The sequence below is a fragment of the Mixophyes fleayi genome, chromosome 1 (genome assembly GCF_038048845.1).
Source record: "Mixophyes fleayi isolate aMixFle1 chromosome 1, aMixFle1.hap1, whole genome shotgun sequence".
In the NCBI taxonomy this organism is placed as follows: Eukaryota; Metazoa; Chordata; class Amphibia; order Anura; family Limnodynastidae; genus Mixophyes; species Mixophyes fleayi.
In genome coordinates, this window is record NC_134402.1 from 453,458,875 (window position 1) to 453,519,094 (window position 60,220).

The following is a 60,220-nucleotide window of genomic DNA, read 5'->3' on the forward strand; positions in this document are numbered from 1 at the left end:
TGTAAATGTTCTTTCTTCTTATGGGAAGCCCTGCATAGAATCCACGTCCTGATATTCCCGGCACATTGGCCCCTGAGTGTGTCAACATTCAGCGTATCAATTTCCTAGGAATTAGTGACATCACTGAGGCATTCTCATAAATATTGCTTCAGTGTTCAAAATGGCTGCCTCCGCTGTATATAGAGAGCAGGTGCGCTTTAAGGACCTCTTTTAAGTTGTGGGTTCCTCTAGATAGTTGAAGTTTTAGATCATTGATCAGTTATCTCACATTGATCGATTTCCTGGGTGTTTCATTGTTTTTATGCCATGTGGGTTTCCTCAGACTCAAAAGTTACTCTACACAATAACATTTATATTTCTTTTACGTTACAGACTCTAAATGGCTTCTAGGAAGTCCGCGTCCGATTTACACGGTAAATATATATTACACAAAACTTGTATAAAGGGCTAAGAGAAATGTGATTTTTTTTATTTATTTTTTTCTCTGAAAAACATTTATTAAAAAAAAAGCTTTTCATGTGTGGTTGGAATATTTCCATAGGACACGGACCAAAGGAGCTCTCTGGTAATGTAAAAGATACCTACAGGGATCTGGAAATAGAAAGTTTTGATGTTAATCGTTGTGATGTAATGTTTGGAGGAACTGTCCATCAGTGTTGCTGATCCTTCTATCCTAGGGCCTTTCAGCTACTTGGAGGACGTCCCGTTCAAGATCGGGGAGAAGTTTAGAGTGCCGGATAAAGTTGGCTTGCCCGTTGGGTTCTGTGTGCCGGATATCAGCCAGCTCATCGATGATGCTCAGGTGAGTCTCCCTAGCCAGAGTCAGACTGTATCTAATGTTTATGGAATGGCTAATCTGCAGTGTATGTTTATCTGCAGAGCTCCGTCCACCTACACGTCAGTAATGTCATACAGGTGATTAATATGGCAGCCTGGAGCGTTGCCTAAAGCACTGACATGGTACCTGGAGCCTTGTAAAGTATCAAACGCTGCCTCTGAGACTCCAGTCATTGGGATATATCTGTGCCTCAGTGATTTCTCATAACCTTTTAATCTTGGTGCTTTATGGCCCTAAAGGAGACTGTCTGTTTATCCCATAATTGTCATTTAGATTATTTGCAAATACATTTTTTTTCCTGCTTAAATAAATGTACATACATTTTCGACTATTTTTTTTCGAAATATTAAATTGAGTTCTTTGTACACTCGATAGGTACGTATTTGTGATCCAGTGTCCATCTGTCCATGTATACCTCCGGCCCTCTATGTGACCAAACCCGTAGCTGTCCCTCTGTTTTCCTGCCCTCTGTGACCAAACCCGTAGCTGTCCCTCTGCTCTCCTGCCCTCTATGTGACCAAACCCGTAGCTGTCCCTCTGCTCTCCTGCCCTCTGTGACCAAACCCGTAGCTGTCCCTCTGCTCTCCTGCCCTCTATGTGACCAAACCCATAGCTGTCCCTCTGTTCTCCTGCCCTCTGTGACCAAACCCGTAGCTGTCCCTCTGTTCTCCTGCCTTCTGAGACCAAACCCATAGCTGTCCCTCTGTTCTCCTGCCCTCTGTGACCAAACTTGTAGCTGTCCCTCTGTTCTCCTGCCCTCTGTGACCAAACCCGTAGCTGTGCCTCTGCTCTCCTGCCCTCTGTGACCAAACCTGTAGCTGTGCCTCTGCTCTCCTGCCCTCTGTGACCAAACCCGTAGCTGTCCCTCTGTTCTCCTGCCCTCTGTGACCAAACCTGTAGCTGTCCCTCTGTTCTCCTGCCCTCTGTGACCAAACCCGTAGCTGTCCCTCTGTTCTCCTGCCCTCTGTGACCAAACCCGTAGCTGTCCCTCTGTTCTCCTGCCCTCTGTGACCAAACCCGTAGCTGTCCCTCTGTTCTCCTGCCCTCTGTGACCAAACCCGTAGCTGTCCCTCTGCTCTCCTGCCCTCTATGTGACCAAACCCATAGCTGTCCCTCTGCTCTCCTGCCCTCTATGTGACCAAACCCATAGCTGTCCCTCTGCTCTCCTGCCCTCTATGTGACCAAACCCGTAGCTGTCCCTCTGTTCTGCTGCCCTCTGTGACCAAACCCGTAGCTGTCCCTCTGTTCTCCTGCCTTCTGAGACCAAACCCGTAGCTGTCCCTCTGTTCTCCTGCCCTCTGTGACCAAACCTGTAGCTGTCCCTCTGTTCTCCTGCCCTCTGTGACCAAACCCGTAGCTGTCCCTCTGTTCTCCTGCCCTCTGTGACCAAACCCGTAGCTGTCCCTCTGTTCTCCTGCCTTCTGTGACCAAACCCGTAGCTGTCCCTCTGTTCTCCTGCCCTCTGTGACCAAACCCATAGCTGTCCCTCTGCTCTCCTGCCCTCTATGTGACCAAACCCATAGCTGTCCCTCTGTTCTCCTGCCCTCTGTGACCAAACCCATAGCTGTCCCTCTGCTCTCCTGCCCTCTGTGACCAAACCCGTAGCTGTCCCTCTGTTCTCCTGCCCTCTGTGACCAAACCCGTAGCTGTCCCTCTGTTCTCCTGCCCTCTGTGACCAAACCCGTAGCTGACCCTCTGTTCTCCTGCCCTCTGTGACCAAACCCGTAGCTGACCCTCTGCTCTCCTGCCCTCTGTAACCAAACCCGTAGCTGTCCCTCTGCTCTCCTGCCCTCTGTGACCAAACCCGTAGCTGTCCCTCTGTTCTCCTGCCCTCTGTGACCAAACCCGTAGCTGTCCCTCTGTTCTCCTGCCCTCTGAGACCAAACCCATAGCTGTCCCTCTGCTCTCCTGCCCTCTATGTGACCAAACCTGTAGCTGTCCCTCTGTTCTCCTGCCCTCTATGTGACCAAACCCGTAGCTGTCCCTCTGTTCTCCTGCCCTCTGTGACCAAACCCGTAGCTGTCCTTCTGTTTTCCTGCCCTCTGTGACCAAACCCGTAGCTGTCCCTCTGTTCTCCTGCCCTCTGTACCTTCATGTAACTCCATGTGTAGCTGCCCTATGTCCAGTCTGTCAATATATTTGTCTATTCAGTTTGTCATTTTGAAGCACACCTGTCCACTTGATTAAGAAATAGACATTGGAGTTCTATGACGTCACTCCACCAAACCTGCCATTGTCTAAAATATGTGTCCCTCTCACTGTAGCCATTACTTTGTTTTGCTGAATGAGGAGAGCGAGTGTAAAAAGAATAATCTGGGTCTCTTTGTACGTTATCCCCAGTATGACTTTTCCCTGGAGAAGAAGACCATCCGGTGGGCCGAGGAGATAAAACAGATCAAAACTGCCCAGAGAGAAGCCGAGCTGAAGGCAGAAGTGTCTCGTTCCCAAGCGAACGCCAATGCCCCAGGAGAGAGCGAGGGGGATGAAACCATGGGGTTCCCACCTCCCATTAACCCCGTCCTCGCCAGTCTCCAGCACAACAACATCCTGACACCCACCCCGGCCATACAGCAGAAAGTGCTGAGCGCGCCTCACGCCATGGCAGACTTCAACCCCGCCGACTTCGAGTGCGAGGAGGACCCATTTGACAAGTTAGAACGAAAAACTATTAATGAGAAAGAAGAATTAAGGAACATTCTTTATGTCCATATTTTGCCTGATCCAAGCCCGGACTCCTGTAAATCCGACGCGGTGCAAGGATCTCCATCACTGGCGACAGACGAGGACACGCTCGCCACCATGAAACAAGAAGCCTTGGACTTTAAGCACCTCCGCAAACCAAATGGTTTGATCACTTTACCACAGTTGGAAAACTGTGAGCACGTGCCCCCGTCTTCCAAAGTGTCGCTCGCCCCCATGAACTTGGTCAGCAATATCAAATCCCTCTCTTTCCCCAAACTAGACTCTGATGATGGCGATCAGAAGATAACATTCACAAGCACTGCCTACCTGCCCAACGGCACTTTCCTGGAGTCCTTAAAATCAAGCTCTCCACCCAATGGCAGCGAACTGAACGGACACCCCGTGTGGCGCCATTCCCCGCATTTAGACAGGGGGACGTCACAGTCGTCATTACCTTCTTCTGCCCTGGCCACCGTTGTATCCGTTGCCGGTACTGAAGGAATATCAAGGACCTGTTTGAGCAGTGACACGAAGGTAAGATTCAGTCGTCTGTTACTACCTATTCTGCATTATGTGTATGACTTTTGGGGATCAAACCTTGAGCCCTTTTATAGTATATGTCACAAGTACCAGGATTTCTAACCTAAACGGTTTATACCGCAAAGAACCTGGTTAAATGGTGTCTCCCAGTAATCATCTGTCCGTCTATTGACCTGTTGTCACAACCCTTCTTCAGTGTCCTCCTTTTTAAAGGATAACTCGCACTGGTGTTTAGGCTGAACCCTCTCAATTGGATGTGTTTTTATTTAATTCAGCAGGTAATTATAACAGATGCCCATAGTCATTAATTTGTGCAACGATAATGACTGTGAACATTCTTCTGTGTGGGCTTGAATCATTCTATAGAACAGGTTGTGGGGAGAGGGGGGGGGGGGTTAAGCAATTTCTAAACCCCTTGAGTGTAGATCAACTGCAGCGCTCGTAACGTTCTACCGTGTGTCTAAAATGTGTGATAGCGTTTTGTTTTATAGACAAAGTTTGCAAACTACTAACTCCTGTGCTTTTCCAAGCCCTGTCAGGTTACTCACTGAAAATACAACAAACGTGTGGATGGATAGATATGGGCAGCACAGTGGCCTAGTGGTTAGCACTTCTGCCTCACAGCACTGGGGTCATGAGTTCAATTCCCAACCATGGCCTTATCTGTGGGGAGTTTGTATGTTCTCCCTGTGTTTGTGTGGGTTTCCTCCGGGTGCTCCAGTTTCCTCCCACACGCCAAAAACATACTGGTAGGTTAATTGGCTGCTATCAAAATTGACCCCAGTCTCTCCCGTGCTGTCTGTCTGTGTCTGTGTGAGTGTGTATCTATATTAGGGAATTTAGACTGTAAGCTCCAATGGGGGCAGGGACTGATGTGAGTGAGTTCTCTGTACAGCGCTGCGGAATTAGTGGCGCTATATAACTAAATGGTGATGATGATGAAGTATACCAGAGACCAAATAAAATAATCTAGGTTCATTATACACCGATCAGCCACAACAATAAAACCACCTGCCTAATATTGTGTAGGTCACCCTCGTGTCGCCAAGACACCTCTGACCTGTCAAGGCATGGACTCCACAAATCCCCCAGCAACACTTCTGTTCGGCAGTAAAAAAGCCGCCTTTCGACTTGTACATAAACATGCTGAATTCTCAGTTACACACATTTGCACATGCATGATAAGCCACCCGACAGCCATATATATGTGCTTTTAAATTGAGTGCTGACTTACCAAGAGGTACCCCCAAAAGTCTCCAAAGGAATATCTATCAGTAACTGATGGGGGGTGCTGGTGCTGTATTGCCATTTGAAGGCTCCTGGGGTACCACTTGGTAAGTTAGCTCTCAATTTAAAAACACATGAATGTATGGCCCAATATATAGGGACTCACTGTTTAAAGTTAGGACCACCTTATTAGCAAAAAGCGCCGTGTCCGGGCGGGTGGCTTATCATGCATGTGTGTAACTGACAATTCTGCATTTTTATGTACAAGTAGAAAGGCACCTCTTTTACTGGCTCACAGCAGTGGTGCTGGGTTTTTTCTCTATTTTTACCTTTCTGTCATAACCAGCATTAGTTTTTGAACAAATTGTGCTACAGTAGCTCTTCTGTGGGATTGGACCAGACAGGATAGCCTTCGCTCCCCTCGCTCATCAGTGAGCCTTGGGCACCCATGACCCTGTCGTTGGTTCACCAGTTGTCCTTGGACCACTTGCTGGGTATTACACACTGATCACGAGAACAATATTTTATTCATCTCTGGGTGAAACCGTATAAAGGACCACGAAACCTCATACTGCCAAATATGTAACGGCTCAGAGGGACTGACCGATAATCTCATATATGCCGTCTCATAACCCGATAATCAAGAATGTTCACTTATTTTATTGTTACATTTTATCTATTAACACTTAAATTGATGAAAGAAGTGTATGTACAGTGCTTCAGTTAAACCGAATAGGAGTCATGATTTTCATTTGTGACGGCAGGATGTGTATCTGTTATGTGTGCATGTGTACAGTGTGCATGTGTACAGTGTGCATGTGTACTGTGTGCATGTGTACTGTGTGCATGTGTACTGTGTGCATGTGTGCTGTGTGCATGTGTACTGTGTGCATGTGTGCTGTGTGCATGTGTACTGTGTGCATGTGTGCTGTGTGTACTGTGTGCATGTGTACTGTGTGCATGTGTACTGTGTGCATGTGTACTGTGTGCATGTGTGCACTGTGTACTGTGTGCACTGTGTACTGTGTGCATGTGTACTGTGTGCATGTGTACTGTGTGCATGTGTACTGTGTGCATGTGTACTGTGTGCATGTGTACTGTGTGCATGTGTACTGTGTGCATGTGTACTGTGTGCATGTGTACTGTGTGCATGTGTACTGTGTGCATGTGTACTGTGTGCATGTGTACTGTGTGCATGTGCACTGTGTACTGTGTGCACTGTGTACTGTGTGCACTGTGTACTGTGGATATGTGTACTGTGGATAATGTAGAATTTATGGGCCAGCCAGGGAAAATGTGAACCTGCTTGGTTGTTTGGCTCCTGGGATTTGTCTGTGTTTGCTGCATTGTACTCATAAAGCGATGTTCTATGAAAATCGATAATTCAGGGCAAAATACAACAAAAAAGTAAAAAAACTGGAAAATTGTACAAATATTGTATAAGAATGATATTTTTTAAAAAATGCAGTAACTTCTGTAAATTTTAGGAACTAGCCTGCCTGAGGCTCTAGTGGTTTCTTAATAACTGAAACTTTGCTCTGAGCAGATCTTAGGAGATAACTTGTAACCGAGACCTATAGAATGGACAATTCCCTATGGAACGTTCAGTCTCGGGCAATGGGGAGAGGTGATCGGCTTTTCTCTGTGTTATGTCCAGGCCTGACTACAGGAGGCGATGGATAGTTTTCTGAATAAACCAATTTCTTTTGACATGTATGGAAGGGTAAGGCTAATCCATACAATATTATCAATAGCAAATACCTATCGGCTCATTGCTCCGGGTGGTAAGTATATATTTATAAGATGAAGGGAACTCGTCATTCTCTGAGATAATTAGTCATTTGCATTTCTATTTTAAACATTATCAGCTAGAGTCTAGCTGCTAGACCAATCAGCACTCCATGTCTTTATGACATCGGTGTAGATGCCAAGTTAATTTTAAGGTATTATATAGCAGACCTATGTGTACATTCTGTAGCACAGGCTTTATGTAATACGTAACATTCTATAGCCTAAAGACTTACACTCTACATAACATAAATCGGTGGTCCACAGAGTAATGTACAATTCAGGATCCAGCAGGAGCTTGTATAGAACTAGGTAAGATTTGCAGCCAGTCACCTCTGTAGACAAGGCTCCCAGTGCTATCTAGGTGTATTAGCTGCCTGGCTCCTGGTGTCATTCCAGCCCTGTCCTAATGGTTATAGTGTCCCCGAGTTCTGCTCCTTGTGTTCTCCTTAGTGGGTGCTTTCTCCCTGCCCTCTATTCAGGTAACAAGGTCAGGAACTGCATAAATGGACGTCTTAGAACTGATAACTCGGCTTCGCACTGTTGCCTCTACTGGAGCTCACTTCATATCCGCAGTAATTGAAGTCTTCATAAGCTACGTGCTAAGTATTGGACAACAAGTATTGGTATTTAGGACAGTCGTTCACACCCCAGGAGTGATGATGTCTGGCAGCCTAATAGAAATGATTGTCATGTAGCCTGTCCCTGGGTCTTCCTGTTTCTTTATAGGGAGAATTCTCTGTACGTTTTTATTTACTAAAATTAGAGGTCGGCCAAATTGTTCCTCATAAGCGCTAGTGGCCGTTAACTCTACTACGTAGGAGCACCTAGAGGCTGAATTGTCATCACGTGATGTAAAACCAAGAATAGACAAAGTAATGTAGATTTCGGGAGCCAGTAAGACGTGTATTTATACACGTAAAGAGAAAGGACTAAATGTTAGTGCCTGGCAGTAAATCTGTCTGTGTGTGGTCTCCTGGGATTGGTCCAACTCTGGAACTCTGGGTAGAATAATTAGACTTCAAGCAAGTCCACCTTTTGAACACAGCCCTCCCCCCATCAGACATGTCCGTACCCTCATTTCCCCTTTTAATCGATTCTCTGGTTTCCGTATCCACAGACGCCGGCTCATCAGGTTGCAGTGTCCAAAGTGCCAAACAGCATCACCAGCGTGAAGCAGCTGAGCATCCCTGGCTACGAGGAGCTTTTGCAGGCTATGCCCAGCAGCGAGAGACAGTGCGCGGAGACCATCGTCAGTATGGGCTATTCCTATGAACACGTGATGAGAGCCATGCAGAAACAAGGACAGAACGTGGAGCAGGTGAGACACAATGATAAACCGTGTCGTACACCTAAGGGGAAGCAGGGTTTGGTGTGGTTGTTGATTGAGTTCCTACTTGCAGGGATCTATGTACAGTTTCACCGGTGTCCATTTGCACAAGTCGTGGCAGCTTCGCACCATGTTAGCACAGGTCTGGCGGAGAACCAGGTTATGAAACGGGCTATTGTGAACATTTATAGCTGCAATTTATCTTGGCTAACACCCAATATTGAAACAGGAACACTCTCCTGTGTGTAGGGCGATGTCTGTTCTCATACAAGCCAGCAATTTGCTGTCATTCAGATTTCCTGTTGCCATAACTGGCTCAAGTTAACCGTTTCTCTGCCGACATATGACTGGTGTGCTGATGGCAACAAAAATAGCTACTGGGTGGATGCAGCAGCAATTATATCTCGGTCCACGTGATGAGTCGGAACTGTAATTACAGCTGAACGTACCATCAATGAGTACTTGTTTTCCCAACATACTCCCCTCTCTCCAACACCTCCTTCTGTCTTTTTATAGCAAAGATGGGCGAAGCGCTGGTTAAATACGGGGTCACTTTATAGCAGTTGGTCAGATTAACATATTGCAATATCCAAAACTGCAACATCTAAATGTTCTTTAACGCGGTTACTGTGGGAGATTGCTGAGTGTGTGTGTGTGTGTTACATGTGGGTGTATCTCGGTGGTTGGGGGAGAGGGGGGGTTACACCTTTCTGGTATAGACCCTTTATAGCCATGTCCTCTCTCCCCTTGGTACAGGTGCTGGAGTACTTGTTCATCCACTCCCAGCTGTGTGAGAAGGGGTTTGATCCTCTGCTTGTGGATGAGGCCCTGGAGATGTACCAGTGTTCAGAGGAGAAGGTAGGACTACGACAGCTGGCGTCTCTGTAACGCTTTGTGTTTTCTTATTCCGGCGGTGACGCAGGACCCCAGGGTTGTTCTTTAGGCTGATAGAGTCCCTGACATCGGGGTTCTTAATTCAGAGTTAGTGGGTGAATCACGCCAGCCCTTGCAAAAAGTTTTCCTTTACCACCATTAGCCGGGGGTGGGGCCAACAATATTTATCAGGGTGCAGATGACTATATTTAAGCCGCACTCTGCTTCCCCTCCTGTACGTCGCTGCTCCTGGTTCTCTAGACCAGTAGGGAGTACTGGGAGGGAGACGCGGCTCAGCCCATCCTGAGTTGTCTCCAGCAACGCCGTCTCCTGTACGCCGACCACAGAGTCGCTCCTCCAGGTCCTCCTTCACATCAGAGAAGTTTATAGTAAAATGACTATTTTGCTACTTTGTTTTTGTCCATTGACGAGATGATTAAACAGCTTCAATATGAACAGCGCTCCACTGTTGTCTATTTTAATTGGTTTCAAAAGAGATGTTATTTGGAGACCATACTTATATTAAATCTTCTGTAAAACTGTTCTTGTTTAATTTTAAAGCCAAGACACCCATAATTTTCCCATAATATGTTGGACACTAGGCGGCCACAGTGTTGTTAGACTGGAGGCTGATATTTTAATTGTAAAATATTGTTGTATTTTCACCAGTGTATGCAGTCAATATCCATGTGAGTACAGCCCATGGGAAACCGTGGCCATCCGAGTGAGCAGTACGGACAGGCCTCCACCGATCACTTTTGCGCACGTTATTGTACAGGAGTTCCACTTTTTATGTACAAATGAAACTGTTCTCCCCAGATCCCCACACTTGCTGATTACTTCCCACAGTAAAGATCTCTTTCTGATCTTTCCAACTTTTCCTGTACACTTATCACACTTTTTTCACAAGAAGACTAGAGTCCTCGTGCACACTCTTAGTATATCCTGCCTCTAGTGATATCCCGTCTAGATCATTGTAACACTTTCTGCAAACGGACGGGTTACCTGAGATTGGGGGGAGGGAGATATAAAGGTAGAAGGACATTTATACAGACTGGGTGATGGATCCATGGAATAGTCTCCAGCAGGAGTGGACGGGATTCGCACAGTATGAGAATGGTGTTTGTTAGCGCTTACATAGAAAATATACACATCCGAACCAGCAGACTAAACGGACAGGTAGTTTCTTTCCTGCCATTCTCTGTTTCCTCCTCTGCCAGTCTCTACTGACTGCTGATCATACACATTCTGCTATATAGGGACTCATCATTTGTAATCTCCTCTATTTATAACTTAGCGGTCTGTGGTGCACCCCAGGTTTTGCCCTTGGGTCTCGTCTTTTCCATCTGCCCACCCCAGCTCCATTTCACTGTAATAATCATAGGAAAATAGAACAGTATATATCACAAGCAGGGGCAAACGCAGGATTTGCAGAGGGGGGTTTCCACACCACGCAGCCAGTGGGCGTGACCAGCATGCATGGGGGCATGGCTATAATTTTAGACAGTGCTTGGCTGCTCTTCAACTCTTCCTATCCCCATAATATACATGGGCAATGCTGCGTGCACTACTGTTATGTTCCTTCCTTTTCAAGCAGAGCCGTGTGAAGTGGGAGCAGGGTCCAACCACCTCAATTATACAGTGCCCAAGGCTTGGAGGGGGGTTTCCAGGCACTAGGAAACCCCTCTTCGGTTTGCCTATGACAAGCCATTTCAATATATACAGAGTGATTAATGTAGGGACTCCTGTCCTGGTGTATTACACACATTGTCTTGGTTCATCCTCTGTAAAATTGCTGAAATACGACGACTTCTACGTCTCCCAGTAGACTTTTATGTCCATCTTGCATATGACGTCTTAAGAGTTGTTGTATAGTCCAAAATCCAGACACTTTCCTATCTCATGCCTAGATATCTCACACTGACTCTCCCTCTGCTCTGTTACATCCCTCCTACATATCTCACTTGTCCTTGGCCTCTCTGTAGCTTTACTCACCTGTCCTCCTCTCTGTACATCCGCCAATCCCTCCTAAAACACTGCTAGCTGGGAGCAGCTGTATAACAATGCCCACCACAGGATTGCCTGTCTGCTCTGCACTTTGCCGCTAATGATCCAGAATTGCTCCTTACTGTTTGTTTTCTCCTACACCTGGTTCGGTTGTAAGCTCCTTGTGGTAGGAATCTCTACCTTAAATTTAATTTTCTGTTCTGCTACTTTGTATTCAGTTCACTGTGTAGTGCAGGCCTGTCCAACCTGCGGCCTTCCAGATGTTCTGAAACTACAAGCCCCAGCATGCTTTGCCAGTAAACAACCAGTTGATAGCTGGAAGGGCATGCTGGGACTTGTAGTTTCACAACACCTGGAGGGCCGCAGGTTGGACAGGCCTGGTGTAGTGTATTACTCCTTGTGATGTGTTCATCTTTGTAAAGCACTGCGTAGTTTGTGATACATAGGACACCAGGCGTAGATCAGCTACAGCTTATCCCAGGTCATGGAACCCCTGTCTCAGGGTCCTTAGGGCAGTAACAGAAGCTGTGGTTTCATTTAGGGCAGCACAGTGGCCTAGTGGTTAGCACTTCTGCCTCACAGCACTGGGGTCATGAGTTCCATGGCCTTATCTGTGTGGAGTTTGTATGTTCTCCCCGTGTTAGTGTGGGTTTCCTCCCACACTCCAAAAACATACTGGTAGGTTAATTGGCTGCTAACAAAATTGACCCTAGTCTCTCCCTCTCTAGCTGTCTGTCTGTCTCCCTGTCTGTGTGAATGTGTGTCTATATTATGGAATTTAGACTGTAAGCTCCAATGGGGCAGGGACTGACGTGAATGAGTTCTCTGTACAGCGCTGCGGAATTAGTGGCGCTATATAAATAAATAATGATGATTTATACAGTATGGATGGCTTGAAATCTGTTTTTCCTGTGTTAGCCAAGAATAGTTAGGGCCGGTGTTTCCGTGCAGCCTCTGATAAGTTGTCTGTTCTAGGTCCCTCTGCAGTGTATAATCCTAGCTCATTCTAGTGCACATTGCTCTGTGCTGTCCTTTACTCTCTGGATAATGATACATTTTTCTATTTCTGTATTTCCAGACAATGGTATTTCTACAGTTAATGAGCAAGTTCAAGGAGATGGGGTTTGAACAGAAAGAGATTAAGGAAGTCTTGTTGCTCCATAGCAATGACCAGGACAAGGCGCTGGAGGATCTTATGGCTCGGGCCGGGGCCAGCTGAGCCCCTGGAGGTCATTCCACCTTAGGCTCTAATGAAATTCTCCTATGAAAACAATCACAAGCTTTCCATTCAGTGGGGCGAGAGGCGCAGAGAACGAGGCACTACCGAACGAGGCACTACCGACCCGCTGCGTACATCCATGTTCTGCGTTATCTCTTTATTTTTCCCTTACACAGAAATGCCAGCTATTCACATATTATGTAAGAAGTGCCCTTTAACTCAAAACACTTTTGAGGAGGTTTCGCTGAACTTTATATGCACGAGAGCAGCGGAGTTTTGCTTTTTTTTTTTTTCAGTGTTTACGGGAAAATCTAACAGAACGGAGAAGATTATTTTTGTGTGAAGCTGCTCTTACTTATTCTGGAATACAAACTGACGTACTCTGATGAGGCAAACTTTAGTGCAATTATTATTATTATTATTTTTTCTTTTTTGAATAGTGCTACACTGGTCAATAAACTACTCTCAAAAGCGTAGAGTATAATGCAGGATAATTAGTTCACCCCTTGTTCCTTTCTCCTCCATCATTCGATACGGATATATTGGGGTGGCTGCAGTTTAGCGCTGGAAAAGCTGTGACTGCTATTCAGATTGTTTAAATATATGCTAAGTTATTTGTTTTAAAAGCTTTATCTGTGCATCCAATGTTATGTCTCCCCGCTCAAGGACTAGTTTTCAGAAATCTTGCCTAAAATCAGTTTTATACAACATGTGGATCTGACCGTTGTTGAGCTGTAGACGAGAGGTTGACGGCAGCCTTCTACAACTGGCAGTTCAGTATTCGCTAGCGCACCGCGCCAGTCTGCGTGAATTCTTTCTTTAAGCACTTTGTCCTCCCAGCATAATATCTAGTATTTCAAATCATCTTTTGATAGTACAAAGTGTATTATGTTGTACATTGTTTAAGATAAAATGTAAATCTAAGTATCTTGACGAATTTAAGTAATTTGCTAAATATTTTCTTTCTCCCTACAGAGGTACTAATAAAACCCTAAAAGAATAATCTGTTTCTTTTACTTCTGTTTTATCTGGTGTCACTGTGAAATATAAATACGGGATATAACAAGTGGTCTTATTCTGTAAGATGACCTTTGTGTACAGCTACAAGTACTCCTGTGGCTGAGAATTTGCAGGAAGGACAAAATTTAGAGAGAACTGCCATGGGGATTGCGAGTGATTACGCCCTAAATTAGTAATCGTCCAACAAACCCCTCTCCGTTGTCTTACTGGGAAAGTAGGTGTGGCCGGATTACTTATAAATAACTATTGTAGAAATGTATTTCAATTAGTGTTGTGTAGTGCACTGATGTACAGTATATCTCTGTACTTCTGGATGACCACTAGTACCTCTAACTAGTGTGTAACAGCCCTTATAAGGACCCTTTCTGAGCAACAACCATCACTGCTTAAGGATCCTGCTTTGATGCCCACTTACCTGCAGTAATTCTTATGACCTACAGATTAGACCAATCTAATCTGTGATACGGCTGATCTGAGGTTTAGGGCCCAGCGTCTAATAACAACGCTCTGCTTGCTACCCTGCAGATCTGACCAGTGTGATAGGACAGGGGGAACCATCCACAGCACCCTGTTCTGAAGGAAGAGGTCAGGGGTACCAGCTTAAGGGCCCAACAGCACCCCCTATAGAGCTTACAGGTGGCCCATTTGGGATAAAGAGAGGGGATGGTGGCAAGGCAGGCACCCCGAGCTGATCCCCAGTAACACGACAGGGTGGGATAGGAGGTCCATCCTGTCACAATAGGTAACTTGCAAATCATTCTGGATAAAATTAATGCTTACCCGACTGTTGCAGGAAGTTTGTGGGCTGCATATGAATGCGGACGCAGCCTATCAAATCTTCCTGCTGTAGTGATGTCATTAAATCCCTTAATTAGGCTGCATTCTCAGGAACACTGGGTCATCCCAGAAGGTGGCGGCTTTCATTGTGTAGAGGCGAGAGATAACATCTGCATATGTCCTCTGCTCTGGAACAGACCGACATAGTAAATACAGTGTGTTAGAATTTTCATGTAGTGTGTAGCAAGACTAATGATAGGATAGTTGAAGTGATTCTACGAATAACGGTTCATGTGTACACACTATACACGATTTACTTTCAGATCTGTGCTCTTCATCTGGTCCATACAGTAGTGCGTAGCCAGCCTACTGCAGAGCACAGTGTCCACAGCCCGGCATAGCTCAAGGGTCACATCTTCCTCTTGTCTATAGAACAGAGAGGGAGAATCTGTGCACATCTCAACGCTAGAGAAAAGTCTCTTGGTGATGAATGAGTAAACAGTTGGACACTACTCCACAGTGCCCTCTATACCCCATGGTTAGCAAAGGCAGAGGGGAGGTGGACATGCCAGCGGTCTTTGCCCAATCCTGCTGCCAGCACTGGATAGCGTTGACAGCGGAGGACAGAGCAGGTACAGGGGGCATTATTACTTGTGAGGAGCTGTCTAGAGCGCAATCCTTACCCGTTAGATTGTGTTGTTTTGTCACTCTTTGCTTTCTGTATGAAATTGACAAACAGTATATGTAATTTTCTCTGTTTGCACTCCGATATACACTTATAGTATACAACGCATACTCTACACCAGTGTTGGCTAACTTGTGACACTTCAGGTGTTGTGAAACTACAAGACCCAGCATGCTTTGCCAATACATAGCACCTTATTGCTGGAAGGGTATGATGGGACTTGTAGTTTCACAACACCTGGAGTGTGTCAGGTTTGCCAACACTGCTCTACACCCATTTCTTTCACAGTATAGTGGGGTTGTATATACCAATAGACATCTAATACATCTTGTTCTGCAGTGTGTCTTTCTTCTCACTATGTCAGAAAGAGGGACAGGTTCCAAGTCCAAGGCTGTTTCTGTACTGTATATCACCTGTTCCAAGTGTCAATCTAAAATGGCTGGTGGATGGTCAGACCCAGAGGGCCTTGTCTGTGAGTCTGAGGACCTGTGTCAGTGTACGTCTGTTGGAGAGGCTGACATGGCACAACCGGCATGGGCCAAGAAACTGGCAAAGTCCATCGCAGAACTTGAGACACGATCGACGTTAGGGGACAGTGGTACAGATACCTTTACTTCCCCTTCACTGGGTACACAGTCGTCAGATGCCCTTCCCTCGGGGCAGGCATCTCGATCACTGCCTGAGGCATTAAGGGTCTCCAGAGAGCCCCCCTAGGAGCAAAACTTGGAAAGGTCGGTCCAGGGGTGGAAGGAGGATGACGAAGTTCTGGATGAATTGGAGTATGAGGACATGTTTGCTTGGGAGGAGGATCCTTCCATAAGACAGAAAATTGAGGATCTTGGCAGCGAGACAAGTGCTTCACATTCCTGGTGAGGACCTAGTACCTCCACAGACATCTATGTTAAAGAGAACAAAGAAAAGAACAGTGTTTTTTTTTCCCCCCATCTCCACAACTGTTTGAGATTTGGGGTGAGGTCAGACTTAAGCCAGATAATAAATTTCAGATACCCAGAAGGTATCAACTTTACCACCCTTTCCCTGAGTCGGAAATGGGGTCCTGGGAGTCGCACCCTAGTGTTGATGCTCCTATGGCTCATTTGGCAAAATCTAATATTATTCCATTGCCAGGTGCTGCTAGTTTAACAGATAACAATGACAGAAAATGCAAAGGCATTTTAAAGTCCATTTATTTGTCCTCTGGGGCATCCTTGCGTCCGGTTATGGCAACAGACTGGGTTATTAAAGCAGTGGGAGAATAGGCCACAAGCTGGAGTTATGGCATTCAAGCTTACACTGCAAGCACCGATCTGTTCCCCTTGGCAGACCATATCAAAGAGGCTGCCGAGTTTCTGAGAGATGCAGTTTTAGATAGATGCTGGGCAGGGGTTGTCCCTTTTCTCCTCGCTAGACATCGCAGCCACATGTACTCTGGCTCAAATTTTGGCCGGCAGATGCTGAGTCCAAAAGAGCTTTGGAGGCGTTGCCTTTTGATGGGTCAGTGTTGTTTGGCCAAGCTCTAGACAAATTTATTGCCCGAGCCACGGGAGGTAAGAGCACTTTTCTGCCAGTGGCCACTCCATATGTTGGGAACTCCAGAGGAGCCCCTACAAGAAGTCAGTTTGTTGCACCACGAGGAGTGCCCCATAGAGGCAGGCCACCATCCTACTCCCAAACAGCCCTGCATGCCAGCAAGAGTGGTGGTGGGGGCTTGATTATTGGTTTTCAGGAACAGTGGGTGAATTCTATCGCCGATACCTGTGTAAGAGTAGTAGTTTCCATGGGATACATCCTGGACATAGTAGGATCGCCTCCGAGGCGTTTCCTAAACCCTCCTATTCCCAGGGATTTAGTCAGATGGGAGGCCTCACAAGACTGTCCGATCTTTGGTGGACTCTGGAGTGGTTGTTCCGCTCCCACAGGCGGAGAAAGATCTGGGTTATGACTCACACCTTTTCCTAGTCCAAAAACCAGACCGGACATTCTGCCTGTGGCTGGATCACTTCTAAATAACTTATTGTATAAATATATTTAAATTACGCAGTGCGCCAATTTATATCATGCAAATGTACTGATATTTTTTATATTGTGTGTATTTCGGTATAGGAAATGTATTGATTTCTAATATATTATTTTAGGCATTTGTTTGAGGAAATATGTTATGTAGCTTCAAGAGGAAATCCTCATTAAGGCTAATTAGACCTTTTTCATGTGAAGTGACAAACACTTGCTTTTAGCCTAAATGCACCGCAGGAGATTGTTACCTTCCTTTCATGTGTAATCTGTATCTTACAACCTGTCTAAATAATGCAACCAGAAAGTTTTAGGATGTATCAGATTGGTGTCAATTTTGTTAACTTTGCATTGCATTTAAATCCAAGTTTGGAAAACCTATTGCACCCTGATACTAAAATATCTGATGTAATATCTTAGTCTTTGCGGATCCATCTAAGATCAGGGGGCAATGTTACCCCTCTGCTAAGGTGTGTCAGAATGTGTATAAAAGGAGCACCATTTAATGTATCATTTTTCATCTAACTTCTAGATCACCAGTACCACAAACTGGTGTGTAATAGTCCTTGTCAGAACTCTTAAGTAATATACATTCACTGCTTAAAGGTTCTGCCTGCAACTTTTACCTGCTGTATCCTGTGAGCAAAAGATAAGAGCTTGCACTTTAATCCTTTCCCCGGCTGTTCTGGGTTGAACCCAGCGTCTGTGTCAACGCTTTGCCCGCTACCCTGCAGCCCTTAGCCATAGTAAGTTGTCAGGAGGTACCAGCCAGCCCACAGCAAAGAGGCACTGCAGCAGCTATTTCAGCTACCCCAAAAGTATGCGGTTCTGAACACCGCAAAGGAGTCCAGGGGTGGCAGCCGAATACTCCTACAACTAGTGTGCAGTTAGCATTCGCAGTTGAGTGTCTGGTGGCCAGGCGACACCAGTAGGAGTGGTCAATAACAGGCGGTTACTGAGGGTGAGAAGGACACCCCTCCAATCCTCCTCCTCCCCCCCCCCCCTACAGACCGGGTGGCAAAGTGGCAGATCTGGCTCTGGGCATCTTAGTGGTTCCATTCTCTGTGTATGGGGAGATCAGACTGCACTCTATGAACGCTTCCAGCGCAGAGGGGGGGGGATATGAGCTGCTCTTTGTGGGAGCCTGTCATCCATGCTGTCTTATTGGTCTGGTGTTTGCTGGGTGTACTTTAGTGTCCATCAGCACCATCTTTCTGCTGACCATTGAGAGGGGCATTGCCCCTCATGAAACCCCTGCACAAGGAAGTAGTGATCACCAGAAGGAAGACATTGCTACCGATTTGGCTCTCATGGACAGCCAGTTTCTTTCTTGCCATGATCCACATAATATTCAGTCAAAGTGGAGTCGTTGTTGAATATAATAACTGAAGCCGAATATGCATTATGCTCCTGTGTCCCCTGCACATGTCTGGCAGGGACAGGTGATGTCAAACGCCCTAAATTGTCGTTCCAATTCTGCAGAGTGCATACACACTGCAGAATTGGAACGACATTGTTCCATCATTAAACAAGATTTTCAGTTCAGTTTGAAAATCATTCTATCCTTAGCGGCTCATCTTGTATTTAATGATTTGGCACAATATTTTATATAAAGTAGTGTGTGTATGTTAACATAAATTCACAGCTGGGTGCTGTTGCATTGTTAATGCTGTCCTATTATGGACAGACACCACTCGCGTTCCATTTCAGACAAATGGTTGATGTAAAAATTACTAGTGCAGCAACAGGGTTTATAGTATTTATTAAATAACTGAGAAATCCAAATAATTTTACTTTAAATATAATAAAATGAAAAGTAATAAATAAGAATCAAAACATTGCAAACCCCAACCCTACGCATTTTACTTTCTGCAAGTCAGCTTAGCGATAACACAGCCCACAGTGAGCACAATAAGCGCTGAATCTTTGTAACATAACCCATTGCTGCTGGTGACATGAATGGTGGCGGTGCTGAGAGAAACCATTACAGCTTGGGTCATGTGACACACAAGATAACTGCCCCGTCTGTCAATAAAATCTCTCATTTCATCAGACTTTCCATCTATTTTTGTTCTTTAATAAATATCCCTTGTTGTACCTGGAAGGTGCCAGCAGGGAGGCGCCGACACACATCCTTTAGTTTCATTTACCAATGTTTTCTTTATTACAACCGTGTGCCTTTTTTGGATTATTACACATTTCCCTTCCCTGACACCATTTTCAAGCATATTACAATTTGCACCATGTGTTTAGCTCCAGCCGCTTGTGTCATGTATGAGAATAACATGTACATTGTAATGCTGGTTATATAACCATGATTGTCCCTCCTCTGCCCCCAGCACTATGAGAAGCACAATCTCCTCTAGGTCTCACCTAAAGCAAATCATTAGTTACATATTTAAAACTCAGAAACCTATCCATAATCTGAAAATAGTTGGTGTTACCACCATAAAGGCACTGGTGATTGTGGAGGCATTTCATGAGGTGCAGGAACCAGTGACATCACTGAGAGTGCAGCCTATCCAGTCACTAGGAACCAGTGACATCACTGAGAATGCAGCCTATCCAGTCACTAGGAACCAGTGACATCACTGAGAGTGCAGCCTATCCAGTCACTAGGAGCCAGTGACATCACTGAGAGTGCAGCCTATCCAGTCACTAGGAACCAGTGACATCACTGAGAATGCAGCCTATCCAGTCACTAGGAACCAGTGACATCACTGAGTGCAGCCTATCCAGTCACTAGGAGCCAGTGACATCACTGAGAGTGCAGCCTATCCAGTCACTAGGAGCCAGTGACATCACTGAGAATGCAGCTTATCCAGTCACTAGGAACCAGTGACATCACTGAGAGTGCAGCCTATCCAGTCACTAGGAGCCAGTGACATCACTGAGAGTGCAGCCTATCCAGTCACTAGGAACCAGTGACATCACTGAGAATGCAGCCTATCCAGTCACTAGGAACCAGTGACATCACTGAGAATGCAGCCTATCCAGTCACTAGGAACCAGTGACATCACTGAGAATGCAGCCTATCCAGTCACTAGGAACCAGTGACATCACTGAGAATGCAGCCTATCCCTTCACTAGGAGCCAGTGACATCACTGAGAGTGCAGACTATCCAGTCACTAGGAACCAGTGACATCACTGAGAGTGCAGCCTATCCAGTCACTAGGAACCAGTGACATCACTGAGAATGCAGCCTATCCAGTCACTAGGAACCAGTGACATCACTGAGAATGCAGCCTATCCAGTCACTAGGAACCAGTGACATCACTGAGAATGCAGCCTATCCAGTCACTATGATTAGTATTTACAAATCATCCAACACAATGGCTGCCTTCCTCAGTGCCTCAATATGGTCACTAGGTCCTAGTACTTTCCACGCTATTGGCTCAGCCCACAAAATGGCTGCCTCCACAGTTGGCAGGTAACATACAATTTAAGGCAGAATGGCTCATGCACTGCATGGAAGCAAGTACTATACTGGGCTCGTTTCCTAACAAACTTTTATTCTTCGTTTCACCTTAATTGCTAGAAAACAAGACCATTCACCACAAGTGTCTAAGACAAACTATAGGAGGCGCTGTACCTGTCCCACCTTACCCAGACCATTCATATAAGATTCCCCTTAATACTGCACAATGTACAGAACTATAAGTGCCACAGGTTCATACAGACTCAAGAAAAAATAGGAATTTTCTATTAGAAAGATCCAAAGACAGCAATTGCCATCATGGTTCTTCACCCCCTCCCCCTTCTGTTGTCCCTTTTCTTATATATCTATTTTTCTCAGTGAGTAGTAATCAGTTTAATACTAATCGGATATTGTCCCCACCGCTGATTTGCTGACCTTAGCACATGTTCCTGATCACTTGTACCGCTAATAACTCGTTCCATACGAAATATTCACATGTGCTCTACTGCAGGATCTGGAGAACATGCACAGCCAGAGGGTACCCAACCCCACAGAGAGCTGGACTGTGGCAGCAACCGGCTGCATTACCTCATGGGTAAAAGATGGCCCCTGCCCGTAGCCTAGCTCTTAGTGGGAGAACCAGTTCAAGCTGCAATCTCTGGTTTGTGATTGGTCCATACACTAAACCACAAACGAGGCTCCCCAAAAACACGTCAGCAGGGAGGGGGAAGGGCGCCTTGGTAAGACCTTTTACTATGGGATAGTGCGGCCTTAATATCCATTATTCTGTAATACACATAAATTATAATTTATTGCAGTGTTAGAAGATGTTTTTTTTCTTTGGAGAAGATGTCTGGATCATGATTTGATCTCGCAGGAAGATTCCAGTGACTGCGTCTCATGTCTTTATCTTCTCATTCATCCATTGTTACATAACGTCTAGGGGAAGAACTGTGTGATAGTCCAGCGTCTTTGCTGCCTACAGTTGAGATTTATTAACTAGGAGAGCGCAGGTTAGGAGCAGCACAGACAGTCGATCACCTCCTGCGGACTTTTTTCATGCGCTGAAGAGGGTGCGGAGGAATAACCCAGACACAGCCGCAGCTGGGCACGCAGGCTTTCTATATGTGTACACTTTAATACCAGGATCTCATCCAGCTTCTTCACATACTCCTGAAAATCCTGTACAAAGATAAGAGAGGATATGGCACAGTGCACTGCAATACCCAAAGCCCACGGCCAAGACGAACAACTGTAAGGCAATCAATTGTTCCTAATCTAGGAGAATGTATCATTTTATGCTTTCTATCTTCCTCTTTATGTATCCCAAATTGAGTTATTTTTTTCCACAATGCTCACCATTGCCAGTGTTTCTATTTCACATTGATTTAAAACAGTGCAACACTGTTTTTATTTGGGTTAAGAGCATTTTTTTTAAAAAAATATATTTGTATGCTTGCCCTGTGTACAGGCTATGGCCAAACTTATTTTTGGACCTTCTAAGGGGCTGACCACACCTCCAAGGATAAGCCACACCCCCGCATCATTGTATTGTAAAGGATCAGAAAGTACGTACTAAATTAGGTGAGCGACGCAGAAGCTTCTCCTCCTGTGTGCGCAGAACCGACATCTCATTTAGCTGTTTACAATGAGCGTGGACCACAAGTTGACTAAAAAAAACAGAAAAGGTATTTGTTTAGGTCTCTTCTATCTCTTGCTCAATGAATTTTGATGTTGCCACAAAATTGAGCAGCGCTGTAGAGTTGAAAAATAGATAACATATAGAGATACAACAGGCACATTACAAAACAAGCAAAAATGCAAAATACAGGACATTCATGAATCATTAATGTTAGAATAGCAAGAAATAACGCGCCTAAGAAGTAATAGGATATTTAACAGATAAGCGCCGTACAGGACATGCAGGAGGTGGATGAGGTGGGAGCGGACAAAGAGACAGAAAGAGACTTTACTGATATAAACCTCACATATTTGAAATATATTCATATTTGCCATGAACGGAATGTTAACACACTATTAGTAATATGTAAATGAAATGTATATTATGCAATCCTGGAGTTTTCACCGTCTTGCTGGGAGCAGGGAGATAACGCTGATAACTTATGGCCATTTACAGCCCCCCCCCCCCCCCCCCCCCCTTTCCCTACGCTGGTCACTCTCACTGACATGTACACCCCCATCCCCCAACCTGGTCACTCTCACCTTCATGTATATTCCCCCCCCCCCACCCCACCTGGTCACTCTCACTGACATTTCTCCTCCTCCTCCCCCCCCCCCCGTTACTCTCACTGACATATTCACCCTGAACACTTCCTCCTCCTCCCCCATCCCCCTGGTCCCTCTCACTGACACACAGTGACTAACCAGGTGTTTTTTTACCCTGGTATACCCTACCTCCAATAAACAGCTCCCCATATTATACCCAATGTCACAGATGAAGTTCACCCACGACGACCACTTACTGGGCTTTTGCAAGACTTTTTCCTTGTTGACTAGTCACATAGATAGATTGCAACTGGCCTGCTGAGGTGGATTTTGTTCTGGGACCTCTCTCATCTCTGCTCTGTACACATTTTGGGATCTTGTCCTCCTTGACACCACGGTGAGCAAATATACATTTCATGAGTTTGTTTTTAAGATGCTCCAGTTCACAGTCTCTAAAAGGTAACTTGTTGGAGTCTTCAGAACCTTTTTGCCCTATGTCAACAGCATTTGACTCTTGGTGACGGCCATCGCTCTCTGCAGGAGGACCGATACTTTTGGATTGTATATTAGCTACTGGTTTAAAGACATTTGTCTTATTTAAAACCTTCTGCTGGTCACTTTCTTTGACAGCCTCAGCAGTTCCTTCAGGAGTCTTCCTACCGAATACCCAAGGTAGAGTTGTGATTTCATAATTTACATGATTTGTACTGGTTTCTTCATTATCTGCATCATAATAAGGGCTCGGCTGATCGCCAGAACTGGAAATAGCAATGTCTAAAGAAGAATCACCGGTGCTGAAGAAGTCATTTTGCCTGGAGCTTGGTGACTGTCCTGGATTAGCAGATCTTGGGGAACTTTTATCGCACAAACCCTGTTGTGCCCGGAACTGTGGCGAACCAACGGAACACGGCTGGGATCCATAGCTGGATTCCGGAAGCCAGTCCTTCTCTCTTTGCTGGGAGCTGTGATAATGTAAGCTTTCGTTATATCGAAGCATCTGTTTGACAAGTGCCGACAGATTATTTTCAACAGACAGGTCATCTACGTGAGATTCGATAGTCAAATTCTTATCAAAAGTTGCATTTTCTGACCCACCATCTGATTTAGGGGACGCGTGTGTTTCCAGGTCACGAGTACACTCCACTGACCAGTTATCCTGCAGCAACGACACAGTGAGAGGAGCCATCAATGCGGATGCGGAGGCAGAGTCCGACGAGTTATTCATGGACTCTTCAGTGTGTTCACTGTTCAACGTGGCTCCTGCTACGTGTGAGATAATTAAAGGAGACGTTCTATCGCTCTGTTCATGCAATGGACCAAAATCAGTAGAGATGTCCTCCAAAGGACTGTGCATGGAAGAAGGATCCTTTCTTTTCTTCAGCTGCTTTGGGAGGTCCTCCTGAGAAGAATATGGCTTTTCTGGAGTATTGCTGATATCAGACGAGCCTCGAGGACTGGTGGAATCATCTTTGGAACTCCACCCTCCGTTGTCTACCGAGCTACAACTACTTACACAATTACTGTTCACCGTGTGTTTGTGCTCGTGTGATTCTGAATAATTAAAGCACAATCCCTGCCCCCTTCCCGAGCATTTTCTGGTCTCCGCGTTAGGTGAACCCTGGTGAAGAAAAAACGATAGCCGTTCACGGACCGTCTCTTCTTTTCTTCCCTTCTTCTGATTGGAAGAGTACGAGAAGGAGTCTTCGCTAAAATCACTGTCATCTGGATCTTCCAGGGGCTGCCCTTTACGTTGTGAAGTTGAGCTGCTGACGTGACCTACTGTAACCTCTTGGGGCTTATATCGGCCCAAAACCTTTTGGAGTGGCTGATAGTGCAGTTTCTGATGGAGAATGGGTGGGTGTTGGAACTGCTGATGGTAATATCTCAATCGTTCCTCCCTTTCTTTCTGCTCTGGAAGAACCCTCAAATCACTGCTAGTATTTCTGCAGACCGGATCGTCCGCAGAATTAAAAGTCCTTGTATTCGTATCCCCAAAAGACATCCCATCCCTTGACACAATTTGCTTCTGCACTGGCTGTACAGCCAGCACTCTTTGCATAGTCTGACGATTGTGGCTTAAATTATTATTTTCTTTCAATTCCTTTATCATCTCCGATTTATTGCTGTAAGGATTCCTGGGTGTAGGATTCTTATCCTGGTTACTTTCCATCTTTTTTTTGCCCACCCTAATAACTCCTTTGACTGGGGTGGTGTGACTGAGCCAGGCGTGACTGGGGCTCCCTCTTACAGTATTAGGCTTTGTACAGGCTTTGGGAGTGGATGACAGGGGTATATTGGAGGGATGGAAGACAGATGGATATAATTTGGGCTTTGAGGTGGAGGAGTGTTGCGATCCCAATTTTACTTTTTTTGGCGATACTTTTTCCCCCAGCATAGCAGAAGGATTCTGAACCCGTTTTGGAGATAAACACGAAGCAGATCTGCCGCGATTAGAGCAGGCCGTGGCGCACCTCAATCCTTTTTTCAGTTCCTTCACCCTGGAAAACAATATACAATGTAATGTCAGGACATCTACAACTTTTAAAAGGGTAATTCTACTCAAAATTAATAAGAAATTATTTTACAACCATTATCTTGGGCACCAAAACTTATGATACTTAAAAAATATAACTTCTTGCCAAAATAGTCATTTAAAGACTCAGACAGGGCTGTTGTTGCCATAAGTTGTGAACACCTTTTTTATTCTTAGCAACAACTGTAACCATAGAAACAAACTATGGATTGCACCGACTGTTCCCATCAGTACAGATGTTGCTAAGGGGTGTCAGATATTCACATGTCTGTTAAATATCAGCAACAGCCACGTCAGAGTCTTCAATAAGGCAGTTTTGGGTGTAAGTCCTATACAAAGCATAAGAAGTTATACCAGGAAATTGTTGCGTCAGTCTAATTACAATGTACAGTTACTAACACACACGCCATTGCTGCAAAAATCAGTTGTAAAACGTGGTCATAAAGACAAATGCAGACGTTCCTGTGACTCGGAGGTCATGTGATCATTCAGAACCAATGTACTAAGAGCTGACCACACTCATAGCTGCCCAGGTGCATAAAGACTACTTACCTATCTGCATAGCGCAGAGTGTTCAGCGTGTGCTCCGTCGCTATGTGGCTTGGGGATATATTAGCGATCATACAAGTCTTTGAGTTGCCGATAAAAGAATCTTTCAGCACCTATAGTAGAAGAGATGAGTTACCGGTGATACCACTGTCTGAGAATTTATTCTCCTGAACATTTAGAGACTGGAAAGTGTTTTTACTTTTATATATTAATAAGACTGTTTTATACAGACATTATTGGACTCTGGGGTCACTTCCTATGCATCAGCTCTGGGGCACATACTGTCAGACATCCGCATGTAGTACAGCTTTTATTTATACCATATGAATTCTTTTCACAGATGACAAACATAATTTATTATCATGACTTATTAAAGGCCAGGGGGTAAATGTATCAAGCTGAGAGATTTCCGGCGAGTTTGAAAAGTGGAGATGTTGCTTATAGCAACCGATCAGATTCTAGCTGTCATTCTGTAGAATGTACTAAATAAATGATAGCTAGAATCTGATTGGCTTTTCAAACCCGCTGGAAAACTCTCAGCTTCATACATTTACCCCCAGGTCTGCATAGGAAAGGTGCAAGGTGGCTATTAATGTTATTATTGTAATGCACTAAGTAACACATAATACCGGGGATTAAACGCCTGACAGCAAAGACACGTGGAAAATGACAGAGGTGAATTTCTAGAAAATTATCCATGAGTGTGATCATAGCTCTTCTAACACCCACCCTGTGCTGCACCAGAAAGGCTGGGAGTTCCTGTCTTACCTGGGTCAGCTTGCTCTGTCTGAAAGGGGTGTGAGCCTGTTCCTGGTCCAGCGCTCGGATACACTCTTTCAGCTGACGAGTAAAAACATCAGAGATCCGTTACACGTGATTTAATCACAGCAGGACAGTTTCATCCACATGATAAAAGCACACTCTGAGACTGCTCATGTTAATTCCTGTATCCTCAAAATATGTCCCGTCCAACCATTCCCAAGTGCAGGTAATAGTTCTATCTCCCCTCACCAGTTGTTTATAGAGGTGAAGGCGCTTTATGTAGGAGAGTTACAGGTACTCACAGCGAGGAGACTCTGGTTTATTTCTGCTCCCTCCATTTTAGTTTGTTTGTCTGATTCTCGGGCGTCAGACGCTCTCTCACTTCCAGCTAAATCGATGAAAGACATTCTAGGATAGAAGCAAGAGAAAGCATTACACGTTATGCTGCTTCTATAGAGACCCTCAGTGTAGGTCAGCACAGGGAGGGCTTGTTACTATCAGACAGCAGCACGATCTCCCAGCTCACCTGCCGAGTTTGCGGCTCCTGCCATCTTTAATCTGGATCTGAATGACAGCATGTGAACGGGAAGAGTCGGAATTCACCCCCGTGGCTCCAGTGCTGCGTTCTCTGCTGCCCTTCAGAATCATCTACAGAAAAGACAGCGGAGTTATTAGTTGTATTTTTCTAACCCGATAGCTCAGAGAATAAGAATATTCTACAGCGATGATATATTGTATCCCACCTCCAACACCAATAGTGCTAATGTTAGACACATTGTTTCACAGTATTAGGTGGAGTCCTTACCTCCAGCAGGAAATCCACACTTTTCACTTGAACTTCACGCAGTCCGACAACCTGAACAACATGCTTCCCGTCTTCTCGAGCATGCAGTCTGTGTGAAGACAACATGAGGGCAGATTATTCCATATTCTGTACCTGTGACAACTGCACATTTACACTGTGGGGGTTCACAGACAAAGTAGGGAGTTTCTATTGCTGGCTAAATAAATCCACACTAGAGGTTCTTTCTCCTGGTATGGGAGTTGTAGCGATTGTACAAGCACATGATAGGCTGATCTCAGCCTATCAGACGCTGCATTCAGTACACACCTCCCTGCTGGCAGATTCACTCTGTCTACAAAATCTACTCCACAGTAATCACAGATCTTTGCTCCTCCTCTGAAACACAACAGACCGATGGCTGGGATCAGGGAGGGGGATCAGGTGTGGGGGTGTAAAGGAGATCCAAAGCACTATTACAGGGCACTATTTACAGGGGTGAAACTTAGTATGTTTAATTGTGGTCATATGATTATTAGCAAGTACAGTAATGTTAATGTTACTACACAACCATTTCTGTTATAGACAGAAATCGCTTCCTCACGGTCCACAAAGTGCATGTACCAAGGTGAGGAGGTCTCTGATCAAACAAGACAGTGGTAGAATACATCAAGATTTACTGCATAATTCAGTTCTCTGCCCGAGTACATTAGTGTAAACATACGAGGAGATCACAGAATATACATCCCAGTATGGGCCAGACGTACCTTTTTCTTCCATTTAACAGGTCATACAGTTGTCCGCAGTAAATTTCAAAAAAGCTGATCCAAACAGAATGATCTTTCCTGGGCTGGGAAGACTCTAGCAGCTGGAAGATGTCTCTAGCGGCCAGGGCGTACAGCCCCGGGTTCTTCTGGGTGCCGATCATGGTGTGTGTTTTTCCTGCTCCCGTCTGACCATATGCAAAACAGGCGGCATTTCCGCTGAAATAGGAAAACAATATACAACTACGAATCTTCCAAAACACAACAAAGGCTTTATCTGGGGAACATTGTACATTCACTGCCTGCGTGCATCTTACCAGAGACTAAAGGTTGTCACAGGTATTTGTCCTTGTTCCCTAAGGAATGGATTCCTATCTAACTTTTCTACATATGTGGGTGGTTAATCTGACTAGATCTGGATCCCAAGAGTCTCCATTAAGGCTTAGACCTAAAATTGGCCTCACTCAGCTATAGTGGTTGAAGGAGCCACACACATTATTGCCACTTTGGTGTAACTCTGTCAATGTGGTTAACAAAACCAGTGTTACACAGTGTAAAGAAATGTTAAGTGTTTGATATATCCAGATAGGCATTGCTGGTTTACAACGTAATTAAAGCACTGTCCAGGTGCAGAGCTCTAGAATCAGAGTTCCAGAACTCTAAAGGGAACTGAAATAAGAGCACAGAGAACCTGAACAGAACCGCACAGCATCAGGCGATTACCGGAGAGCGTCACATGATCCATATTTCATAAAATCTGTTATCAGACTACAGACAATGAACGAACAAACACATGAAATGAAGGAACGTTCCCTACCCGTTAAACACATGCTGGATGAGCGGGTAAGCGGTCTTCATGTACACATCCTGATTGCTGAACGTCTCACTAAACACCTCATCAAAATAAAATACGTGCTGAAAAAATAAACCCACGGAAAATTAAATAGAAAACAAACAAATAACCTTCAGAAACTGTAAAATTAAAACCTCAGCTATAAAAGTTGATTGTAATAGTCTCTGTACTAATATAGGACGTTGGGATGCAGGCCTGAAAGTTTTGATCAAAATATGAACTAATAGGTTTTCCTTTTGCTAGATACAACAGATATACAGCGTTAAGGACAAGCACCGACAACAACTGTCTTTCCTCTGTACAAATACAAGTGAATTCTGTTTTTTTGATAAACTGGGGTCAGATAAACTACCCTAAAGATTATTTTATTTAAAACAAGCACTTGTATATCTGCTGCAATTTTGGAGCTACAGCTCTCCACATTGGGAACGAGCGCCCTGTTGAACCAGTGCCCAGTATCATCGAAAGATGCTAAAATTTTCACTCCTTGCGGCTGCTGTCATCTTGATGCGCAATTCCATCTGCTTTCCATAAAAATGGGAGAGTTTGTAAGAAACAATCAGATGATGTCACAAAACAGCTTATGTGCTATGCGGGGTGCGTTTCTGAAGGTTCATAAATGGACCCGTTTCCCTCAGCCGCATGTCTAGTGGCATTTCTGTGGCTGCCCGTCTGAATATAAAGATGTGAGGTAAATAAAACGGTGCTTAGGACAAGTTATTTAACTGACCCAGTTTATTACATATGCGATACCTCACATACAACCTAAAGAAGGAGGAGCTCCAGGGCTTGGCTCCGCCCAGACATTTTGTATGCAATTAATATGTCACCTGAATGTATTGGTGCATGGCAAGTCAGGTGCCCCATTAATAACACACCTTTAACCGGGCAGATTGGAAGTAACCACCCAGACTTTGCTGCCAGGAGGAGAAAGAAAGTTGCAAGCGGGTATCCAATAGAGAATGTGGGGGAGGGGGTGTTACTGCAGACCCCCGGCCAAGCAATAATTAGAGAGGGAGTCACTAAGCTGCTGAAGATGTACAACTCCATTAGCCAAGTAGAGATTGTACATAATATCACACTGTGCGACACAATTATTAGATAGGACAGATGAGGACAGTTCCAGTTCTAAGACCCTCATGAGACCACCCCTCATATTATACCTGGAGAATATATTCCTTCAGATTAACCGCTTCCTTCTTTTCATAAATCAGAACGGTCTGTCTGTCTTCCACGGTCACCACGCTCAATTCACCGCGTCGCTCTTCCCTTAAACCCAGAGGACGTTTCCGGACACAAACACAGATTTTATCGCTATCTGTCCAGGGTTCCTCCTTGTCCGCAGCGCTGGGCCTGTCCAATCAAAAGACACAGAGCTCAGCGTCGTCCATCAGAGACCGGAAACTGCGCCTTCGTGTTGTCTCTCCCATCACTTCACACTACTCTGCTTTCTATAAATGTCCCCTCATGGACTATAAAACTATGTGCTCGCCATCGTTAGGATTATTATTATTATTATCACCAACAGGCGTTTCATACTCTGCAGCTTAGGGTTAGGAGGGTGCTGCTCGCAAGCTTACAATGTATAGGAAATAGCAGTACTCACATTAAATATGATAGAATAAAGTCATTGTAATTCTAGAATAAAACGGCTGCTGACCTCTAACTACAGAATAAACTATCAGACAACACCTACATAACATAAGACTAAAGCTGGCTACACGCATACACCTGTCCAACACAGCTTCCTATGGGATTACGTTGGGCCCTATAATAAGCTAATACACCAGAGTTTTTTGGGACGACCACATTGGTATCAGCGGGGTCATCCGTATATTACACCGCAGAGAGTCTCCTATTATCAGACTGTTTGGCGATCGGTGATAACTACCCGATCCGCCCGCGTGTGGACAGAATTAGACGCACTATAAACTTTATTTGCTAGGATCATGTCTAACCTGAAAATAATTAAAAGTTATAAAAAAGCAGATTGTTACTCTCATTCCAAAGGATGTGTCAAACCTATCGTACAATAAGAGTCATAAACTATATATAAAACAGTGCCGACCAATGGGTTTAGGAGAAATATTAAACTGGTCGCTCCCAAGTTATCTTATTACCGTAAGTGTGTCTGTGGCACTCCATAGTTATACCCTGATACATGCATCACTCTGTGAATGATAGGGCCCTCGATGTCTCCAAGGCCTGGGGCTGTGCCCCTCAGTGCTTCACCACAGGACCCTTCAGTTGAGCATCCAGAGTTTTCCTCGCCTTGTGTTGTGGATGCTGTCTGGCCACGATGGTGACCTGCAGGTGGCGCTCTATCACATATTTCTGCAGGGGATTTAATGCGTGATTCGGATGCTGGAAACACATCTCTGTGCCTCTCATTGGAGTAGTCAAACTGCAGCTGCCTCCTGGTGGCAGATCTGCTGTGCGGGGGCTGGAGGTAGACACAGCCAGGCTGCAGGGGTGTTTTTCCATCACTGTCCTCAGCTGCCACGCTCTGAATTATCTTAATCAGCTGGAATAGGCGCTTGCGGTCCTCCATACTGTGCACTCCCAGCTTGGAGTAATCCTTCATGGTCACTTCCGCCAGCTCCTCAATCTTCTGGAGTCCAACAGCCACGAAATGAGGGTAATACTGCTCCAGCTCAGCCTCACACAGGCACTCGAGGAGGCAGGAGGCCATGTTCAGGAGCCCAGGCTTCTGTGGTACAAGAAACAAAAACACAATATTATTAATTTGACATACAGCGGGCATGTCACCAACGTACAGTGGCGGCAGCCATATTGTCAGTGACTAATTGCACAGTGGAGGCAGCCATATTGTCAGTGACTAATTGCCATCGGCTTAATAACTCAGTAATGTCCCTGGTTTCTAATGAAGTCCGTCACAATGATTCCACAAAGGCCCGAATGCTGCACAATGCGTATTATGCGAACAAACGTTACTTTTTATCAGCCGAGTGCATAATGCTGTGTGCGACCACTTAGGAATGTGCATGCTACCACTTTTGAACCACTGCCTTAATTAGTTTTAATTTTTCTCCCAAAATTCAGCTGTCAGAAGAGTGAGGAGACATCAGGACTCTCGTTATTACACGCGTCACATTTTCACTCATGATAGGTGAAGATCTGATTCCCTCTTCAATAAGATGTGTTGAATTACAGCATAATATTTTTGCAATAAACCATTATTGCACTGCAAATGAAATTATGCAGTAATTCAACAGGTCTTATTGAAGAGAGAATCAGATCTTCACTTATCATATAAGTATTTTCTCACTTATCGTATTTCATTTATACATTTAACACTATTAGCGCTTGAACATTAATTTATTCTTATTTTTGGTTAATTTAGGAAGTGTGTATCCCTGTTATAGATTAGTAGAGCTGCTTATAGAAAAAGTGCAGGTTGGAACTCCGTTATATTGTAATAAACTCTATTTAATACATTTTCATACTTAAAAACCATCTTTCCTGTGTAACACGCACTTGTCGGTGTAAGGCGTGCCACTGAACGTATAGGGCGTTGCACCATCATAAGCACTTCAAATATGTGTAAAAATCGGGTCACTTTGCAGGGGAAAAGCACAAGAGTGACATATTGGAGTCGCTGCCATTATTAATCTCTAAGCCACCGCCTTACAACTGGCAGCAATCGCACAAAAAATAGTCATGTGACATCACAAGTTTGTGCACTGAGAAGCCTATTGGCTACATTCTGACACATACTGGTTTAGTGCACAAAACCGCAGCCTTATTGCATTTACATTTTTTGCCCCTTTTCTGGTTTCTCTTTCCCTTACTGCCTCTAATGTCACAATATCCTATCTGTATCAAAGCAATATGCGTTTTCTACCTGTAGCTAAAAATAATCATGGACTTTTTATAAGATGTGCCCCAAACACACCATTACCCCCAACCTCAGCAAACAAATCAGTGGCCAGTGGAATGTTTTATTGTACAACACTGCTGAGTATGCTGGTGCTATGTAAAAGTTATACCAACAATAACTTGTGTACTGTCAGCATGATCTCATCTCCGCTCCATTCCACCATGACCGCTCTCTAGACTATACACATGGTCTGTGTATCATGCACTTTGACAGTCAGGTGGATAAACAACGACACACACACACACACACACACACACACACACACATTACAGTACAAACACTTCAACCATAACCGCTCTCCGACAGACTGATGGAGGTACATGGACATGTTGTGATAATATGAATTAAGATGATACACTGCATTATCACAAAAGAACAATGTAATAGTATATACCTATATCTACACACCCAGATCTCAATAATACCCCAGGCAGCTGTCCCTGGTACTTGCTGACAGTCAGGGTGTATTGTTACTTATCTCACAGTACAACAGCTGTTACTCACCCACAGACACAGCTATTTAGGGGTCATTAATATTAATAGGGATATTTAAATTACTGGCAATTAAGAAAAAAAAAAAAAAAAACACTTTTAGACCATGAACAGTTTTCATAAGTGACGTCCCAACCCGCCAGTTGTCGCAAGGTAAAGTGACAACCACAAAATGTGGCTAGCTCCATAGATATTATGAGACATCATGCCCATTGACTTTATTAGGAGATAGGACAGGTCATATATGTGTTGAATGCTACACAGCGACAGCATGTACCTCAAAGTAAATATATATATATAAAAAAATTGCAATAAATGAACAGTAGACAGTAACACAGGAAACTCAGATAATATTTGTTGACTCACTAGTCACGTGATACAATTATTAGTTAAGCCCTTAATTACTCCCTTATTGTATAATCCTCCCAACATGTCCACTTAACACACAAAATAAAAGGCACCAATTTGGTCAGGTCACAGATGTATAACAAGTTCCTTCATTGTGTGACAGGTAGGTAGACTTGTGTCTGGCAATTTATTGAACATTCACACATTAGTAATAGAGAAAGTCTTGCAGAACGATAAGGAGACACCCAGACGAGGTCGCTGGTATTAGGGCAGGGCACAGCTCATTCATCCATAAACGGTCACATCTAGGGGTTTACACATCATGGGAAACAAATTAAGTCATTACTTAGGGATTTTCAATGGACAGTGAAATTAAAGATGAAAGGTAACTTGAAATAGCATTGCCCAGCCCCATAAGAAGCTATATTTATTGGGGGATGAACTCACATAGCAGCACACACCCAGATGCACTGAGATTTAAGGACACCTGTCTATGGGCAGGACGCGATACTAACTCACTTATGTGGATCTCCTTATTAGTACACACAAGTATTTCTATGTTCCCATAATAACCTGCTAAGCACAGTATATCACAGCTGATATAGACAGCTGCCCCTTACAGCAACTGTACCAGCCCTACCCATGTCTCCAGCATGGCCACCGTAAGGTCACTGGCAGACAGACAACTATACACAAATGCAACTATTCCAGAACATGGTGCAACCAATCAGATATCAGCAGGCTAGTGTAGTCATAATAATGAAAGCTGATAACTGATTGGTTGCTGTGGGTTACAGCACATGTGCTATCTGCATTGTTTTATTATTAAGTTACTTCTGGGCTACATAGTCGGACAGTGGTTGGCATTACTGCTTCACAGCACTGGGGTCATGGGTTCTCTTCCTACCAGGGAATTGATTATATAGGATTTAGTCACCACGTAAACAACAATTTGGAGTGTGGCCTACAATATGTGGTTAATTCATGCATTTTATAGGACAGGGTGTACATTAGTAATCTATCCTTAAATCCTGGTGTTGAGAAGTTTGTAATATCACAGTTCTGTACACCCACTGCTAAAACAAGACATTCAAGCCCGAGAGATGGGGTAATAATGTCATTCTGTGTTACTGAGACATCTCTTCATCTCACCACGTTGTATTTCTGCAAGATGTCCCAATAATTCAACATGCATTATTGTTCTTCCAAGGAACTGTGTAACCATAAAGTCTATGGGGAATATGAAGTGAAAGGTGACTGAAGTTCTGAGACAGCTTTGAGTTAACAGGTGTGGACAGTGAAAATATATTCACTGTGGAAGCTATAAATTACCTGTATAGTCCAACACCATACTTATTAATATGCTTTGTACAACACAATGGGATATGGCTGCTCTAATTCTTGTATTATATTGCACTTCACTCTCATTAATAACATATGCACCCTGCAGTATACACAATGCCCCCTATAGTACCCTACAGTATACACAGTGCCCCCCCATAGTACCCTACAGTATACACAGTGCCCCCCCATAGTACCCTGCAGTATACACAGTGCCCCCCCATAGTACCCTGCAGTATACACAGTGCCCCCCATAGTACCGTGCAGTATACACAGTGCCCTTCCATAGTACCCTGCAGTATACACAGTGCCCCCCCATAGTACCCTGCAGTATACACAGTGCCCCCCCATAGTACCCTGCAGTATACACAGTGCCCCCCCATAGTACCCTGCAGTATACACAGTGCCCCCCATAGTACCCTGCAGTATACACAGTGCCCCCCCCATAGTACCCTGCAGTATACACAGTGCCCCCCATAGTACCCTGCAGTATACACAGTGTCCCCCATAGTACCCTGCAGTATACACAGTGTCCCCCATAGTACCCTGCAGTATACACAGTGCCCCCCATAGTACCCTGCAGTATACACAGTGCCCCCCATAGTACCCTGCAGTATACACAGTGTCCCCCATAGTACCCTGCAGTATACACAGTGCCCCCCATAGTACCCTGCAGTATACACAGTGCCCCCCATAGTACCCTGCAGTATACACAGTGCCCCCCATAGTATTATACAGGACACACAGTGCTCCTTACCTGTCAGCACACAGACAGCACTGGGGGGGGGGGGGGGGGGAGTGGGAGCACACGGGGGACACCTCACCTGTCAGTACATGGGGGGGGGGGTACACCGGGGGACACCTCACCTGTCAGCACACAGACAGCACATGAGAGGGGGGGGGGAGTAAACCGGGGGACACCTCACCTGTCAGCACACGGTACATACACAGACACGGGGACACCTCCACGGACACCGTCCCTCTCCCCGCGCTGCCTCCAACCGTCCCTGGGATCACAGCTGTTTCCGTATCCATGACAACGCCGCTCCTGCCATCCAGCCAATCACAGCAGCCCAGGGGTGGAACTTTCTGGTACGTACTGAACTGACCATCCCGGGCTTCCGTTCACTCAGATCTTTGTATCCACCCACATAGAGATGTACGGACTGCCCTCACCAAAGATGGCCGCCGTTGTACTTAGATATATGGCTGCTGGAGGCGCATTGATTGTCGTGTTCGGGCTGCGCATGCGCAGTGCTGCGAGGAACAAGGTGAGTATTCAGCTGTCACTGTCACCCTACATCGGATGATCCCTGGGCAGAATCAGTCACCCGGGGGTAATCCCAGCAGCCAGAGGTTCCCTAGGCCTTAGTACCATCAGCCTGTTATTCCTGGGTGTGGTACCTTATACTGTCAGTAGTAACACAAACCTGAATATTTACTGCCTGTGACTGGCAGACATGCCCACATACATTGTGTGTTTCCCATTTTACCTGGTCATCCTGGCACGTACATAGGCAGCCTGGCATCTTATACATGGGCATCTTGGCACCTTAACTTCCTGGTATCCTTATTCATGGACATCATGGCTCCCTCACACATTGGCATCTGGCATTTTTTACATAGGTATTGTGGCACCTGAACACATGGACATCCTGGCACGCACACGGGCAGCCTGGTACACATGGGCAACCTGATTCCCTTATAGTCATCAGCCATTTGTGTTCTCAGCCAGAAACATTTTAGATGTGTATCCCACACACGTGTCCATTGCAATCTAAAATGAACCAAGTTGTCCATCTGAATTGTGATGCATGCAGCCCCCTTCTTAGTGCGTCCTGCAGTCACAGACATTACATCGGGGACAGATTTGCTGTTATGCAGAAAGTGAATTTGCGAGAGGCATCATTTTCAGACTTTACCTAGAATCTTTCTATACATCTGCTGACAGTAAAGTGTTTATCTTACCTGCAAGTACTGTAATGTGAATTTTCTTGTTGTGTTCTCAGAGAAAATGACATTGAGAGCCTGCGGTTTGATCATCTTTAGAAGAGTCTTGACTGCCAATGTCAGTGACATTGAATTCCTCCTCCTACAGACCTCCTATGGGATACATCACTGGACCCCTCCCAAAGGTAGCAAAATCTAGTAATATTAGTCTGTAGAGTAGCCAGGGAATCGGGTACAGATTAGACACTTAAGAATCAATAGATTAGGTTGCAAAATGTTTCTGCTCTGATAGTAATGTCATATTTAAATCAGTATTACAGGTCTTTAATATACAAGTGGATCAATATAAAAAAACCTATAGCATTCACAGGAATATATGTATAATTCCCATACGTTGTTAGAACTTATGCAGCTGAGTTACCGACTCGCAGAGGCTAGCTGCAATGTACTTAATTAGACTTAAAGACAGGAAGTCCGCTGTGCATCGGTAGATGATCCTCCCCCATGACCTCAATTTAATGTGATGTCTTCAGTTCGATAAGCTACATATTGCGTGTTTCTATAAGGCATTCTCCAGCCTCCAGGTATAAAGGCCTATTGCTATTCTCACAGCAGTTGGGCTGCAGGAGATTTGGCAAGGAGACACGGCATCTTGGTGAGGGAGTTGTAGCTTTTGAGTGGAGAAAATTTGTTATAAGGTTTTATGCCACGAGAACAGATAACCCTTTTATAGTTATTAGCAGTTATTGTTATTTTTAAGACCAGACCACTGGTATTTTATGCTTAGTGGTCTTTTCTTACACAGTTGGATCCGTAGTAGTTAGTGGATGTCATTCAATGACCTAGATAAATCCACAGAGACGAGTGATCACCCATAAACGGCAATTACGTTCTCGTATTTCAGGCCACGTGGACCCCGGAGAGGATGACATGACCACCGCTCTACGGGAGACAGAGGAGGAGGCTGGCCTCCACTCCAGCCAGTTCCGTATTGTGGATGGGTTTAGGAAAGAGTTAAATTACGATGTCGTGAACAATAAAAAAATAGGAAAAACAAAAAAATCAGTCATCTACTGGCTGGCGGAGCTGAGCGACCCCAACGCTCAAGTGAAACTCTCCAGTGAACACCAAGACTTCCGCTGGCTCCATCTACAGGAGGCCTGTAAATATTCTGAGTACCAGGATATGCAGGACACTCTGAATGAGGCCTATCAGTTCCTGCTAGGTCATCTCAAACCCTAATGTAACTCCAGCACCTGTTTTGTTATATTTCTACATCTGGGCATTAAAATATTTGGAATATCATGTAATAGTTACATTATTTAACTTGCACACGATTGTGTCTCACACTAGGTGAGCGATGGAATGAGAACAGTGTCTTGTTCATTTCACATTCTAGGGCCTGATTCATTAAGGATCTTAAATGAAGGGGATTCTTATTTTAGTCTCCTGGACAAAACCATGTTACATTGCAAGGGGTGCAAATGAGTTTTCTGTTTTGCACATAAGTTAAATACTGACTTTTTTTTTCATGTAGCACACAAATAGCTTATTTGTACACTGAAATTTAAAGTTTATATGTGTGTGTTACATGAAAAAACAGTCAGTATTTAACTTATGTGCAAAACAGAACACTCATTTGCACCCCTTGCAATGTAACATGGTTTTGTCCAGGAGACTGAAATAAGAATCCCTTTCATTTAAGATCCTTAATGAATTAGGTCTGTAGTACTTAAAATTTCACATATTCAAACTCTTTAATCTTTGTTTCAAATGCACTACACACCCCATACAGAGCAACCATCAAGGGTAGGTGAGGTGGACTATATGAAGCCAATAAACTCTTCTTTGTAAATAAAATCTAGAAAAGCCTTCTTAAAACAGAAGGTATTCACATTCCTCTGCTATAAAATAACTGTCTCAATAACCAAAAATAAGTTTGGACACATGCAGACTACATGCGTCACCTATACACAACGTGGGTAGCCGTAGTGGCTATATGCCTGCAGGGCTTTGAATAACCTGTGGCTAAGAAAAGAAGTTTTATCTGGGAGGTGACAGGTCCTCTATAACCAGCAGTAATAGCTTTCTTTATCCAACATCATGTCATTACACTGAGCTTCTATGACTGGATAGAGAATGGGCTCCATTTAACCTGCGTCCTTGTCTTTGAACTAATTTGGGTTCCTTTGCTAAAGATACCACACAATTAAATTTTTTCTTTATTTTGGTGCATTTTATGTTCTAGATCAGCGAAACAATCTCGGGGGAAAAGGGGGGAGGGATTCTAATGTCTAGTTTTGCAAATTTATTACTTAGCCTATCTGCAGAAACTTAAAAAATGATATGTATGACAACATTCAATGAATAAAATTTAATTATTAACAATATATGTAAAATATTTTTTTTTTGGGGGGGGGGGGGGGGGGGGCGGGTTGGCTAACCGATACTAAAGATTCTCCTTGAATAAATTCTTGCTTAAATGTATTTATTTCATTACAATAAGTGAATACTCTTCATTTGCAAACAGACCATCTTTCATTATTTATTTTTTCAATAATCATTTATATTGACTTTTTCTTTAATTATAGAGGAACAGAAAGCAAAAAGGGGAAAAGGAACGGCAAAACGGAAAGGGGGTACATAGTGGGAATAAACACAATAGAACACACTGTACAAAATATACAACAACTTCTGTTATTTCTAATGAAGCAGCCTCCTTCAGATAGCGGATACCCGTCAGATAGCAATATTGAGGCTCCTCAAACAGGTCTCAGCTCCAGCAGAAGTGTTCACCTCTGGTTTTTTTTTCTAGACCCAGTCCAATAACTGCTTTTCTCCTTCTTCTTAGTTCTCTGACTATTCCTCCCCACCTGTCTCCTTTCTTTGCTTCTGGATTCCCAGTCTCATACTCTAACAGGGATCTGCTGTGTCACATCAGTCTGTGTATATCTCCTAGCGAGCACACAGCTTAATGCATTGATGTGCGTCGGCGTTGTCATATGTAACACGTTGGATGGATCCACACATGACTAACAGCCACATATGACTAACATACAATATGGTAGGCGGAGGCAAGAAGGTGTCTGATCATCATCATCAGCGGCTATTTATATAGCGCCACTAATTCCGCAGCGCTGTACAGAGAACTCGCTCACATCAGTCCCTGCCCCATTGGAGCTTGCAGTCTAAATTCTCTAACATACACACACAGACAGAGACTAAGGGCAATTTAATAGCAGCCAATTAACCTACCAGTATGTTTTTGAAGTGTGGGAAGAAACCCACGCAAATACGGGGAGAACATACAAACTCCGCACAGATAATTCCATGGTTCGGAAACGAACTCATGACCCCAGTGCTGTGAGGCAGAAGTGCTAACCACTGAGCCACCTGATCACCCGAAACTCTCTTCTCTCCCTTCCGCAAGCCCCAGGTCAGCTATTCTCAAGCAATCGGGCAGCTTGTTACTTGATACCATATGCATCTCACTAGTGAATGTGACAAAGATAAACACCTGGTATACTGTTAAGGGCAGAGTAGTGCGAGATCCTCAACTGCTATAACCGCTTCACAAGATGTTCACCTTTAGCAGCCCCCTTTCCACGGAACTTGTTACGTTTCACAGTACTCAGTTGCCCCCAGGACTTGGGCTCGGGTAGTAGCACTTGTTGATCTAGCACCTGCCCGATCGAGAGGTCAGAACACAGTAGGAGGTCATGAGCAACCAGGATATATTAGCATAATAGCACTCTGACAGGCAAGGGTTAATGTGGAGTAGTTTGGTACTTGCCTACTGAAGTAGACAGCACACGGCAGCAGGTAGTCAGCAACCAGACTGCAAATAGCAGAACCACGCAGGCAATATTTAATGCAGAGTAGCCTGGCAATTGTTTCATGGAGTGGACAGCTCACGGTAACGGGCAGTGAGCAACCAAAATGTATTTGGCAGAACTCAGACAGATAAGCAGGGATCAGATGTAGAGAAGACAGCGGAATCCTTTACACAATCAAGGGGTCAGGGCAGGTAGAGATATGAGAGCAAATCTGTTCAACAAAACCAAGAGTCGGGAGATAGTAATTTCTATAAACAATCTGGGTCAAACACTGATAGCAGAACAGGTCAAGATACAAGGCACACTAGGTCAAGCAGGAACTATCACCAGCATTGGTATGCTGCCAGGAAGAGGTTTATAAAGGCAGTAGCAGCACCAAACAGAACTTCAGGATGACTAGCTGCATGAGTGTGGTAGGTGATTGCACACCTGAGGCTGTCAGACTGAGAGCTGAATGACGCTTGTAACTAATTGCCTAGCAACCAGCTGAATCAGTGATCTGTAGGAATGATTCTGTTAGGACCTCCCAAGCCAGTACAATGAAACTCCGGGTCTACTCCGAAATCCCAGTGTTTGCTGGAGCCCCTAGTGGTGGGGACATACTTGGCCGCGGGCCGACAGAGGGTCGAGTAACGTATACTGGCTTAAGGAGAACCCAGGAGCGGAGTGATTGGCGGGCAGGAAAACCAAGGTCAGAGGTCACGAGCACAGTTTCGAAATCCAGGGGCAAGCGAAAGGTCAGGAGCACTAGCAGAGGAGCAGAATCCGGTTTATTCAGGCAAATAGTCAGGGTCAGAAGCGTAGGTTCAGTGGTCCAAGAACAAGCAAAGGTCATACACGGGAGGTCAATCAAAGGTAATAATCACCAAACACAGGGAGAACAAGCAGGCAGCAGAACAGAGGACAGGACGCTATAACGCTGCAGACCTCACTGCCCTAAATACCAAAGGCCACCAATCAGAGCCTAGCTCTGAGTCTCACACAACCCCTAGTACTAATTAAATTAATCAGCCCACAGGCTGTGTTATTTTGCGCGCATGCGCCCGTTTACCAGTACCGCCGGGATGCAGCGCCAGAGGAGAAGCGTCCGGCCGTTGCCTTGACAACGGTCGGGCCGGAACTGAAAATGACGTCCCGGTCGTCAAGGTGACAGCCGCGACGCCAGAGGGCACAGGAAGCGAGCCGCGGCGGCTGTGAGTACCGCCGCGGCTCGTGACAGTACCCCCCCCCTTGAGGAGGGGTTAAGGAACGCCGACACCCAGGTTTAGTGGGAAACTTCCTGAAAAATTCTTTAATGAGTCTCCCAGCATGGAGACGCCTCTGCGGTATCCAACATCGCTCCTCAGGGCCATAACCCTTCCAATGTACCAGGAACTGAACTTGGCCTTGAACCCTTCTTGAGTCAAGGATTCTTTCGATGACGTATTCCTGGTCTCCATTCACAATCAAAGGCCGAGGCCTGCTAGAGGAAGGCTGACTGAATTTGCTGGGAGCAGCGGCTTTCTTTAGAAGCGAACAATGGAATGTTGAGGGTATTTTTAAAGAAGGCGAGAGTTTCAGCCTCAATGCCACTGGATTTATCTTTTTCTCAATTGAAAATGGTCCAATGTATCGGGGCCCCAGCTTCCTGCAAGGTTAACGCAACTTGATGTTCCGTGTGGACAACCAAACCCGATCCCCCACTTTCAGAGAACATGGCGCACGATGGCGGTCAGCGAAAGCCTTGGATTTTTGGGAGGCTTGACCTAGTGCAGAGTGCACCTTTTTCCAGACAGATCTCAACCTGGCAGTAAAAGCAGGTGTTCCGAAATCCCCACTGGGAACAGCAGTAGAGAAAGATTTGGATTTCGGGTGGAACCCGAGGTTGCAGAAGAACGGGCATGTGTGTATTGTGGAATGGCAGGAATTGTTGTAAGCAAATTCCGCCCAGGGCAAGAGAGAGGACCAGTTATCATGGAATTTAGAAACATAGATGCGTAGGAACTGTTCCAAGGACTGGTTGGTTCTCTCTGTCTGTCCATTCGACTGCGGGTGATACGCAGAGGACAGACTGATACTGATCCCAATGGACTTACAAAAAGATCTCCAAAATCGTGCAATAAACTGAGATCCTCGGTCCGAGACGATGTCTTCAGGAAGACCGTGGAGACGAAAGATATGTGTCAGAAACAAGGTAGCCAAGGTCCTGGCATCAGGTAGTTTGGGTAAGGATATAAAATGTGCCATCTTACTGAATCGGTCCACGACTACCCAAATGGTGTTATGGGCCACGGATACTGGAAGGTCAACAATAAAATCCATCGGAAGATGGGTCCACGGCCTGCTTGGAGCAGGCAAGGGTAACAGTAGACCAGAAGGGCGGTTTCTAGCAGATTTATTTCTGGCACATTCAGGACAGGCACGAACGTAAGCCTCCACATCATCCGATAAGGTGGGCCACCAAAGCCAGCGAGAAAGAATTTCGATAGTCCTACGAATTCCTGGATGACCAGCAGAGCGGTTGTTGTGACCCTCTATGAGGACAGGTTTCCTTAGATGAACCGGGACAAATAACTTGTTGGGAGGTGTCTGAGCTGGAGCAATTTTCTGGAAGTGTCGGATAGTGGCTCCCAGATCCTGGGTGAGTCCGAGATGAATAGAGGTTGAAGGAACAATAGGCAGCGAGTCAGGAGACTGAGGATGATGGGCCAAAAAACTTCGGGACAAAGAATCAGCCTTAATATTTTTTCAACCTGGGTGGAATGTAATGATGAACCTAAATCTGGTGAAGAATAGGGCCCAGCGGGCCTGCCTGGGATTCAGAGTTTTTGCGGTCTGAATATATTGGAGCAGTGTCGGACTGGGGCATGAAGGGCCCACCGGGGGAATTCAGTGATAGGGGCCCACTATATTGGGGTGTGGCCAACTTTAGGAGTGGGTGTGGCCAGTAAAGGGGGTGTGGTCAGGCTATGGAGGACAACTTATAGCACTATTTTAAATGTGCACCTTTTGCATTAGACCCTGCCCATTCTACTGGTAGGGAACTACATGGGACCCATTAATAAAACACTTGTGGTTTGGAAGAAACTCCAGTACCAGCTCCTGTCGTCTCCTAATGCACCAAGACAGTTACTTATGATAAGTGCATCATTTGGTTACCTCCAACCCTCGCCTCATATGTTGTTATTGCCCATCATGTATTGAGCTTATTAAAAGCCATTACAAGGGCTACACAAACCAAATAATAACATCATCAATTAGAAGACATAAACTGCACAATTAATTTTTTAGTACAATGGTTACCAACCTGTTGTTGCTGTGACATGTCCTGGAATAAAAGTCAATTCATAAAAAAACAAGTGATTGTAATTCTCAACTAATCTCAGTGAAATCCATCTAATTTCATTTTAAATACGGTTGATATATGCCTATAATACTTTCACTATATCACCCCTAAATTCTAAACAGGACAACCATCAAAAAGAATGCACAATAGGCAAAAGGAAAAATATATAAATATAATTATGTTCTCCTATGCATGTGCCTTTCTACACTAACATACAATATAGACCAACATATTATACAACCCTGAATGATTATATTTTCAACTGGATGCAATTGGAATACTAGACTACATGAAAAGCACCCTTCATTTGCCAGATCTTGTATACACAGTCTGATTATTAAAATGACTCTTTGTTATAATTATTTTTTAAGGACTCTTACAGAATATGCCACTCGTCAAAGACCATACACACAGCATCAGTGCTACTACGGTTGCGTACTTCACCAATGAATGCTTGTTGAGAAGGGAAATTTTAAAAAACAAAAAAATGAACAGAATACAGCCCATCCAAAGCCTGTCACATTTATTCCATATATGCTGGTATGCTGCCAGTGTTGTATGAAAGAGAATATAAATATCAAAGGACGGGCGCAAATGGGGGAAGGGTAAAGAAACACAAGGATTGGGTCAATGAATAAGTCAAGGGGAAAACGGTCCCAAAGTCATTAAAGGATGTTGGTCTTCTAGTTCCACCTATACCGATGTCCCAGATGGTAAACTTACATCAATGTGACCTTTTCTATTCCATACAGTATTTGAATAATGTGTCCTCTTGCTTCAAAAAGCACCACCACGATGTACTTTTACTCCCCTCTAAACCTGTTTCTTCTCCTCACCAGAGTGCACATATGGGAGACCAGGGAGAGAACAGAGAAAAATCTCATGGTGTTTTACGTTCTCTATTTATTAAGTTAAAACATGGGGTTAAAAACACTCACATTTTGTATGTTAAAAAGGTATCTTTCAGTCCATATGTTTCCTCGATCAAACGGCAGTATCCAGCTTCTGTATCCCAGCCACGATCAAACTGGCTGGGCTTCAGATAACCCGGGGAAACTCTGCAGCGTCAGAGGGGGCGTGGTCTATTGCGTCCAGTGTTGCATGAACCTATAATGACCAAACTGACCTTGGATCAGTATGTTGATATCAGGACGTCCTCCTCCCCTGCTCAAACTGCTGAAAAACACACTACCGCGCCTGGGCTCTCTGCATCTGCGCGGTAGTGTGGTTACAGGAGATGTGACCGCCGCCGCCATCTAAACAAAGTTCAACATCAAGCTCCGCCCTAACAACGGAGGGGGCGGAGCTTCAACCCCGCTGGGCCCTAGCACCGACATCCGAAGCTTCCACCTCCACAATGAACGGAAGTCCTGGGTCTGGGTGTCTATGGACTGGAGCGGAAATTAAGGCAGCTTTGAGAGCAGAGAAACTTGCCAATGCTTCTGAGGACCACTCCGCTGGGTTAGCTCCTTTTCGAGTGAGGGCAGTGATAGGAGCTACTAACGAGGAAAATGAGCCAATAAACCTTCGGTAATAATTGGCGAACCCAAGGAATCTTTGGATCGCCTTCAAGTTAGTAGGGAGGACCCAATCTTGAATTGCCTGCACTTTGGCGGGATCCATTGCGAATCCTGATGAGGAGATGATATAACCCAGGAACGCCACTGTGGACACCTCAAATTCCCACTTCTTCCGTTTTGCGTACAGGTGATGTTCCCGCAATTTCAATAAAACCTAGCGGACATGCTGACGATGCTGACATAAGGATTCGGAATAGATTAGAATGTCATCCAAATAAACAACAACTGTTTTCCCCAGGAACTCTCGTAATACGTCATTGATCAGGTCCTGAAAGACTGCCGGAGCGTTGCACAAACCGAATGGCATTACGAGATACTCGTAATGTCCCGACTGAGTATTGAAGGCAGTCTTCCACTCATCCCCCTTCTTGATTCGAATAAGATTGTAGGCCCCTTGGAGGTCAATCTTCAAAAATATAGTGGCTGTTTTCAATTGATCGAACAGAACAGAAATCAACGGTAAAGGATACATGTTCTTAATCGTGATGTTATTCAGTCCACGGAAATTGATGCAAGGTCTAAGGCTGCCATCTTTCTTAGAAACGAAAAAACAACCTGCGCCTACGGGAGATTTGGAAGGGCAAATGAATCCTTTCTTCAGGTTTTCCTCTATGTGTGTTCCATGGCCTGAGTCTCAGGGATGGATAAGGAATATAAACGCCCTTTGGGCAACTTGGAACCTGGTACTAAATCAATTGCGCAGTCATATTCTCGATGTGGCAGTGAATCAGCATTCGTTTTGCAGAAAACATCACTGAAGTCCTGGTAGGGTATCGGCAACAACTCTGGACTAGGCTGTAGGATTCTGAGAGGCAGGGTCAAGCAAGACGTAGAACACCTGGAACTCCAACGGATAATCTCCCCTCTTTTCCAGTCAATAAGGGGATTATGACTGCGAAGCCAAGGATACCCCAGAATTAACGGAGCAGAGGGACAGGTAATTAGGTAGAAGGAGAGTTCCTCCGTATGGAGGGCTCCTACAGACAACCGAACCAGTGGAGTTCTAGCGAAAATTCTTCCCCCAGGCAAGGGGTTACCATCCAACCCACAGGTGGAAATGCTTGATCCTAACTGGATTTCAGAAATGTTGAGAGACTGAGCCAAATGTATGTCCAGGAAGTTACCGGCCGCACCACTATCAAGAAAGGCTGTCAGATTCATGGATCTCCCATGGAAGGCTAGACGTCCAGGTACTAACAAGGAATTCTCTGAAGAGATAATTTGAAGACCTAAGCGCACCTCTTCGCCTGCACTTAGGCTTTGGAGTTTTCCGGCTTATTGGGACAAGAACGGACCAAGTGACCTGGCTGACCACAATACATACAAAGGCCTAATGACCGTCTCCTGGAGCGTTCTTCTGGAGGCAGGCGGTAAGCACCCAACTGCATGGGTTCAGAGGAATCTGGCAGAGTAGCCCAGGAACTGAGTGGTGAATCAACAGGTACGGATGATTCCCGTTCAGTCCTCCTCTCTCTGATCCGACGATCAATTTTAATGACGAGTTGCATCAACTCCTCCAGCGAGTCGGGTACCGGATACTGGACTAAGGAATCCTAAGCGAAATTGACTTCGAAGTGCTGGATCATTCCAGGCACTGTCGGTGGACCATCGCCGGAATTCCGCACAATATTCCTCAGCGGAACGATGTCCTTGCCTCAACGCTCAGAGATGAGACACAGCTGAGGCCACCCTGTCTGGGTCATTGTACAGTAACCCCAGGGCCTGGAAGAAGGCGTCCACGGTCTGCAAAACTGGACTTGTTGAAGGCAGGGAGAAGACCCAAGACTGAGAGTCGCCCTGTAGTAGAGAGATGATGATCCCTAACCTTTGCTGTTCAGAGCCGGAGGAGCGGGGTCTCAGGCGGAAGTACAACCTGCAACTCTCCTTAAAGTTACAGAAAGCTGACCTGTTTCCAGAGAACCGGTCCGGTAAATTCATTTTAGGTTCTGGTGTGTCACCAGCGGGGGCTTGCTGAAGCTGCAGGTTTCTGGAAGTCTCCTCTTGGGCTGCCAACCGTTGGGATAGATTCTGCACGACTTGGGAAATCGTCTGTATCTGATTCGCCAGGATCTGGGCTGGAGACAGATTCGATTCGTCGTTGTCCATGGCCGTATAATACCAATCTTCCTTGGCCGGTTATAATGTTAGGAACTCCCAAGCCAGTACAATGAAACTCGGGGTCTACTCCGAAGGCCCGGTGTTCTCTGGAGCCCCTAGTGGTGAGGACAGACTTGGCCGCGGGCCGACAGAGGGTCGAGTAACGTATACTGGCTTAAGGAGAACCCAGGGGCGGAGTGATTGGCGGACAGAAGCGGGCAGGAAAACCAAGGTCGGAGGTCACGAGCACAGGTTCGAAATCCAGGGGCAAGCGAAAGGTCAGGAGCACTAACAGAGGAGCATAATCCGGTTTATTCAGGCAAATAGTCAGGGTCAGAAGCGTAAGTTTAGTGGTCCAATAGCAAGCAAAGGTCATACACAGGAGATCAATCAAAGGTAATAATCACCAAACACAGGGAGAACAAGCAGGCAGCAGAACTGAGGACAGGACGCTATAACCGGCAGTGAGGCTGCAGACCTCACTGCCCTAAAAACCAAAGGCCACCAATCAGAGCCTAGCTCTGAGTCTCACACAAACCCTAGTACTAATTAAATTAATCAGCCCACAGGCTGTGTTATTTTGCGCGCATGCGCCCGGCTACCAGTACCGCCGGGATGCAGTGCCAGAGGAGAAGCGTCCGGCCGTTGCCTTGGCAACGGCTGGGCAGGAACTGGAAATGACGTCCCGGTCGTCAAGGTGACGGCCGGGACACCAGAGGGCACAGGAAGCGAGCCGCGGCGGCTGTGAGTACCGCCGCAGCTCGTGACAGATCCTACACATAGTTGTAGCAATAATTGCATAAAAGATACATTAAACAAACAGGAGAGCTCCTATTGCTTAACATATACGCACAGAGATCTGCATTCCTGATGTGTCACTGCATAACTACGACAGCAAACATCTCAACATGATGTCCACAGAGAATGGAGAACCGTTCAAAGAAAAAGGAGGAATGTGATCTCAGCAGTCTGGGGCACCAATGTCCCCATGTTTGCTCCAACTCACACAGCTTGCCCCTTTCATTCCATAAGTAGACCCTTATTCTCATTGTAGTCTATCACACACAGTGCTGGTCTACCCAAGGAGTCCATACTTGCTGTGATTCTGGGGTTGCAATATGAAGAATAAGAGTAGTCTGCAACTTGTCATGTATCCAGTGGTACACAGTACTGTATTATATACCCACACTAATTGTCAATCATCTTCCAAACAGTTTATTTTCTTTGTTTCTTCAAGTGGTCACATTTCTTGCACTGTTCCCTTGTGGGTGATAACGTATCGTTCGTGACCATTTATTTTGGTATAAATTTAATGATTTAGCCACCAGAGTTGATTTGATTGAAATCTCTGAGGGCGCCAGTAAGTTTGGATAGACTTCTCAAAAAATGCCTTTACTGCAAATATGGTCTGCGAGTTGGGGGGCAACCCTACTGCACATTTAGTAAAGTAGTAGTTTATCATAAAAACATGTTTGTAGCTTCTCTTCCAAGTCCAGATAGTCCTCAGCCACTCTAATGCTCTTTGGGTAGTTTTAGGTGAAGTGAAGTCTTTGGGTCTATTCCCCATGCACATGGCAGGCATGTAGTATACACTGTTCCATCATGTGTATACTAGGAAAAATAACATCTGACATCAACTCTACTCTACTTAGACAACTCTGACATCAGCACTATCATCTGCCACACGTCTGGATTCCCCCAGGAGAGTCACTGATAGATGCAGTTGTGTTTTCCAAACCATCCCAGTCTTATGATATTTTGGGCATTAGAGGCCAATTTTGCCTTCCACTAGATCTCTTCCCCTTCTTGTGCTACATTCCGTAAGGCCAACTCCTGAAAGATCTTTCATTATTATTATTGTTAATTTTGATTTATAGGGCACCACAAAGTATCCGTAGCGCCGTACAAGGACAAACAATGACACAGTACAAGGTGAAACAGCACAGTACAAGTAACAGTAAGCACTATAACTCTGGGAGCTCAAAGCACAGCTAGAGAGAAAGGGTGAGGGATAATCAGCGCAAGCTGGTAACCTGAGCCCAAAAGGGTGGGCGCAGATGACAGGTTAAGAGCCACTGAGAGGAACAGAGAGAAGCGAGAGGAGTCGGAGGGCAGAAGGTTCGAGGGGAGGTGGGCTGAGTAACTAGAGAGCAAAGTTAAGGGTGGTGGAAACAGGAGGAGAGAAAGCCCTGCTCAAAGGAGCTTACAATCCAAAGGGAGAGGTAGACAGACAGAGACACAAGAGTGAAACAGAGAAATGTGTGAAACGGAGACAGAGTCGAGGAGGGGGGGGAGAAGGGATGAGAGGGAGAGGTAGCCGACAGGAGGGTGGTAAAGCAGGTGAATGAAAGGTTTTTCAGAAAAGGTGGGTTTTTAATGTCCGTTTGAAAGAGGACAGATTAGGGGGAGTTCTGATGGAGCAACGGAGGTTGTTCCAATGAAGGGAGGCGGCGCGGGAGAAGTCTTGGATACATGCTTGAGAAGAGGTAATCAGAGGGAAAGAGAGGCGACAATCATTGGTGGATCGCAGTGGGCGGGATGGAGTGTGAATAGAAATGAGGTTGGAGATGTAGGGAGCAGTGAAGTTGGCGAGGGCCTTGTAAGTCAGTGTGAGGAGCTTGAAAAGGATTCTATAGGGGAAGGGGAGCCAGTGGAGGGCTTGGTAGTGTGGGGAGACATAAGTGAAACGGCGAAAAAAAAAAAAGATAAGCCTAGCAGCAGCGTTGATTACAGATCGAAGAGCGAGATGAGAGAGGGGGAGGCCAATAAGGAGAAGGTTGCAGTAGTTCAAGCGGGAGATAATCAGATTCAATTCATCCTTTGGCATGGAATTCAGAAATGTCTACTTCAGCTCAACGAGGAAGGTTTTTTCATTCTGTACAAGCTGGTATGACTGGTGTACCTATAGTCTGAACCCCAAGAGTTTGTAGTCAGTCCCTAGAGGTTTTCATCTTGGCTTCATGTTGGACGGTATAATGTCCGTTACTATCATCACCAATAAAGATTGTCCGATGCGATTAATGTGGTTCCAACGCACAAGAAATTTAATAGCAAAATATATTAAAGTATAGCAAAATACAAGAAAGTATAACCGATAAATTATGCTTGCACACTGGATCCAGTAACAGTCAGTCAATCCTGAATTTTGCTTTTTTCCCCCTACATTATTATTAACCTCAATAACACTAATTTCAAGTCAATTTTGACCACCTGACAGGTCACAATATTATTTTCATACACTTTCAAACCAAGACTGCAGCAGTTCTTGCCAGTGATAAGAAGTCATGCCTGGGCATAAGACCAAAAAATCCACTTCTTATGTGTGGATTTATTTTTACCCAAATCCTGACAACAGTCGTCTAGCCATTTGTAGCATTGTAAAGCCACAGTCAGTAGAGGGAGGGAACTTAACCATCTAGTATCCTCATCCATGTTACGCCATTTGAAGCAAGTTCATGGAAAGCTTTTGTGAAAATCAGAAACTTATGCTAATAAATATTATTTTTTATTTTTTAATTATTATTTGGACTTGTAGATTAAGTACTTTATTCGCTTCGCCAGGATCCGAGAGTTATCAACATCTTGAAATCAGATCATTACATTTTGGCTACTGTGCTTGATCCTAGGTTTAAGAGCTATGTCTTTTCTTTCTTTTCAACTGACCCAGATCTCAAGAGATGCAATGAACTCCTGGTCAGCAAGCTGACAGCTCAAGTGGTACATGACACAATGACGTCTCCTCCTTCAGTTTCTCTGAAAATTGCTGCTAGGAAAATACTTAGCTTTCCCAAGACACCCAGCGGTGATGCAGTTGAGTCTGCACAACATTTTGACATTTGGTCTGGTCTAAAAGAATTGCCCAAAAATCGCGACAGCTCTTCCGTAAAATGAACTACAAATTTCATGAGGAAGACCTTTACCGGCAATTACATCAAAGTTCACAGACTTCTGTGATGGTGGATTCCAGCGGGGATGAATTAGTGTTGTTTGAGGATGATGTACACAATGATGAGGGTGAATATGATGACAGTGTAGATTGCAGGTGCTTGGATCTAGCTGAGAGAAGGGAGCTAGCTGATGCTGGTATGCTTGATAATATTTCGGGTTGATGGCATGTTGGCAATTTTATGTTTTTCTACAGTAAACTTTCACCTTTATTAGAGAGGTGTTTTTTTCTTTACAAAGGTACTATCTTTTTATTTACATTTTTGTTTCCCTGACTTAAATTCACTATGCACTTGAACATAGACTTTAGCACATGAGGTAGAGGGATTAGTATCATCATGACTGAGTTTGGAGAGTGACAAGAACAATGTCAACCATCCTGTTTCTGTATGAGCTATGGCACAGTAGAATGTCACTGGAGAACACTGACAGCCCTATTATTACAATTTGTGTTTCAGCACTGAACCCTGCCACCTCTCATGTTTCTGAGTGAGCTATGGTACAGTAAAATGTAACTGCAGATTTAGACCAAGCCTGCCAACCCTAGTATTTCTATTTCAGCAATGACAATTTGCCATGGAGCAATGGAGCTCTCCTTTTTGTGTGTTACCTATATAACACCGTACATTATGTGACTATAGATTTAGAAGACCAAGTCTGTCAGAACTATTAATTCTATTTCAGCAATGACAATTAGCAATGGAGCAATGGAGCTCTCCTGAATGTCACTGGAGACTTTGAAGAACACTGCTACCCCTCCTCTTTCTATTTTACCTATAACGCTCCCCAACTGCTCTACAGACTGCCAAGAACTGTGCTACCCCTTCTGTGTCCCTCTGTGAAATGGCGCTGGATTACTGTGGAGGGCGGTACTTATAAAATCTAAAACTTGCGAGATCTGACAACGTAACAATGACGTTTTGCCTCATTTTCAATTCCGAGGCTGCGCGAAAGTACCAAGCCGGCTCGGTACTTGAATCTGCTAAATTCAGGTGTGTTTGGTTCTCTGGGTACCGAGCCTGAGCATCTCTATAATAAACCCTTTATGTCTATCTGTACATGACAGAGGTGTGTAGTTCTTCTGTGACTATACAACAATCTCAAGTATCACATTTAAAATGACAAAGCTCCGACTCTATTAAGTTTATTGGCTCCAGTGCTCCCAGTGAATGTAAGTCTGCTGAGGACTGGATGGTTTGTGTGTCCGTCTTTATCCTGTTATCACTACAAACATCTGATCTCTGCTGTGAAAGTTGCCTCATTAGCCAGGATAATAATCTAGATGAAACGTTCATTCATCTGCTCTGTGTCTGTTTATAAGATAGTAAAGTGCTTAAATCATCTTATATTACAGCTCACAAACACAACCTTTGTCAGTGTGAATTAATATTGATACTTTAGGCCTAATTCATCAAGGAACGTTTCATACAATCCGAATTGAATACAATCACTCTGCACATGGCCAGACACGGCTCATACGCCACAGAGCACAGCCACGTTCAGTTCATCACTTACTACAGCTTATGATTTCTGGGAGTCCCCTGAGGCTTTGTCTTTGGCCCTCTGCTCTTCTCTCTCTCTACACCACCTCTCTTGGTGAACTCATTCAATCAATTGGCCTCCAAAAGCACCTCTATGATGATGACACACAAATCTATCTTACCTCCCTTCCTAACCCAGGTATCTAGCTCTCTCTCTGCTGTAACTACCTGGATATCACAGCACTTCCTGAAACTCAACATCTCCAAATCTGAGCTCATCATCTTTCCTCTGCCACTGTTGCTGTCCCTCCCAATATCTCCCTCTTGGTTGACAACATCACTCTATCTCCTGTCACCCAAACCCGCTGCCTTGGAGTCACCCTTGACTCAGCCCTCAGTTTTACCCCTCATCCAGTCCCTCACCAAATCCTGCCACTTCCTTCACTGTAACATCACGAAAATCTCTCCCTTCCTCTCTCAGGAAGCAACCAAAATCCTGGTCCATTCACTCATCTGTTCTCGTCTCTACTATTGCAACCTCCTTCTTACTGACCTCCCTGACTCTCACTTTTCTGACCTTCAATCTATGCAGAATGCCGTGGCTAGTCTCATCTTCCTCTCTCATCGCACCTCTTCCGCTTCTCCTCTGCGCAAATCCCTTCATTGGCTACGTTTCAGATTTCAGTTCAAGCTCCTTACCCTCACTAACACTTCTCCCCCTTACATCTCTGACCTTGTCTCGAGTAGGGATGAGCGACTCGGATTTCCGAAATTCGAGCCCACCCAAACAGTGCGGATACAACGGGATCCGAGCACTGTTCGGGAACTTCTGGGTGCCAAACGGAGCCAAACCGAGGCTATTACATCCAAGTCTCGCGTCGGATCTCGCAAGACTTGGATGTCATAAATTCAGCGCTAGCGGCCGCCATCTTCATACTGGCTGCGATCACTCGTGAGAGAGGTTGCAGTTAGGGAGCTCCTGTCCTTGTTTTAATCTTAGTGGTAGTTTTGTGCTTTGTCCAGTGCTCTGTTCTGCTGAGTCTAGTGGTGCTTTGTCCAGTGCTCTGTCCTGCTGAGTCCAGTGGTGCTGTGTCCTGTGCTCTGTCCTGCTGAGTCCAGTGGTGCTGCCTGTGTCCTGTGCTCTGTCCTGCTGAGTCCAGTGGTGTTGCCTGTGTCCTGTGCTCTGTTCTGCTAAAAACTAAATTAAAAAGTTATACAAAAATTATAAAAAAAAAAAATAAGAAAATAAATTAAAAAAATTATAAAAAAAATTATACAAAAATAATTGTAAAAAAATATAAAAAAATTATTTTTAAAATACTAGGTACTGCTGTATAACTCCAGTCCAGTGGTACTCTCCTGTGCCGCAGATAATTTGTAAAGGCTTTGCCGAGTGTGTGTGGTTTAGGGGTACGCTCTCTTGTGCTGCATATAATGGAGTACAAAAATTTGGAGAATAAAGTAGGGAAAGATCAACACCCGCTTCCTCCTCCTAATGCTGAAGCTGCTGCCACTAGTCATGACATAGACAATGAAATGCCATCAACGTCGTCTGGCAAGGGCGATGCCCAATCTCCTAGAGGGCATGTCAAAAACCAAAGTTCTCTAAAATTAGCAAAAAAAGAAAATTGAAAACATCCGAGGAGAAACGTAAACTTGCCAATATGGCATTTATGACACGGAGTGGCAAGGAACGGCTTAGGCCCTGGCCCGTGTTCAGGACTAGTGGTTCAGCTTCACTCAAGGATCTAAGCCCTCCTCCTCCCCCCCCTCCAAAAAATGTAAAAGAGTTATGCTGTCAGCAACAACACAGCAAAGAAATCTGCCTTCTAAACAGATGACATCACAAATCCCCAAGGCGAATCCAAGGGTGTTGGTGGTTGCGAAGCCTGACCTTCCTATCACTGTACGGGAAGAGGTGACTCCATCCACCATTTGCAGCCCACCCTCTGCATATGCTAGAAGGATGACCCACAGTGTAGATCCAGATTTGGATAATCAAGGTGTCAAGGAGGCTATTGATGTAGCTGGCATTGTGGAGGAACTTGACGAGGAGGATGCTGATGTGGTTATCATAAATGAGCCACCAGTGGGAGAAACAGTTGTTGTCCATGGGATGAAAAAGCCCATCGTCATGCCTGGTCAGAAGACCAAAAAATCCACCTCTTCTGTCTGGAGTTATTTTTATCCGAATACGGACAACAAATGTATGGCCATATGTAGCTTATGTAAAGCTCAAATAAGCAGGGGTAAGGATCTTGGCCACCTAGGGACATCCTCACTTATACGTCACCTGAAGAACCTTCATAATTCAGTGTTTAGTTCAGGACCTGTGGCTAGGACCGTCAGCAGTCCAGGGACACCTAAATCCCTTGGTCCTGTTGGATACATACCACCATCACCCTCCTCGTCAACTTCCTCCACGATCTACATCAGATTTAGTCCTGCAGGCCATGTCACCAGCCAGACTGAGTCCTCTTCAATACGGGATTCATCCGAGGAATCCTGCAGCGGTACGCCTACTACTGCCACTGCTGCTGTTGCTGCTGGTAGTCGGTCATCTTCCCAGAGGGGAAGTCGTAAGACCGCTGCGTCTTTCACCAAACAATTGACCGTCCAACAGTCATTTGCCATGAGCACCAAGTACGACACTAGTCATCCTATGGCAAAGCGGATAACTGCGTCAATAACAGCAATGTTGGTGTTAGATGTGCCTCCGGTGTCCGCCATCAGTGGAGTGGGATTTAGACGGTTGATGGAGGTATTGTGTCCCCTGTACCAAATCCCGTCGAGATTCCACTTCACTAGGCAGGCGATACCAAAGATGTACAGAGAAGTAAGAACTAGTGTCCTCAGTGCTCTAAAAAATGCGGTTGTACCCACTGTCCACTTAACCACGGACATGTGGACAAGTGGTTCAGGGCAAACTAAGGACTATATGACTGTGACAGCCCACTGGGTAGATGCATCGCCTTCCGCAGCAACAGCAGCAGCTGCATCAGTAGCAGCATCTCCACAACGGCTGCTCGTGCCAAGGCAGGCAAAGTTGTGTATCACAGGTTTTAGTAAGAGGCACAACGCTGACAACCTCTTAGAAAAACTGAGGGAAATAATTTTGGAGTGGTTTACCCCACTTAGACTCACCAGGGGATTTGTGGTGTCAGACAACGCCAGTAACATTGTGCGGGCATTACATATGGGCAATTTCCAGCACGTCCCATGTTTTGCCCACACCGTTAATTTGGTGGTGCAGCATTATCTCAAGAGTGACAGGGGCGTGCAGGAGATGCTTGCGGTGACCCGCAAAATTGCTGGACACTTTCGGCATTCTGCCAGTGCCTACCGCAGACTCGAGCAACATCAAAAAAGTCTGAACCTGCCCTGCCATCATCTCAAACAAGAGGTTGTGATGCGCTGGAACTCCACCCTCTATATGCTGCAGAGGATGGAGGAGCAGCAAAAGGCCATTCAAGCCTACACAGCCACCTACGACATAGGAAAAGGAGTGGGGATGCGCCTGAGTCAAGCGCAGTGGAGACTGATTTCCGTGTTGTGCAAGGTTCTGCAGCCGTTTGAACTTGCCACACGAGAAGTCAGTTCCGACACTGCCAGCTTGAGTCAGGTCATTCCCCTGATCAGGCTGTTGCAGAAGCAGCTGGAGAAAGTGAGGGAGGAGCTGGTAAACTATTGCAATTCCACCAAGCATGTAGCTCTTGTGGATGAAGCCCTTCGTACGCTTTGCCAGGATCCGAGGGTGGTCACTCTTTTAAAGTCAGAGGAATACATTCTGGCCACCGTGCTCGATCCTCGGTTTAAAGCGTATGTTGTGTCTCTGTTTCCGGCGGACACAAGTCTACAGCGGTGCAAAGACCTTCTGGTCAGGAGATTGTCCTCTGAAGAGGACCGTGACATGCCAACAGCTCCACCCTCATTTTCTTCCACATCTATGGCTGCGAGGAAAAAGCTCAGTTTTCCTAAAAGACCCGCTAGCGGGGATGCAGACAACATCTGGTCCGGACTGAAGGACCTGCCAACCATTGCAGACATGTCTACTGTCGCTGCATTGGATGCTGTCACAATTGAAAAAATGGTGGAGGATTATTTTGCTGACACCATCCAAATAGACATGTCAGACAGTCCATATTGTTACTGGCAGGAAAAAAAAGGCTGTTTGAAAGCCCCTGTACAAACTGGCTCTATTTTACCTGAGTTGTCCCCCCTCCGGTGTGTACTCGGAAAGAGTTTTTAGTGCGGCGGGGAACCTGGTCAGTGAGCGGCGAAGGAGGTTGCTTCCTCAGAACGTTGAAAAAATGATGTTCATAAAAATGAATTATCCATTCCTCAATCAAGTACAGCACTGCCCTCCAGATAGTACAGAGGGACCTGTGGTTGTGGAGTCCAGCGGGGACGAATTGATAATGTGTGAGGATGAGGAAGTACACACTGAAGGGGGAGAGGAATCAGAGGATGAGGATGAGGACGACATCTTGCCTCAGTAGAGCCAGTTTAGTTTGTACAGGGAGAGATGAATAGCTTTTTTTGTGTGGGGGCCCAAACAAACCAATCATTTCAGCCACAGTAGTTTGGTATGCCCTGTCGCTGAAATGATTGGTTTGTTAAAGTGTGCATGTCCTATTTCAACGACATCAGGGTGGGTGGGAGGGCCCAAGGACAATTCCATCTTGCACCTCTTTTTTTGGCATTATGTGACCGTTCAACAGTCGTTTGCCATGAGCACAAAGTAAAACAAAATTAAAACAAATTAAACAAATTAAACCAAAAGTATAATATAACTTATAAACACTACACTTGAAAGCTTGAGCCTTTAAATGAAAAAGTCACTCTTCATTGCACGAAGATTTGCAACAGGGACAGTTTTTTTGTTCCCAAAGTCAACAAATAACACTTCGACCCTGTCTGTCTTTGACATACTTGATGGGATCTCAATGATGAATGCTCTGTACCATGGTTGGAGGAGGTATTGTGGCCCCGGTACCAAATTGGGTACCGGGGCCACTCCACTACGCAGTCCAGAAAGCTACCTCGGTGCAATGTTTTGGACTAAAAACAATATTGTGAGGTGTGAGGTGTTCAGAATAGACTGGAAATTAGTGGAAATGATTGTTATTGAATGTTATTGAGGTTAATAATAGCGTAGGAGTGGAAAACAACCAAAAAACAGGATTTTAGCGCTTTTTATGCTTTTTAAAAAATAAATCAGAACCCAAAACCCGAAATCAGAACCAAAACCTTTCGTCAGGTGTTTTGGCAAAACAAATCAGAACCTAAAACCTCAAGATAATCAGAACCCAAAACCCAAAACCCTAAAAGTGCCCGGTGCACACCCTTAGTCTCGAGGTACATACCTACCCGGTTACTCCGCTCTGCTTCAATTCACCTCTCATTACCTCTTCCCATGCTCGCCTCCAAGACTTCTGCCATGCTGTCCCCATTCCTTGGAATTCCCTACCCCGTCTCACTCGACTCTCCCCCGACCTTCAGACGCTCACTCAAAACTCATCACCTCTTCTTCCTCTTCTGCATACTCCATTTTCTCCCAGGTGGTCCTACTGTGTCTCACCACCCCTGCCTCTAGAATGTAAGCTCTTGTGGGCAGGGTCTTCTCTGCCTATTGTCCCACGTCTGTCTCCTATCCCTCGTACGTCCTGTCACGTCTTTTTGCTGCACTCTGTGTGAGTCCACATAGCATTACTCACACTCATGTGTGCTACTTATGTGTATTACCTCATCTGTTTGTTAGTTGCTTTTTTATCCGGCACTAAGGAATCTGTGGCGCCTTATAAATCATCATCATCTATTTATATAGCACCACTGATTCCGCAGCACAGAAAACTCGCTCACATCAGTCCCTGCCCCATTGGAGCTTACAGTCTAAATTCCCTAACACACACACATACACATACACATACACACACACACACACACACACACACAGACAGAGAGGGACTAGGGTCAATTTTGAGAGCAGCCAATTAACCTACTAGTATGTTTTTTTTGGAGTGTGTGAAGAAACTGGAGCACCTGGAGGAAACCCACGCAAACACAGGGAGAACATACAAACTCCACACAGATAAGGCCATGGTCGGGAATTGCCCAGCGCTCGACACACTTTGTACGACGTCGGGAATTGAACTCATGACCCCAGTGCTGTGAGGCAGAGGTGCTAACCACGTAGCCACCATGCTGCCCCAAAACAACAACAACAATAATAATAATAATAATAATAAAGGGGCGTTTGCCCGTAGTCAATGTACAGTAAGGGAGTGCCAATCTCGAGCACACGCAGCAGTGTCCGATCCAAGCTCTGGGCACCTCAAAAGTACTTGTTTTTCTGCCGTATCTCTTGCTCCAGCTACAGGACTAGTCTAAGTCCTGATCAGTAGTGATGATGGACACATACGCATGCTATAACATGTGTTTGCAATTAGGAGCAACTGTAAAAATGCATTTTATAGTCAGTAGACATTAGGAACATCCTAATAAATGTATTTCATGGAAAAAATTAATTTTTTATTCAAAACTCTTTAATTATTAATGCCTATATTAATAACAGGTGACATTAATTGAATAGGTTTGTTTTTTCTTCTGCACGTTGTTTTGCAAATTTATATCGTAACCTGAAGTGTCTCGTGTAATAGAGCAGAGTGGACCCAGACCTGTATCAATCACCACACGTATCCTCACATCCACTTCTTGATGAATTCGGAGATACATATACCCGATTAACGTGCGTTGTAAAACAAGCGCACATTACACTCTGTATGCCTGCCGTGATTAATCAGGCCTTTTGTGTCTAGGAATACTTACATGTCATGGTAACCATCTTTATTAAAGCCAGAAATGGTGAAATGATCGTCAGCTCTTTTGCTATTGTGGGTCAGGCAAGGATACAGGGGTGAGAAGGACGGTCCCTGTGTTACACCGTCTGTTTTTTGGATTACAAAAAAGACTGTGAAGTTTAAAGGCGGTGGGTTCTGCATTGTGTCCTCTTGTATGACTTCCAGGACGGCAGGTCTAGTG

General features: G+C 45.0%; 3 protein-coding genes across 7 annotated transcripts in view; 2 read left to right on the forward strand and 1 right to left on the reverse strand.

Annotated features, from left to right (window-relative positions):
* UBAP1 (ubiquitin associated protein 1) overlaps positions 1–13,507 on the forward strand; it is a 22,132-nt gene extending 8,625 nt beyond the window's left edge. Inside the window, exons 2-7 of the mRNA XM_075186524.1 lie at positions 373–413; positions 678–802; positions 3,179–4,054; positions 8,196–8,396; positions 9,162–9,263; positions 12,364–13,507. Of these exons, the coding sequence (XP_075042625.1) occupies positions 380–413; positions 678–802; positions 3,179–4,054; positions 8,196–8,396; positions 9,162–9,263; positions 12,364–12,504 (1,479 nt within the window). The 5' untranslated portion in view covers positions 373–379 and the 3' untranslated portion in view covers positions 12,505–13,507. The remainder of the gene's footprint in view (positions 1–372; positions 414–677; positions 803–3,178; positions 4,055–8,195; positions 8,397–9,161; positions 9,264–12,363) is intronic.
* A 7,325-nt stretch (positions 13,508–20,832) lies between these two features.
* Positions 20,833–36,281, reverse strand: KIF24 (kinesin family member 24). Of its 3 annotated transcripts, none has more exons than XM_075186534.1 (13): positions 35,887–36,281; positions 31,004–31,593; positions 30,047–30,236; positions 28,848–28,945; positions 28,034–28,249; positions 27,291–27,378; positions 27,012–27,133; positions 26,788–26,893; positions 26,492–26,563; positions 25,727–25,836; positions 22,899–25,139; positions 21,992–22,085; positions 20,833–21,597 (listed from the first exon to the last, which is right to left on the reverse strand). In XM_075186534.1, exons 1-13 carry the CDS (start codon positions 35,998–36,000, stop codon positions 21,430–21,432), a joined length of 4,209 nt encoding a protein of 1,402 aa, XP_075042635.1. In that variant the 5' UTR covers positions 36,001–36,281; the 3' UTR covers positions 20,833–21,429. The 3 variants fall into 3 exon arrangements, 2 of the variants coding, with proteins under 2 accessions (XP_075042635.1, XP_075042645.1); XM_075186544.1 differs by having other exon boundaries at positions 35,892–35,972; XR_012679185.1 differs by lacking the exons at positions 20,833–21,597; positions 21,992–22,085 and adding an exon at positions 22,585–22,638 and having other exon boundaries at positions 22,791–25,139.
* Positions 36,131–38,220, forward strand: NUDT2 (nudix hydrolase 2). Of its 3 annotated transcripts, none has more exons than XM_075186559.1 (3): positions 36,131–36,236; positions 36,975–37,100; positions 37,820–38,220. In XM_075186559.1, exons 2-3 carry the CDS (start codon positions 36,980–36,982, stop codon positions 38,155–38,157), a joined length of 459 nt encoding a protein of 152 aa, XP_075042660.1. In that variant the 5' UTR covers positions 36,131–36,236; positions 36,975–36,979; the 3' UTR covers positions 38,158–38,220. The 3 variants fall into 3 exon arrangements, with proteins under 3 accessions (XP_075042660.1, XP_075042670.1, XP_075042678.1); XM_075186569.1 differs by lacking the exon at positions 36,131–36,236 and adding an exon at positions 36,244–36,360; XM_075186577.1 differs by lacking the exon at positions 36,131–36,236 and adding an exon at positions 36,379–36,591.
* Positions 38,221–60,220: the final 22,000 nt, after the last annotated feature.

Bases quoted from the DNA above. Each gene is read 5' to 3' on its own strand.
- KIF24 (XM_075186534.1), bottom strand. From the start codon at position 36,000: ATGGATACGGAAACAGCTGTGATCCCAGGGACGGTTGGAGGCAGCGCG. The intron at 30,237-31,003 runs GTAATAAGATAA...TTGATTGGACAG, and splicing joins GTGCCACAGACACACTTACG to GCCCAGCGCTGCGGACAAGG. The intron at 26,894-27,011 runs GTGAGCTGGGAG...CTTCTATCCTAG, and splicing joins AGGAGCCGCAAACTCGGCAG to AATGTCTTTCATCGATTTAG.
- NUDT2 (XM_075186559.1), top strand. From the start codon at position 36,980: ATGACATTGAGAGCCTGCGGTTTGATCATCTTTAGAAGAGTCTTGACT. The intron at 37,101-37,819 runs GTAGCAAAATCT...CTCGTATTTCAG, and splicing joins TCACTGGACCCCTCCCAAAG to GCCACGTGGACCCCGGAGAG.